This window comes from Biomphalaria glabrata, chromosome 2, assembly GCF_947242115.1.
Source record: "Biomphalaria glabrata chromosome 2, xgBioGlab47.1, whole genome shotgun sequence".
Lineage (NCBI taxonomy): Eukaryota > Metazoa > Mollusca > Gastropoda > Planorbidae > Biomphalaria > Biomphalaria glabrata.
In genome coordinates this window covers 62067949-62140037 of record NC_074712.1, presented here as the reverse complement: position 1 = coordinate 62140037, position 72089 = coordinate 62067949, and the positions used below count along the sequence as shown (strand labels likewise).

General features: G+C 37.0%; 4 protein-coding genes across 12 annotated transcripts in view; 1 reads left to right on the top strand and 3 right to left on the bottom strand.

Moving 5' to 3' along the window:
- Window positions 1-5970, bottom strand: part of LOC106061879 (putative sodium-coupled neutral amino acid transporter 10) — a 26664-nt gene extending 20694 nt beyond the window's left edge. For all 6 annotated transcript variants that reach the window (XM_056021817.1, XM_013220102.2, XM_056021818.1 and 3 more), the window contains exons 1-7: window positions 5884-5970; window positions 4616-4704; window positions 3409-3560; window positions 2289-2406; window positions 1759-1804; window positions 1350-1443; window positions 908-1048 (exon numbers count right to left, since the gene is read on the bottom strand). In XM_056021817.1, the coding sequence (XP_055877792.1) occupies window positions 908-1048; window positions 1350-1443; window positions 1759-1804; window positions 2289-2406; window positions 3409-3501 (492 nt within the window). In that variant the 5' untranslated portion in view covers window positions 3502-3560; window positions 4616-4704; window positions 5884-5970. The remainder of the gene's footprint in view (window positions 1-907; window positions 1049-1349; window positions 1444-1758; window positions 1805-2288; window positions 2407-3408; window positions 3561-4615; window positions 4705-5883) is intronic.
- Window positions 5971-9709: 3739 nt separating this feature from the next.
- LOC106061880 (uncharacterized) lies at window positions 9710-30209 on the bottom strand. Its single transcript, XM_056021814.1, has 4 exons — window positions 29963-30209; window positions 16116-18521; window positions 14369-14466; window positions 9710-12356 (listed from the first exon to the last, which is right to left on the bottom strand). The coding sequence occupies exons 2-4, from the start codon at window positions 18519-18521 to the stop codon at window positions 12020-12022; spliced, it is 2841 nt and encodes a 946-aa protein (XP_055877789.1). The 5' UTR covers window positions 29963-30209; the 3' UTR covers window positions 9710-12019.
- On the top strand, window positions 23955-26750 carry LOC129924745 (uncharacterized). Its single transcript, XM_056021257.1, has one exon. The coding sequence runs from the start codon at window positions 23955-23957 to the stop codon at window positions 26748-26750; it is 2796 nt and encodes a 931-aa protein (XP_055877232.1).
- A 7667-nt stretch (window positions 30210-37876) lies between the features above and the next one.
- Window positions 37877-70561, bottom strand: LOC106061895 (NXPE family member 3-like). Of its 4 annotated transcripts, none has more exons than XM_056021811.1 (14): window positions 70375-70561; window positions 68144-68212; window positions 62395-62516; window positions 57837-57927; window positions 57302-57436; window positions 55528-55766; window positions 51612-51796; window positions 49823-50005; window positions 46193-46284; window positions 45605-45654; window positions 44950-45134; window positions 41097-41186; window positions 40322-40414; window positions 37877-38957 (listed from the first exon to the last, which is right to left on the bottom strand). In XM_056021811.1, the coding sequence occupies exons 1-14, from the start codon at window positions 70386-70388 to the stop codon at window positions 38523-38525; spliced, it is 1983 nt and encodes a 660-aa protein (XP_055877786.1). In that variant the 5' UTR covers window positions 70389-70561; the 3' UTR covers window positions 37877-38522. The 4 variants fall into 4 exon arrangements, 3 of the variants coding, with proteins under 3 accessions (XP_055877786.1, XP_055877788.1, XP_055877787.1); XR_008776716.1 differs by having other exon boundaries at window positions 38911-38957; window positions 41097-41173; XM_056021813.1 differs by lacking the exons at window positions 68144-68212; window positions 70375-70561 and adding an exon at window positions 68273-68405.
- Window positions 70562-72089: the final 1528 nt, after the last annotated feature.

Below are 72089 nucleotides of genomic sequence, written 5' to 3'. Positions count from 1 at the left end.
ACTATTTGCCATTATAAAATCTCAGGTAAATTGACTTAGCAATCCTTGCTAGATGCCAATGTAGGAATATATTATGAAAAAAATCACCCCTTGCCAGTGTTAAAGTGCCAGCTAATTCCTTCAATAAACATGACCTGACATGTAATAATAGCAGCACTAATCATTATTTTGATATATACATACCCTGTTTACTTACAATCTGTTTCAACACTGAAAACTTTATTTAAAATTCATTTGTTTAATTACTACCACTGTCAAGGCTATCTATACATATTTATTAATGTCATCTTGTTGCATTGTTAGAAAGAGACAAGATAGATGTAATTTAAATCAGGGTCTTTGTCTTTGGAAGAAGCCTCTGGCCCTAAATATAAAATGGCTCTTGAGGGCGATTATTAAGTGGGAATTATGGGGGTGGGGACTCTGGCAGGGGAGTGCATTCATATAATTCTGGATAGCGATGTGGAGGTCAGATAACTCTACCAACTTGAAAGCTCTTATTTTTTAGAGCTGGAGAGTCAAAGTAATCGTTACATTGGTAACTGGTTGCTGCACGGTGATGGCATTGCGTCAAGGTCTATGGTTCAAGTCCTCCTTCGGGCTTTTTTCTATGTTTCGCTACATTTTCTTCACGTTCTACTCTTAATAAGCCTGGTACTTTAGTGCAATTGTTATCATAAGTTAGTTACAAGTCTTGTTTATTCTTTGCTTCAGAACTAAAAGCTTCAAAATCCATTTATAATTCCTTTACTACAGTTAAGTGATCTACTTGACCAAGTTGTGAAGATTAGTAAACCTTTTTTTTGTTTTATTCCCACATTAATTTCCTATTAGCTAACATTTAAATATCCATATCCCAATATGTAAAACAAGAAATATAAAAGTACTGTATTCAAAAACAACTTACATAGAATACATAAACAGAGTAGCAAATAATACAAACAGTGCTGGCTTTACTGATAGCTCTCAAGTCTTTCAACAAACCCATTGGTAGTCCTATACTAAGGCCAAGGGTTATAATTAAAATTGTGCGCATCCCAGAAAAATTCTGAAACAAGCAAAAAACAAAATTATTGTAATTATAGGTAATGTTATGCAATACAAGCAAATTAAAACAGACTCGATTTAAAAAAAAAAAATAATTTTTTTTTAGAATGGTCCCTTTCTTAAAAATGTTTGTTGACGTTTGTTGACTCAGACTTCTTAATCGTGTTTCAGTTGTTACCCAAAAATTGCTTACAGTGTTTTATAATCGTTTGACAACTTATTTTATTGGTGAACCATATAAGTGTGAAAAATACAAAACACCCTGACATGACAACATGGAAGAAGTAATGTGTACAACTTACAGCTAGACCAAACAGTTTGGTCACAATACTTGGGCCTAGGTCACCAATGATCACCATCTGGGCAATGAGAGTACCAAACTGCATACCAATCATCCTATAACAAGTCAGAAAAAAAAAAAAAGGTTTATCCAGCTGTTTTTTAAAAAACAGCGTAATAATAGTTAAACTACGGAATCTTAAGAGAACAAATAACGATTCAAATAAAGTATTTTTTTTAATAATAATAATAATAATAATAATAATAATAATCTTTATTATCCGTAAGGAAATTTGTCTTACAATTTGTGCATTACACAAAACAAAAACATTATAACTATAAGAAACCAAAGTGTACATTCACACCAGACTCACTCATAATTTACATGAGTATAAATAAGAAAAAAAGGATTATTCAAGTTGAGCTACTAACCCTATTTCTGTAATGAATTTCCCAGGGGCTCCATGAGTATGATATGCTGGAAATAAAACATAACTAGCATGTATACAACTTTTGTTTCTAGAATACACAGTTCTATGAATTTGTTATTGTTTTAACTTATTCAAGAAATAACAACATAATGTGGTTAAGTGAAACACAATTAACAGAAAAGTGAAAATATTAAATTTAGTAAATTTCTAATAGATTCTCTGATAGTTTTGTGATAAGGCTTGTCTTCAAGTCTAAAAATAATAAAAGAGGTGCAGTCTTAGCTGCTATCCATATATTTTGCCTCATCTAATGCAGACAATACCATAGTCCTATAGTGAAAATTTACAATAATTTCACAGCTATTAATTACCATCCTAAATAGAAGGCTAGTAAAACAATTTATATGATAAGAACAGTATTAAGTCATGTGATTCTTTCAAGTCTATACCTAAGTAGCTCAGTGAAATAAATTAATGAGAAAAAAAAATGGAAATGACAATTCTAAATATTTGTAAGATAAAATATCAAACCTAGAAATTCATAAGACCTCCGCCGAGCTGTAATACCAGCCTTCATTAATAATTTACACGAGAGCAGTGTCAGCCAGGTACAGAATAAAAGCAGCAACATGCCAAGTATAATTCCACACTGTAAATATTCAAACAAAATAGCTCTAAATTTTTAACTAATGATTTTAAATTGTGGAGTATTAGAAAATGTAAAAAAAAAATATTTTTTTTAAATTTGGGTTTATCATTAGCAGCAATCTCTGATTCTCTGTTTTGTACTCAGGTTTAGTCTTTGAACATAAATACTAATTAAAAATGATAGTGAATTTAGAGCTATCACTTTGTGGCAGGTGTGGACAATAGACTGGAATAATTGTCATTATAAATGAAATCTGTTAAGTATTCACTATAGGCTGAAAGTGAAATATAAATTAATATGTTAACCCTAATTGGCATTATTGACAAAATCATTTTCTAATGTAATTAATTAATTAATAATAGCTTTAATATAGCACTACTTTTATGCTTATAACATGCTTAGAGCGCTATAGTCCAATCTCATTTGTGGACCAGTGGGGGGAGGGGGTATCTGGGAGAAGGTTTTCAGTGCTGCCTTAAGGTGCCCACTAAACCCAATTCTTTCTGAGTCGGATGTCAAACCTCGAGCCCCCTTCATATTTTTATAACATACACAATTTGATTATGCTTGGTTGCCACAATTCATAAGTTAAAATATCCGTTAGCTATTAAATGTTTTAGTAATAGCCAGGGTGAAAAAAAAAAAATGGTTTTTAGTGAGCTAAATTTTGTTGACATTACCACCATTTTTATATTATTACTTAAGTCTACTACATTTATTTTCCTTTCAAATTTGTCTATAAAGTTTATATTAGTTTTATTCACAAAGAAGTGATTCAAGTTTTACAAGTTAAGATATAATGCGCCTACAGTGGTTTAGTTGACTACCAGCAATATGGTGCTACAAGTCAATGACCGGCATCAACAGTATATTTGCACTAGACTGTTGTCATGATGGGCCTGAATTAGCATCCAGCCCATTGCCTCCTGAAGGAATTCTGATCCCAGACAATAATCTGCGTCTGAAACTTATAAAACAAAGAAAATAAAAATGAAAACGTACTTGTTGAAAACAATATGGCATGGCAAGAACAGCAACCCCAATGATGCTGTTACCCATGTTGATGATGAGCGGGATATTATTGTGTAAGCCCATGCTTGTCCCGCTGAGCTCTGCAGCTGTTTCCGAGTCAATGGTAGAAGCAGGCTGAGACACTAAAAAGAAGAGAAAAAAAAATAAGATAATGAAAAATAAAATTTAAATAATACACGAGCAAATCCCAGTGTTCAATTTTATTCAGAAGCCAGTCAGGTTTTAACTGTAGATATTTTTTAGCCAATTACATGTAGAAATAAAATACTATATGTAAACACCCACATGTATGCATTTATTTGACGATGCATTATCAAACTTAAACAATTTTGAGAAGTAGCAATGTAGCAACCTTTTGAAATGAAAAATTTGCTTTTAAATAGTTGTTATATGACAACAGATAGGTTTAAGGACAAGGAACCTTGTTATTGAATTCAATTTAGAACACTGAGTTCTTCATAATTCCCATATTTCATGTTTAGGGTCAAGATCAGTGATCCTATATCTGAGATGAAATGTGCAATGGTTTCCAGGGTGACCGTTCATTTCACCCCCAATTAAATATTTATTTTTTTTATTGTTTAATTGTACTATTAAGGAAGTACGACCATGTTTCACTTTATTTTATTTTTCAAACACTCTTTCTTGAAATTGGGCGCGTCATTTTTAGCCTTGAAATAAGGTTTTATTTTTTTGTTCTAATAAAGGCTTACTTCAACCATATCAGGATAACACTTTCTTATATTACCTCTATAATTATACATGTTCAATTTTTATAGTTTTTAATGGCATTTTATTTTAATTTTATTCTTATCTAATGTGTTACACTTTTTGTTATTTAAATAAAAAAATGAATATATTAAATATTCCTCTTTTCACAAAATTACTATGAAATGACCGGGAACCGGTTTCCAGATCTCTGTATAGTTTTTCTATATATAGGAGGGTTTTGCTACACAAGCGGTTCTTAACCTTTTAGGCTCGGCGACCCCTTTTTACAACCCCCCACTCTGCCGCGACCCCCCTCCACATACACACACAGCAATAGAAGAATGGACAAAAACAATTCATTTTTTCAATAGTTTTAGGCGACCCCTGGCAAATCATCAATCGACCCCCATAGGGGTCGCGACCCACAGGTTGAGAACCCCTGTGCTACACTGACATTTACACTTACATTACAAAGTGAAAAATTGTTACACGATAAAGATGAAAGACTGATTCCATCAGGGAGTCACATGACTATCACATGATAGAAGTACTCTCCTGTAAAAAAAAAAAAAAAGCATTTTAAGTTCAAATATATATTATATTATATGTGATCTCTTTTAGAATCAACAAAGCAAGTCCTGTCCGAAAATGTAATCTCCATTTCCCAAGACACAGAAAAAAATATAAATCTTTATTAGAATCCATATGGATGGCCTCCCACTCTGGAACTGAAACCTTTATTACTATCAACATCACCTGGATATTTGATATTTTGAATTACTGACATCTGATAAATGACGTTCTACTGTATCATAAAAAAGTAAAGTTTCCCTTTTCACACCTTGCAATCTATGGGGCAGATAATATAAAGGTCATCTATTTCTATCGCCCACAGTTAACAAGGGTGTCATGTGTCCAGTACAACGCCCAACCACCTTTACTTTTCCCCAACTAATGTGCATACCCATAACAAAAAACTTAGGAGACATATAGTTTCATTTAGCCTACATCTGAAAGACTTAGTGACACAGATTTCCACCAAGGGTCAAAGTGCTCTGATGTGAAAATGTAAAAATGTCCTGCTGTCCTGGGTTTAAATCCTGGTGAAGACTTAATTTTTGGATCTTTAGTTTAGGGTGCCTCTGAGTCCACCCAGCTCTAATGCAATTTTAAGAAATAAATCATGCACAATAAGAATGGACTAGTTGAGCCATAAGCATCGAAATAAAGATCAGATGCATTTTATAAAAAATATGTGGTTGTAAATTGCAATAATAATCAGGGAAAATTATCTTAGGTCTTAGTAATAGTACAATATTATTGAATATAAATATAAAATAGATCTAGATCTAGAATCTAGATCATCTAGTCTAGTTCTAGTAATATCTAGAACTAGAATAAATTGAATTGGGTCGATTGGGATTTGGGTCACTCTAAATTAAATTAAGTAAATTTGGTTTAAAGTTCATAGTCTAAATACTTAAAATAGATAGAATCTACATGATCTGTGTGATCTAGATCTAGTCTAGCTAGTAAGTATAAGTAAGTAACTGTAAGAGTAAGAGAATGAGTAAGTAAGAGTAGTAAGTAAGACTAAGACTGTCACTAAAAACTTTCATTTTGAGTACGCACAGGTTTTATCTTCACAGATTGACAGACGTAGACACTAACGTGACTAACGCTTACAAAGTAGATATTTATCTAAGAAAAGAAAATTTGTTAAACTAAGCTTACACAGCAATGCAAAAAAAGTTGTTTGTTGGCATTTTATTGGTAGCGGAAAGAGAATTTGGCTGTTTATAAACTAATAAACAGACAAAGCTCTTTATTTTTCGATCAAAAAAGAGTGCTACGAATGCCACTTACATATATATCTAATCTAAGTCCTCCATTCGTTCTTCTTTTGTTAACCACATTATTTTATGAGCTGTTTCCAGACACGCGCTCTGTTGATGGCAGTGTTTTTTTTTTTACAAAGCTTATATCAACTCACTCTGTCTGTCTGTCTGTCTGTCTGTCTGGTAAAAGTTTGAAGGGCCTAAACGTTATTTCTCCGACACCCAATCTCGGATCAAGCTGAAATTTCGCACAATTATTTTTTTTCCTGAAAGCACAAGAATCAATTTAAAAAATCGAATTAATTTTTTAACCAATCAGTTAATTAACTATTGGTAATTAATTATTTATTTGGTGAATTGAACAAGAGGAAGATATTGTAACTGACTGAAGTGGTGGCATAAGCTGAATTAGTCCTCTTTATAGATTATAAATGATACATAAAACACTGAATCATAATCTTCAAATACAAAAACAAAATTTAATAAAATACTCTGAAAGACACAAAGATAAATGCCCATTCCTCGTCCCATATGCTAGGACAAATTTGTACAAATACTTCTTCTTCCCTAGTGCCATTAGTGCATGGAATGGGTTGCCTGAGCTAGCCAGGAAAACCAGTGACTTGGCAGAATTTAAGTCATTGGTTAATATTATATGCATGACTAAATGCATGACGCGTAGGACGTAATCATCTTCTTTTTTTAAGTAACGTCTGTATTATATAAGATAAGATAAGATAGATGGCCGCTTTAAACTAAGCTCGTTACAAACAATAGAAAACTATAAAATCTTCCATTTTCATAGTCACTTCACTAGCTGAGTGGTCTGTACCTCAGCTTGTGGAGGCTCGAGCCATGAGTTCGAATTCGCTCCCCCGCTTTTTTTCTTCAAATGTTTAAAAATGCTTTTAAAAAGCGAATAAATTAAAAATTTACCCAGATATCCCTTTCTTTCACCCTCCCCTTCCTTTTCCCAACTGGTCAAGACAAGGATAGGATCACAGTGCATTGAGAAATCTAAAAGCATGAAATGGAGCTAAACAAGAAGAAAATTGGTAAAAATATTTCTAATCGCACAGATTAATTGTTGCTGGTCTAGATCACTGATGCCTACCCTAATTAGACCGGTGGGCCATTTTAATTTCCAACACTTGTGTCGCGGGCCACATGAAAGAAAAGGTATAAAAAAACGAAATGAAATTAACCTGAAACTATTTGATTAGAAACTTAGCCTACGCATAAATTAATGAGATAATGGAAGTTTAATTATTTTTTTTTTACACGTCGGAAGTGGCTTCATTTCTTTACTTAAAATGTGAGCAACATTGTAGCTAGCTTCACCACGACTCATTTTTCTTGTCTCTGGTAAATAGGCCTATTCTCCTCATTCCTCCACTCTCTCTAAGCGAAGTTTAACAATCTTTTATTAGCGGCCCAAAAACCAAGCGAATGCGTTTCGTAATGCCGTTATTTATGGTTTGTTTTTTAAACAGCTACACTTTCTTTACAACTTATATAGCCTATGTTGGCTTATTCTCATGTTCCACAAAAAAGTAAAAATCCGTTCATTTTTCCAGGTATCGATTCGACATTCAGAGTCCCATTTCATAAACACACAAATGTTAAGGGTTAATAGTGAAGGACATAACGTAGGAAAAAATGCATTTATCAAACTTTTTTTTTATACAAAGGAAGGATTTTCTACACTTTCTGCTGACTTTAAGGCGAGCCGGATGTGGTTCGCGGGCCGTATATTGTGCATCACTGGTCTAGATCTACTACAAATTTTATTACATGACTGATCTAAACTAATTGATACAACTACACTTAAATATAGCTTTGTTTAAAACAATTTTTTTTTATTTTATTGTTTGGCTTGGATGGCTCCGTCTCTGTTGTAGTCTTTTTTGTTTGTTATTCTGGCGAACTTATAGACTTCGCTGACGATGTGTGGTCTGGATTGTCGGTTCAATGATGCCTAGTACAAACCCTGCCCAAAGCCCCCCCCCCCCCTCCCCCCGTTATCCTGAAGGAAGTTTGGTCTAGGGCAGCGGTTCTCAGCCTTTTAAGCTCGGCGACCCCTTTTTACAACCCCCAATTCTGTCGCGACCCCCCCCCCCCCTTACACAAATACAGAATTGAAAGGTAGACAATAACAACCCATATTTTCGATGGTCTTAGGCGACCCCCTGGCAAATGGTCAATCGACCCCCAAAGGGGTCGCGACCCACAGGTTGAGAACCCCTGGTCTAGGGTGTATAATTTTTGATTCGGAAGGAACATTCGAATCACGTAAAACATAACAAAAAAACGTGTAGACACACACACACAACTTTATTTCTTCTCTTCTTTCTCTTCCATTTCTGCTCTTCTTTTCTTTTCTCTGCATATCTCTCGTTTCTATCTCTGTCTCTTCCCTTATCTTTAAAAAAAATCTCTCTCCTTATTCTCATTCTTTCTCTTCTTTCTGTCTCTCTCTGTGTCTCTCTGTGTCTCTCTCTCAATGTCTCTCTCTCTGTCTCTCTCTCTGTCTGTCTCAATGTCTCTCTATCTCTGTCTCTCTGTCTCTCTCTCTGTCTCTCTCTCTGTGTCTCTCTCTGTCTCTCTCTCTCTCTCTCTGTGTCTCTCTCTCTGTCTCTCTCTTTGTCTATCTCTCTGTCTCTCTGTCTCTCTCTCTGTCTCTCTCTGTCTGTCTGTGTCTCTCTCTGTCTCTGTCTCTCTCTCTGTCTCTCTCTCTCTCTCTGACTCTCTCTCTCGCAGCAAAGACTATGAAACTTTTTTTTTTTTTTTTTGAAAGGTCCAATCCTGGCTGCCTTGTCTTATGTTTTGCATGCGCTGGGCTGTCGTCTGGTCGTCTCCATTGTGCCGGGTTCATGAACTCTGGGTGCTGCCGTCCCCGCTCATCCTTCAACATTATCTTATCTTCTTATCTTATATATTACAGACTTTACTTCAAAAAAGATAAGTAGGCCTATAATATGTCCTACGTATTTCGCGTGTCAATATATAGTCATGCATGTTAATCAATGACTTCAACTCTGCTAAGACGTTGATTTTCCTGGCTGATACAGGCAACCTATTCCATATTCTAATGGCACCAGGAAAGATTAAGGAGCACTTATACATTGAAGGAATATCCTAAAAATGTAAAACATTCTTATAATCTTGCTGTTTTAGTTTAATTATTTTCTGAGCTTTAGATTATCAAACTATTCTTCTTCTTAAACTGTCAGGTAGAGTTGAGCCTTCGGCTCTTGGAACTCTAGGCCAGCAAAAGTGAACAAGAGCTCCCTCTTACCGGCCTGAATGAAAACAGTGTACACTGTTTTGTCTGGCGGGTAGGTCCGGCGCCTTCGACATACGGAGGTCACGGTATGTCAGACTCGCGGCAAGAGGCCGCGTATAGATCTACTAAGACCCCCGTCATTTTTCTTTTCTATACCAGGCTAACCGTGCGGAACACGCCATTTATTATGTAACGGCCCCTTGAGGAACAGCGCCTGGATTTTGACAAGGTTGTGGGAGCTTTTTTACAACTCCGCACAGTGCAATGAGGATGCTCTCGCACCCCCTTAGGCACCCCCCCCCCCTCACGGGAGTCTTGTTTTGCTACCCTTTAGTTTAATCGTGTCCTCTTACGATCGTTTCCACCCGGGCGCCACTATGAGGCAGGGTAGCATGCCCGGTATTATCAAACTATAAATAAACAAAACCAAACAATATTTCTGTTCTAGAAAGGTTTATTGAAATTTTTTTTAGAAAAGATTGTGCGTCGATGTTATGGAGTGTGTGTGTTTTAATATGACGGTGGGAGGAGTTTAGAGATTGGTTAAGAGTTGGGAATGATACAAGATAAGTGTCAAAGTCGTCAGCGGTCTTTGTTAAACAGACGACTCCAGATTACCAGAGTATTTTTTTTTTGTTAAGAGCTAGATTTTGTTCAGAATATCATTGTAGGGCTATATCATTGTAGGCCTATAGGCCTATTATTGATAAAATATACTACATTTATTTGATTTATCACAAGTTGAATTTGTTTATAGGCCTATTGTAATAAAAGTTATATTAAGTTTTCTTCACAAGAGAAGCTATTCAGGTTATTTCAAGTTTCACAAGTTGAGATAAGAGATATAATACACCTACAGCGGTTAAGTTGTCTACCAGCAGTTTGGTGCTACAAGTCAACGACCGTCTACAACAGTGGATGATGGGTTTAAATCTTGAGTAGCCAACAAGGGTAGCCTACTACTGTCACGTCTCCGCTTCTGTACAATCCTCGTCTGTTCTCAGTAACCATCACTCTAATTCCCCCACGTTACCGCGCCTACTGGAACTAGATCTAGAAACTTGATAACTTAAAAGCACAGTATCACGCGCAATTTTCAATACATCTTTACCATAATAAAAATCAAGTGAATGCATACTAGAGTACAATGTATGAGGTAAAGTTAACTGTAAAATATAAAAAATCAATAATATCACAATATCAGTCATAGCGACTTTTACAAATGTAAATAAATTGCAATAAAAATTAGAAGAAATCTTTCAGGCCATAATTAATATAGTACAGTATGACCTTAATTAGATAAAATTAACAAAAGTTTAAAATATGTGACATCAATAAACTATAACACAAACATAGTTACTCTAATATAGGCCTACTGAAACTTAAAAATTACATACACTGAGACTTACTGATTGGAAATAACAAAAAATATATAAATACATTTTAAAATCCATTCCAGTAAAAGAGGAAAGCTGTGGCAGTCTTAAAACATCAGTCTAGTGTGATTTACAACAAATATGGAAATAGCATTACAATTCAAAACAATTAAAATATTACTAATATCACATTTAAAAAAAAAATACGATTTCTGAGATTTAGAAGCAATTTCATCATCAAACAAGGCCCACACAGGGACGTTGTTTTTTTTTATGGGAGTAGTGGCTGAACTAATGATCTCGGGTCAAATCTCATTGACGACTAGGGTTTTGAATTTCGACAGGGCCGGCCTTGGATAATTGGAGGCCCTAGTCGAAGTGAATTTGGTGTCGCCAAAAGAAACAGATAGGCCTAAATAAAAGACAGACAGCGAAAAAAAAATTACGCAATTTATTTAAAACATAGGCAGTGTAATCCAAAAATAACATTGGGCACAAGTTAAGCTCTTTCTTCTCTAAGAAAACAAATTGTTTTGAGTCATGTGCGAGGCCACCACCAATCAGAGACCCTAGGCGGCTGGCTGGTTTATCTAAGTCTAAGGCCGGCCCTGATTTTTTAGGACGCCTCTGAGTTCTACGAACGGTTCCTTTACATTAATTGGGGAAAGTAAAAGAAGTTCGAGATTGTGCTGGCCACATGACACCCTCGTGGGCCACATGACACCCTCGTGGGCCACATGACACCCTCGTGGGCCACATGACACCCTCGTGGGCCACATGACACCCTCATTGGCCACAGAAACAAATGCCCTATAGATCGCAAGGTCTGAAAGAGGTACGTCTGAAAAGTAACGTTTTTTGATTACAAACAAAAATGTGATTGAAGTTTAATCATAACAAGGTCGAATGTACAAATGTGAAAAATGAACAATTCTGACAGAACGTGGAAAATAATTACGGAGATAAAGGGTTAAGGGTCATTTCATTCAGTTCCGGGTTATAAGCCTGTCTGTCTGAACAGAATGTCAACCTTTTAAATGCCCATGTTCTTATCTTATCAATTAAAAAAAAATGATTACGTCCTACGCATCAGGCATCTAGTCATGCATGTTAATCAATGATTTAAATTCTGCCAAGTCACTGATTTTCCTGTCTGACTCAGGCAACCCATTTCATGCTCTAATAGCACTAGGGAAGAAGTAGCATTTGTACAAATTTGTTCACAGCCATTATAATGTTCTGTAACCAAAATAAAGTTAGAACTTTAACTATTATAATAGATAAACATAATTATGACAATGAAAAAAAAAATTGAATTAAAAGAATGCCACCATCCTCCCCCCCCCCTTTTTCCAAAAGAAAAAGTTAGGCTAAAATTTTGATGAAGTTTTAAAAAAGTTGGAATGGTTCTCAAACCCTTCCTGTACAAGAAAACAAAACAATCTCATTATGAGCTCAACGTTTCCACCAAATACATTCTTAATTATCCAGTCTCTCGACTTTCTATCCACCTCGGCCTCTAGGCTTTTTCTTTGTTCCTCGACTGAAGAGGTTAAAAGTGTCGTCTGCTGCCAAGGAGCGTCTGAGTAATTGATGCTTTTGTACTTTCGGATTAAGTCTGGGCACTTTCTACTCTGCCTGGTGTTTACGACCAAAAAGGTGGTGCATGAGGTTACGTGTACAGTCTCTAGCATTCTGTCGTAAATACTGTGGAAGTAAATTCTGCATACATTGATAAATAGATAACAACTTTAACGACAACAAAAAAAAGTTATCTCCATTAAATAACGTGTTTACGTGTTATTCCAAGAGATAATCTTTGAGTGTAAACGCGAGGGGTCTGTGTACGACCTCTTATGCGTTGGGCGCCCTTGCATTGCGGCGCGAGGTGAGGGGGGGGGATGACGCTGCTGATACTGTAGCTCGCGAAGGAGCGCTGGCCTAGCGCACTTTCGAGGCCTCAAGTACTTTTTTTAAAACTCTTTCTCTCCGTAATTATTTTCCACGTTCCAATGGAATTATTTATTTCGCTTATTTGTGATTAAACTTTAATACTTTTTAAATATTTTTTTTTATGTAATCAGGAAATGTCATATCGTCAGTTAGGAGAGAAAGAGTTAACAGGCTACGACTGCCAAACGAGAGTGGGTACATGCGAAGCGGTTTAATTCCTGGGACGAATCCAATAAAGCCATGGGAGTCTGGCAGCACATACGCCGCCCCAACCGAGATGACCCGTGGCGGACACTAAAAAGGTCGGATTAACCGATAATAACGCAGACGCCTACGGGACACTGCTCCATAGGTGCTTATTTTACCCGGTTACTGCCGAAGTTTGATGCCCGTTGCCGACACTTTCAGAGGTAAAACGGCGGTGCACGTCTTTGCGAGAGTGTCCGCAGCTTCAAAAGCTGCCTGGAGACGTATCTGAAGGGTCACTTCGACTGCATGGGACTGCAGTACCAACCAGGGCATGACGGGAGACCTAGGTCACCAATCGGAGTTCATCTCAGGCATGTGATCTCATGACAGTGGCTTCCTTTTAAACAAAGGTATACGTAAATTACTGCCTGTTGTGGAGGGAGAGGGATGGAGAGAGAGAGAGAGGAAGAGAGAGAGAGTGAGAGTGAGAGAGGGAGGGAGAGAGTGTTTGTATTGATCGAGGAATTCTGATGTAACCTTTGAATAGAATCAATGCAGACTATGAGATAAAATAGGACGAACGGCTTATGAACATCAGACGAATAAAAGTTTTTTAAGCTTTATGTAAGGTTTGTCGGAAAGTTCTGCGTCTAAAAGGGTTACTTGGGCAGTCTGAACCTACGCCCCAACGAGTACTTATAAAAAAGCGTGGTCGAGAGGCCAAGTGCACTTGACCTTGGCTTGGCTTGGCTACCTAGAAGGGGGCTCGAGGTTCGACACCCGACTCGAGCAGAGTTGTGTTTACTGAGCGCCTAAAGGCAGCACGGAAAACCAACTCCTAGATACCCCCTCCCCCCCACTGGTCCACAAATGAGATTGGACCAAAAGCGCTCTGAGCATGCTATAAGCATGAAAGTTGCGCTATATAAAAGCTATAATAATATAATAATAATAATAATAGTTCGTAAGGCTCCCTATTATGTTATGTGTCTGCAAAGCGCAAAGGGTTCAAAAGCTTAGGCTCTAGCCTAGCAGGGCCGGCCTTAGGCGAAGTAAATATGGTGGCCCCCAAGTGAAACAGAATAACAAAACATTAAGACCGAAAAAATAGGCAATGAATTAAAAACAGTCCTGTATCTACATCTAAATCAACAAATAAGTAAAATTCATATAACACCTAAAGCAGGAATGTGCTTCATGGACGAGTCATATTCACCAGACTAACAATGAGGTTTAGACATTTCACCAAAAGAAGTATGCTCGCTCATGTAGTTACTTGGAGGGATGGGGGACGAGGTGACCGAGCGCTTGGCTTCCGAACCTGTGGTTCTGAGTTCGAATCTTAGTGAAGTCTGATTTTGAATTTCGGGATTTTTAGGGCGCCCCTGAGTCCACCCAACTCTAACGGGTACCTGACTTTTAGTTGGGAAAGGTAAACGCGGTTGGTCGTTGTGCTGGCCACATGTCACCCTGCTCGTTAACCGTTAGCCAAAGAAACAGATGACATTAACATCGTCTGCCCCATAGATCGCGAGGTCACAATGGGGAACTTCACATTTCTCTATGTAGTTACTTACTCTGAATCATTGTCCCCAAGAAGTAGTAGTACTAATCTGTAGCGGCTCATTTCTTGAAGTTGTACTTCTTCTCTCATATGGCAATAGTCATCGTTTCTCTATAAGGAACAAAAAAAAGGAGGATGGTTATAGCAAGTCTTGGTATTTTCTGTCACTATAATATGTAAGTAAAATAAAGGAATAATAGAGAAGGAAAATGTTAAAAAAAAAAAAAAAAAAAAAAGCGTATGAAAGAGAAAGAACCGCATAATTACTGCCATATATATTAATACTGCAAGAATAATCTCTGAATTTCTATACAAAACACGACTAATCAATAACCACTAATTATCTTCTTATATGCTACAGACCTTACTTAAAAAAAAAAAAAGAAAAATTATTACGTATTGTCTTCGACAAATGCAAAGTTTCAACTTGATCCGAAAATAAATTGGAACAGGGAGAAATAACGTGTCCAAGAATTGTACCGGACTGACGGAGTGAGCTGATGGAAGCTGTAGCGGCCACTATCGGATATAAACATTTCACTTGTAAATTTTAAATGAGTCATGTGTGAATGTATATTTTGTTTTTCTAGATTTATAATGTTTTGTTTGGTGTGATGCACAAACCTTAAGGCAAATTTCCTTATGGGTAATAAATATTATTATTATTACAATTATTTTTAAAGTGGAAAGTTTTAGAGCTATCTATTGTTAGCTTCAAACATTAAAGCGTCGACCTATATAGGGGAATAATTCAGCTTATAACATCACATCGGTCTAGTACTATTTCTTTTCTTTGTTCGAGATACCTAACAAAATAATTAATTACTTATTGTTAACTAGACCTTACAGGGACACACGCACAAGGCAGTGCGGCTATTGACCTATAGCCTGAGGCTTCGCAGCCTCAGTTTCAATCTGCCACCACGAGGAGTTACTGCATAGGACTTGCTGTGGAGAGGCTATGTACTGGCAAGAGAGACTTACACAATTGCTACCCTTTCACAGATGCTAGCCAGTGGTGGCAACAAGTTAAGCTACCACACTAGACGCTTCACACAGCCATTGGACAGACAAGTGATCTCTCTATTGCTGGGGGAAAACCTGGGCGGTAAATTTGCGAATGCTGGGCTGCCCACACGTCAGCACACGCCTCTCTTCCATACTGACCGGGTCCAAAGGGATGGAAAGCCATCACAATTTGTGGACAGGTCTCTGCAGGAGTTTGCCAGAGAGCAGTAGTCTTACTACTGTCCCCCCGCCTACGGGGATCCAGGACCGGTTTTCTGTTAGGGTTTACTCCCTTAGCCATAGTCTTTTTACCAGACAGAGTGAGTTGATACAAGCCTTGTGATAAAGTAGAATAGAAATAACTTTTTATAGCAGTTAAGAGATGGATTTTAATGACTATAATTTTTTTTTCGTGCGTTGATATTCAAATAAAAAAAGAAATCTAGTATATTCGAGAAAGAGTGTGCTATTATAAACGTTTTTATAAGTACTCCTATCGGATTGCATAATCTCGTTAAGAAAGACTTGTTTGTAAAATGTTTTACATATTTCGGATGTTCCTTCAGAGTTGAAGATAGTTTACTTCCTAGTCCAAACCTTCCGCAGGACGACGGGGGATGGGAGCGGGCAGGGTTTGAACCCTCGACCGTCGATAAATCCGAACGACAGTCCAGCGCGCAAACCGCACGACCAGGCAGCCAGACTTTACCAGAAAGGCTGGTCCGAATGATAGGGTAGACATGTAAACTAACCTCGAGATTGTTGGATGAATCAAGGCCAAACAAAATATTTAGAGCCTGTAAAAGGTTCTGTGCCAGTTCGCTTGTCTCGCCTGGTCCTTCTTCAGTATCATCGGATTCATCGTTGACAATAAGCACATCGAATTGTTCAGACATCGTCTGGCTCTCTTCTTCTTCGCCGTCAATCATCCCAGAGCATTGGCCATACTTCATTTGAAACATTTGTTGAAACGCACGCCTGCTATCCGTACTGCCCTTAAGCGAACGTGTCCACGACGCTGAGATGTAAGTGAGCGCTCGATTGGCGTAAACCTCCTCACTAGACCAGGTCTCATCCGAAGTCAAGCTAGCTTTTGTGCCGGCCATGTTTAGAAAAGCAAGGGCGCTTTCGAAATCTCCGATGTTCAAATAGCTTTTTAACCCTGATAGAAACATGTCGACGTCGTCTAAATCTAAGCCCCTGTCTAACATTTCTTTAATAACACTTGCTGTATCTTTTTTCTTTGCCAATTCCAGTAGTTTTATTTTTTCTTTGTATCTCTGTTTTTCTTGGGGCATTCGCTCTACTTCTTCAGATAGTAGCCTGAAGGCATCCCAAACTTCGGACTCACAATTTTCTAGTTCGGGATTCCTAGAAGCCAAATCTGCTGCTAGACTTAGGGCCTTTACAAATTGTTCTCTGGATTCTTTTTTTAACATTTCTGCATCTGATTCATCTGGTAACTCGCTTAATTTTTGCAGACAATTCCCAGCGCTTTCATGAGCAGAAATTAAACTTATAAGATAAGAATTTGTATTTTTATCAAAGGCCTTCATGTACTGAGCAAGTGCGTTTTGGTATTGCTCTAGCCTCATGTAAAGATCACCAAGGCATAGTGTTGCAGTTATATTTTCTTCTTCAGAAACCTCAATAGCCTTTTCATAAGCTTGTATTGCCTCTTTGACTAAATCATTATTTTCATCAAGTTTCTTTGTTGGGCTTATAGCAAAATGTTTTAATGATTTACAAGAGAAATCAGCAGACTTAGACTGGCGCAATGAAGGTTTCTGAAAGTTCTCACGGAAATTTTGGTTTTGGGGACGCCAATTATTTGTCTGTTTAGTAAAGGGCGTTTGTTTTCGAGCTTGGAATCTCTGTGGTTTAGCTGTGTGGTAATTTCTTTGGCCTCTATTGTATGGTCTTCTATGAGATTGATATTGTGAAGTGCTATGGTAATCAGCCTTCCCGTGGCTTGCTATGTTTATGTTCTGTATGCCTGAACATAGACTTTGTTCAGATTCCTCCGAATTCACATCTTTATTCATCATTGGCATGCTATCAAACCCAGAATCTAGGTTTTCATTTTTCCCTGGTAAATTTCCAAAGGAAAGTGACGAACATGCGCCACCTTCTGCTTGTAAGCCTGTTGATTGTAAAGCATTAGAAACGGTCAATGAATCATAAGTAAGCTGCCGAACATAAGAAGGCTTGCGTCCGTATCTGTTTCTAGCTTCTCGATCTACTTTCTTTATAAGACTTAAGCCCAAATGGTGGTACGCTATACCATTTTCTCGGAGTTTTACGGAATCTCTCAACAAAGAAATTGCCTTATCGATATCTGTTCCTTTCATACTTTTACCGCACGCTGTAAGAACCGTGGGATTGTTACTGCCATACTTCAACGCTTTCCCCAGTAGCTGTCTTATATCCAGTCCCTTGAAAACAGCATCCCATTCTCGTCTGAAGTTGTTCTGCCTGAGATTAACTAGTTGGGCATATGCCATTCCCCTTAATCTTCCATCCCCATTTTCCGCAATTTCAAACATTAACTTGGCACATTCTGTGGTCATTTCACTCATGTTCATTTTTTCTGGACTAGAGCAATTAAGATTGTAATTTGTAAGTCTTCTGTTCACTAGCCCAAGCCCGTATTTCCACAGGTAATTAGTTGGGCATTTCTCGATGCATTGCTTAAATAATTTTATGCTGAGTTCATAGTTGGCAATGCCTCCCAGTCTGCTGTACGTATAAGCTTGCTCCGATATGGCTTCTGATTTCAAATCATCAAATGTATTTTCTTGTGCCAAGTCCTGCAACTCTTTAAATATTTTTTTCCCATTGATTTTGTCCCCTTGGAGGCAAGACAGGAAAACCTGATTTCCAAGAGCGGTTAGATTTTTCCTTTGTGTCATTTCTAAAACTTCTTTGTTCAGTCGCAACGATTCTTTCTTACTTTCTCGGTCATTCAAATTGTAAAATACCCAAGTGAGGAGATTCAAATTTCTAACTTTCTCGGATACGGCACCATCGTTAAGGTCTAAATCTTGCTGGACGTTGGTTCGGACATGTAGAAAACGTTGGTGTGAGATCTTTGTTCCGGTCTTTAGGTTGAAAGTACACGGGAAGTTCTTTAACTCTTGAGTTGGGTCAAAGGCCATCTGTAAATAGAAAAAATCAATTAAACAAATGAAAACATTATGTCGTAGGAGCAATCGGGATATATTTCAAAGTTCATTTTAATTTAAAGGAAAGATTGTTTGTAACATGTTTCGGATGTTTCTTCAGGATTGAAGGTAATCTACTTCCTAGTCCAGGCCTCCCGCAGAACGACGGGAGATGGCAGCGGGCAGGGTATGAACTCGGGACCATCCCAAACACATAGCGCACGACTAGGCAGCCATCAAGTTTGGATCAATGGCATGTTAAAAGGGAGATCAGAGGGCTATTTGATATGGGAGAGTATGCCACATTTCGTTCATTAAAGGCTAGCTAACAAACATAAGTCAATCGTTATTTATTTGGTCTTTTCGTTCATGAATATTCTCTGAATTTTTAAATACTTTTGATTTCTAGACCTACTCAATGGTTCGCGCGAAATCTTTGTACATTTCTTCTCAATAAAAAATTAAATTATCTTCAATTCTTATCTTAAAAAACGATAGTTTTTCTTTAAGATAATCACTGGGAAAGAATAAGCACTTGTACGGGTTTGTCCCAGCAAATGGACTAAGAAATATTTGTGTGTTTTTCTGAGTACCTGTCACCACCTCAAAGTTGGTGCCATAGAGTAGAAACCCTAATTCTGTATTGTGTATGTTAATTCCATATTGTGAATCTTATTCACAACCCATGTGACACTAAGGTGAACACTTTTGACCTTAGGTGAACCAGAGAGTTAAAGGCAGTCAGTCCACATAGAGATCTTGTAGCAAGCACTTGTATTGAGTCACTTAAGATATAAGCAGTAGAGTTAGATGTTTAAAGTAGTTTGTTATAGAATAAGTACTAAGTTGTGATATTCGTATATTACTGTTGGATTAATACTGACCACTCCTGGGTCGAATTGTATGGTGTATTCACTATGTGGTGTTATATTAAACTTATTGTGTCTGCTACACCCAGCGTCATTTTATTATTCTGTGATTTGTAACAAGAACCCAATGTCACCACCACGCCTACATTGATAACCACAGCCACATTCATAACATATAAAATAACTAGGTGACATTTATGGTGTCAGAAGTGGTGTCAGAAAACGACATTTATGGTGTCAGAAGTCCAAAGTGCAAGCCATCCAGTGACATTCATAGTGTCAGAAGTGTCAGAAAATGACATCTTTGGTGTCAGAATAGTGTCAGAAGTGTCAGCAAACGATATTTTATGATATCAGAAGTGTCAGATCTACTAACTTAAAGGATTTATGAGCACCAGAGGAACAAGTCAAGAATTTTTTTTTCTATTGCTGTCAGAAGTATTTTAATACTACAGTTACTTACAGTAACATTTATACGGATATTTTTGAAGTTGGCAAGGGAACTATTTAGTTAACACATGAAAAAGTAACTCTAAAAAAAATATTTGTTTACACATGACGCCACTCAACGAGCAAGAAAGCTAAAACCTGATTATTACAGACTCTACTATTTTTCTCATTTGGTCGTTCAGCGACACATTCAACATTATAGAGATGACCTAGATCTACATTTATTGAGACCAGCACACAATTTTTCAAGTGAGATTCACGTGATCCAAGAGTGACATTATTATTATCTTCAGCTAGTCCAACACTACTAACAAAAAACAGAGCTGAAATTGAAAGTTAACTGTGCCTACTATTTTAACTTATACTTCAAGATTGAACTCTACATGAATTACAACGAATCCAGAATTTATTAAATTTTTTTGACTACACACTTGGTATCTAGAGCTACTACTACATGTCACATTGACCTGCCATGACACAGTTACCGTTAGCGAGCTATTTTTTTCATCTGTGATGAACTGAACAATTTGAACTGTTCCTGTGTGAGCTGTATTTTCAACTTTTCCAGTTGACTACTGTCCTAAGTGTCATTTATCTGGAAGCCTGATTTATGTGGTTGTACTTTTTTTTACACCAGTTGAGATAGCTTTAGGAGCACAGCATTGTTCAAAGTTACTTTAACATCCTAAGCAAAAGAGATCAAACATGATATGCTGAGACATACTGGATACTACAGCCTGTGTGGGTGAAACTAGACAACCGTGATACTACAACCGGTGTGGGTGAAAATCTAGTACTACAAGTCATTCAAGTCATCGCTTGAAGACAGCTGATATGGTCAGTCGAAGTAGCTGACATATTCAAGAATCATCTACATCGAGTGCTCGTCATAATTCTAATGACACACTCATATTGTCGCTGTCTAACAACACATTTAATAAGAGAGCGCTCTCACTCTTAGACCTCTCTTGTCGTCACTACTTATGGTCATTTTTAGTTATTTATATTTGTTTCAGCAACTGTACGAAACAGTGGATTACCTATCAAGCACATGAATTATTTATTGGATTACTTGTCAACTATATGAATTGTTTAATGGATTATCTGTCAAACATATGAAGTATTTATTGGATTACTTTTGTTCAAGAACTTGAGTACCGTATCATGTAACATTGTGCTGTGGATTTAACAAGTGGATTACTTATGAACTGTACCGTTGTGCTGCGGATTTAGCAAGTGGATTACTTATGAACTGTACTGTGGACATATTTTATGTGGAGCATCACCGGAACTTTATGTACAAGTCAAGCATCAAGTGAATATTTAAGGGAAGTAACTTTAATTACCCTTAGTATTATCAGTATTGATTAGTTCTCTTGAACTACACCACAATTTTTTTTTCATTGTTTACATTTGTATTTATATATACATTTGACTTTAGGGACTAAATTTAATTATCTATTGAGTCTGAGCATTTATAGTTTTTTTCAAGTAAGCATCCAGGTATTGGTAGGGACTCTTTAGATAAAGTAAATACTTGATCGTATAGCTGTATTAGTTAAGTTTGTATTTCGTCAAGTATCTATCATATTGTTAAAACTCTTGTATTGATATTGTCTTGTTTACATTTGTTGAATTTTCTTTTGCGTCATTGTTATTTCTCATTGTAATTCTTTTGTCTACTATTTCTACTATCTTGTAATGTCTCTTTAAAGCAGACTGTTTAGTATCTATAGTGTATTTATGTTTGTCTAATTACTTATTAATATATATATTTATTTTACTTCTTATTTCAACCTATTTTTTATTATTATCAACACTACACTACACACTTGATACACTATGGGATATATTTTGATTTGAGATTGTGACAAGATTGATTGTATATAATATATACTTTGAGCACATTGAACTATTTTGATACTATTTGTATGGACACTGATTAATGAAAAAGCAGAAACTTAACATATTACATTGATCACTATTTATCAGACCAATAAGGCTCACATAATTGTGAATTACTTGTTGCAATAAACTTTTACATTGCAAGTGGAGATACTAGAAATACATAATCATATAATTGATCAGTAAAGTATTACATTATGAACTAGACAAAGTACCAAGAATAACTTAAGATACCTCATAACCTCAATTGTTTCGCACAAAATATATATCTACTATTACCTGCAATTACTATTTGAGCTATAATAATTATTTATCGTACAATATTCATTTACAACTACCTAGTGTACACATATCTATTAATTAACTATATTACTAATTTGAATCCTTGAAAATGGCTGAGTATGAAAAACTAATAGAGATAGTGGATAAACTAAAGTTAAAAGAAGATGATAGAGCTGCATTCATTAAAATTGAAATAGATAGAATTAGAGTAGAAAAAGACAAGCAACGGGAAGAAAGGCTACATGAAAGAAGACTGAGAGAGAAAGAACAAGAAAACTTAGAGAAAGAAAAAGAACGCCAGCATGAAATAAAATTAAAAGAACATGAAGAAAAAATGGCCAAGCTAGCAAAAGAAAATAAAGACAATTCAGCAAGTCAAACTTCATCTCATCATCAGTATCATAGCAAATTTAGGAACTTTGACCCAAAAGAAGACACATTAGAGAATTTCATTATTCAATTTGAATACATCTGTCAAACAGCAAATATGAATAGTGCACAAATGGCTCAACAACTTCTAGCTAACCTAAGAGGTGAACCACTAAACATCATCGACACACTAACTATGGAGCAAAGAAAAGACTACAACACAGTAAAACAAAGACTAATTGAACATTTTGGCAAAACGGAGGAACACTATCGAAAACTTTTTAGGGAAATAAAACTAGCCAAGAATGCAGATTTAAAAAGAACAATACATGACATGCGCCAGAACATGACAAAGTGGCTACAACTCGCAAACTGCAACTTAGATGACCCCAAACAGATATTAGATTTCTTTCTCATTGAGAATGTGCTAATTAATGTTACAGATGCAGCATTCTCATTCCTGAAGGAGAGAAAAATAAAAAATGAAGCTGAATTGATATCAAACTTAACAACATACAAGGACTCCCACCCAAACATCACCATTGACAAAAGGGAATTGTACAATGTAGCTGCAACAGTGACAGAAAACCATCCAAGATCTACAAATAAATTTAAATATGCCAAGAGCATACAATGTTTTTTCTGTGGCATATTGGGTCACACCAAAGCAGAGTGCAGAAAGAGAATGGCATCAGAAAAACAGCAATATGTAAATAGAAACCATAAATATGGAAGAGATAACAGAACTTTCCAGAGCTTCAGTCCTAACTATAATAGATCCTATCAACAACAATATAACAGAAGAACATGGCAAAGCTACAGTCCAACTAACAGTAGATCACATCAAACAAACAGAAGATGGCAAAACAACAGAATGTCTAGAAGAGACCAATTTCAAGATAGACAACATACTTACCACAATAACAATCATACTAGACAAAATATAGCAGCTGTAGCAACTGAAAGACCAATAGAATATGAAACAGCAGCATATATACAGACAAAGGTAGCCAAATTAAAAGTGTATCCTGCCTATGTGGATGGCATTAAGGTATATGCATTACGTGACAGCGGCTGCACCTCAATCATTGTGAAGAAATCACTAGTAAAACCTGAACAGATCCTAAAAGACAAGGTCACACTGACTTATGCAAATAAAGACTTATGGGAAGTATGTGAAACAGCATTAGTTTTCATTGAATCACCATGGTTCACTGGTCAATACAAAGCCATAGTAATGAACAACCCAGCTGAAGAACTAATTATAGGGAACATAGAGAATATAGTTGAACTGTCAGAAGAAGCCTTAGTAAAATGGGCTAATAGTGTAAATCAAGAAAATATAGAAGTAGCTGCAGTAACAACAAGAGCTCAAGCTAAATTAGATAAGGAAAGCAGAAACACTGACACAAGTGAAGTGACCAGTGAAAGAAATAAAGGCAAACAGTATATTTCAAACAAAGATACTGTACATATAGAGTGTCAAACGGAGAACACATCAAAAATAAAAAATGACAAGAAAGACAAATCTTTTATGGCCATAATTCCAAACATGAATGTCAACAAAGATGAATTAATTGAGATGCAGCAAAATGATCCAACAATTTCGAACATATGCAAGAATTTATGCAACAGAACTGAAGGACCATACAGCAAAATAAATGGAGTAGCTATAAAGCATAAGAAAATAAGAAATGGAAATGAAGTGCTACAAATAGTAATACCTCAGCAATTGAGAAAAAGCATCATTGAAACATGTCATGACAGTCCCTTGGCTGGACATATGGCTTACACAAGAACACTAGAAAAAATAAGACACAACTGTTTCTGGCCTAAGATGGAGCAAGAAGTGAAGGCATATACTAAGAGTTGTGTACAGTGCATAAGAAGAAATCCAATCACAGGGAAACACAAAGCACCTCTACAAGAAACAGATACAGTAGAGACACCATTCGAAAAACTAGCCATGGATATAGCTGAACTTCCAACTGTAACAGCTAAAGGAAATAGATACATATTATCATTCATGGATTTTGCCACACGCTGGCCTGAAGCTTTCCCATTAAAACACATTGATGCAAGTACGATATGTCAGACGTTATTACTATTATTTACCATGATAGGCTTTCCTAGAACCATTGTCAGTGATAACGGAACTCAGTTTAAAGCGGCCCTAACAGCCGCATTCGCAAAGTTAACAGAAGTCAATCAAGTCTTTAGTACAGTTTACCATGCACAAGCGAACAGTATTGTAGAACGTTGGAATAAATCTATGAAGATTATGTTGGACAAAGTATGTATGGAAAACCCAAACAACTGGGATGAGATGCTACCATATATATTGTTTGCGTACCGTGAAGCCAAGAACGAATCAACAGGTTTCTCTCCATATGAATTAGTACATAACAGAAAAATGAGAGGACCATTACATTTATGGAAGCAAAACATGCTTGAGATTAAAGAAGAAGATTTCCCACTTATAGTGAAGAACAAAAATCAGTTAACATATGCGGTCAAAACGGCACAAGAGAATATTAAAAGAAGCACAAAGAAACACAGAGACATTAAAAACAAAAATAGAGTGTTAAGAGAATTTGAAGAAGGAGATACAGTTTACGTAAAAATGCGAGATGAGGAAGAATTTTATGATGGTCCATATACTATTGAAAAGAAAGTAGGAAACGTAACATATGAAGTTGAGATGAATGGAATAGTGAGGAAATTACATGTCAACAAACTGAAAGGTAGCCCCAGAAGAGAACATGCTATGGTAGTACAAAGCAATGATGCGGAAGAATGTGAGATATTTGAAGATGAGACAGATAGCGAACTAAATTTTTTTCTTCATGCCTGTGCTGTATCACAACATATTGAAACACCAGCAGCAAATGAAGAGCAAGTAGAAAATGTATTGAGAGAGTACAAGGATGTGATTGCAAATCAACTAGGGAGGACAAGCATAATTCAGCATAAAATCAGATTGAAAGACTATTCTGCAATAAAGAAAAAAAACTATACAATACCAACAGCATACTGTGACAAAGTTAAAGAAGAATTAAATAAGTTACTGAAGGATGGAACAATCAGAAGGGTAGATGAACAAAGTGAATATGTGTCCCCAATAGTAATAGTCAAAAAGAAAGATAACACTCTACGTGTGTGCTGTGATTTTAGAGAATTGAATAGCAAAACAGTGATTGATGCAGAACCACTACCTCTACCAGAACAGTTGATAGAAAAAAAAGGAAGCTCAGAAATATTTACCACTTGTGATTTGAACCGTGGGTTCTGGCAAATAGAGATGGAGGAGAGATCCAAAAAGTTTGCCGCGTTCAGCTGCAATTTGCCAGGTCTAGTAGGAGTGTACCAATGGAATGTGATGCCATTTGGCTTAGTGAACAGTACGGCAACATTCCAAAAATGTATGGCCAAGTTGCTGGAGGGAATAGAAGATGTAGTTTTCTACGTGGATGATATCTGCATATTTTCAAAAACTTGGGAAAATCACATTAAAACTCTCAAACAAGTATTAAATAGGCTGAGGGAGAACAAGTTGACTATAGCCCCTGATAAACTACATATAGGGAAAACTAAAATAGAATTTTTAGGCTATGAAATAGGAAACAAACAAATAAGGCCTACTAGAAGCAACCTAAATAAAATAATGCAAGTTAAACCACCAGAAACTAAAAAAGACATTCAAGCCATTATAGGATTATTTAATTTTTACAAGAAATTTATTAGTAACTATACACAATTAATATCTCCTCTTTATGACTTATTAAAAGTAAAGAACAGCAACAAGGACACATATAAGAAAATAATTGCAGCTTCTAAAGAATGTAGAGAAGCAGTAGATAAACTCAAAGAAATATTTAATGATGATAAGAGATTACATATACCCAGTAAAGATAAAGTATTTGAATTATACACAGACGCATCTGACACTGCCATAGGAGCATGTCTTATGCAGAGAGATGATAAGAATAATCTGGTCCCCATAGAATATCTTAGCAGAAGATTATCCAGGGCAGAAACAAGATACAGCACCATAGAAAAAGAATGTTTAGCCACAGTGTGGTGTACACTGCGACTAAAAAGACATCTGTTAGGCAGATTTTTCCTAATATTTACAGATCATAAACCATTAACCACTCTAAATGTTAAAGCAAATACTAATAGTAGAATTACAAGATGGACCATGATCCTAGCTGATTTCCATTTTGAAATAAAACAAATAAAAGGGAAAGATAATGTTATTGCTGATTTTATGTCCAGATATATTCAAGATAATCAGAATGACTTAGATAATGATCTATGTCATGTTAGTCAAAACTTGTATTGCTAAATGTCAAAGATTTAAGATTCACAAGTAAAAAAGTTATTTTTACAACCAGCTATGATGTCATTTTGTGAACATTGAGCATTATTTTGTAAACAATGAGTACTATTTGTAAACATTGAACTAGAAACCATTTTTTTTTAAAAACTCTATTTGTAAACAAACTTTGGAATTTGATTACTACATTGTAACCAACAATTTTTTTTTTCACATTCTTTTGTCAACAAGAATAACATTTTTGTACTCAACAATGTAAACAAACATTGAATTTTTTCCCAACTTATTCAGTACCTAGCTTAATTTTTTCCATACAATGTAAACATTATTTTTTCTCATTGTATTGAGAACAACTTTGAATTTTTTTCTACAGCTATTGTAAACAAGATTGGAATTTTTTACTATGTCATTTATCACAATTATATAACTTAGTCACATTTTTCAATACTATTGAAAAAGGAGATTGATTCATAATGTAACTTATTTATTCAATGTCAATTAGTGTAATGAAATATTGACATACACTTGTATTTTTTGAAAACATTTTTGTCAAACTATTCTTATGGACTATATTTTTTGTAACAATCATTGATGTAAACAAGAAGATTGTTGTACAAACTTTTTGATATTTCAAGTGCTGAAAGAGACACTTGATATTATTCTTTTAAATTGGACTTACACATTTTTTCACAACAGATTAAAATGAATACAACTAAACTAGTAGGAAGTTATGCTTGTATATATATGCTTGAACAAATTAATGTAAACTCAAAGATTGTATCACAACTGACACATTTTCTCAGTTGAATCTTTTTTGACAAAAGAGTTTTTTGAACTTTGTACACAATAATTATTTGATAAACAATGTAACATTAAACTTTTGCCATTACTAGCTACAAATTATTTGAACTGTCATATGGAGAAATACTTAATTGAAACATAAGGTGCATGCAACAAGCACTATGAAAGATATTTATTTTGATTTGATGTTCATACTTTTGATCCAATATTTTGATACTTGAATTATACATATTTACTTGTGTAATATTAATGCACAAAAATTTTTTATGGAGATGTCAAACCTCATATTGAAGTAAACAGATACATTGAATTTGTAACAATGATCATTAATCAATTTTATCTTGAATTTTGACATATATTTTGAATTTTTCTATACTTATCACTTACATATTGAGACTTACTTGTAACATTTTCTACATGATTTGTACATATTGTACTATTGGTGTTAAAAAACCAGACTTCTAACATTTCTATAGTGTCAAAGATTTTTTTTTATAAATAGATATTGTGAATTAAAACTTGTATTAATTTTTCACATTGTGACATAGGAGATTGTCATTGAAATTTTTGTCACACTTTGCACATATTATTATGAAAAAGACTTGTAAATATTGAACACATTTGAACATTGATGTATATATTAGAACTACATGTAAAGAATTATTTGAGATGTAAAGTATTTGACTCAGAGAATTATTTGAATTGCCTTACAAGAATATGATGGATTAGAGAATTTTGCCCTTGTATGAATTTTTTGATTCAGCAAATATTTTGTGTAACACCGTCATATTATATATTTTATTGCAAGTTTGTAGTTCTATTTGAACTCTGCAATTGTACATTTCATAGACCCCAAGAATTCCAATTGATCCTACTTATGATAATTATGTCGTCAAGCTGAAAAAAATTTCTTCAAAATTTTTTTCAAAAGGGGGGTGATAGGTAATGTCACCACCTCAAAGTTGGTGCCATAGAGTAGAAACCCTAATTCTGTATTGTGTATGTTAATTCCATATTGTGAATCTTATTCACAACCCATGTGACACTAAGGTGAACACTTTTGACCTTAGGTGAACCAGAGAGTTAAAGGCAGTCAGTCCACATAGAGATCTTGTAGCAAGCACTTGTATTGAGTCACTTAAGATATAAGCAGTAGAGTTAGATGTTTAAAGTAGTTTGTTATAGAATAAGTACTAAGTTGTGATATTCGTATATTACTGTTGGATTAATACTGACCACTCCTGGGTCGAATTGTATGGTGTATTCACTATGTGGTGTTATATTAAACTTATTGTGTCTGCTACACCCAGCGTCATTTTATTATTCTGTGATTTGTAACAAGAACCCAATGTCACCACCACGCCTACATTGATAACCACAGCCACATTCATAACATATAAAATAACTCGGTGACAGTACCTTATTAGGTTGTGTTGTTGTAATTGTAAGTTGCTGGACAAGAATGATAAGTACTATATTAAGTCCATCATTTTATAGGAGCCCTAGGCAAGATGGAGCACTCGTATGAATTAGTCCTTGCAAATGGAATAAGAAATGTCTTTGTGCTTTTGCGAGCATTTGATTAGGTTATGTTTTTGTATTTATAGTTAACAGGCCGTGTCATTAAAGACTCAGAAAGACTCAAGAGCTCTCTATCCCATTAAATAGTAAATCATTTATATAAAAATACAACTTTGTAATGTATACCTCACCCAATACTGCCCCTGATCAACGCAAAGCGGATATTTATTAATAGTCATATTAAAGTATCGATACAACCACTAAGATTGATTAAATTTTGAGATCATTTATATAACTCCTCTTCAGAGTTATCCACTCTTGAATATGTGAACCCAACCATGAGAAACTTTTTCTAGGCTATTTATAGTGAGTGTTATTAAATATTAAGGTTAAAAATATAGTAAGTAGCCAAGTCGTGTAAGTATTTGTGGTATATAATATTGTGACGTTTTCCACTATCCAGGCTCTGTGCAAACTGCACCACATGACACAACGAACTTAAAGACCCTCACAACGCAGGACTGCTAAGTATAAGTAACAGTTTAATTACATCACAATTAACGCTGACTTTACAAAAAAATCGTAAGTCTGTCCCAGACCCTCTACACACACCGTGCTGCTCTGACTTCGCTTCGTACTGATCACATTGCGAGGTTACGTGAAGTGTCTTGACTGTAACACACTCACCCTGGCCTGGGGCGGTTTGCATAGTCTAAAAATACACACATCACTACCCGGTTTATAACAATATATGTTTAAACAATAAAAATATTGGACTAACAGATCTAGACTTCTTATTTATCGCGAAGATCATTATAAATTTCAGTATAAAGAATAACCTATGAATTTCCTTACTATGAGAGAAACAATATTATCTATTTTTTTTTTTAAATTAACACCTTCGACTTGTGAAGTCAGTCCAGTCCGTACGGGAATTCCCAAAGTGATGCATTTGAAACTGAAATACAAAACGAATGTAATCACAAGATGTCAACAAACAAGTTCTTCCTATGCACAATCTCTGTTATTTATCTACATGTACTGTACATATTTGCCACTTTCAGAAATTCATTGTATGATATTAGGTCTCTTATGGGAAAAGACTTTTATGATACTATAATAGACATTGTAACAGAGTGAAAGTAATTTATTCGTATTATAATACGCTTAAAAACCCCTTTTTCGAAGAACTACCTTAATATAATAGGGTTACAAATGAACAGTGATAGGTAGAGGTCAACGTATGACCCCGGCGAGATGACACAGCAGCGAGTGTTCTCTGGAATCTACGCGTATAAACAAAGGCAGGATGTGACGTGTCCTCAGGTGTTGTTCCAGGGGACAAACAGATCTAAGAAGGGGGGCAGTTACTAATGAACAGTGACAGATAGATGTCAGTACGTGTGACCCCGGCTTGATGACACTGCAGCAGGTGTTCTCTGGAATCTACATGTAAAAACAAAGACAGGATGTGACGTTTCCTCACATGTTGTTCCAGAAGATGCTAGCAGTGTTTGTGCAACTTTGGAGGAGTGATTAGGGACTCTATATAAGCTAGAGAGTTAATGTGAAAGTCAGTCGTGAGTGAGCCGTTACAGTCGATACAGACGATGTAAGACGTGTGCGACTCTAGTGGAAGAGAAATGTGTACGGCTCGATGCAAGTTAACTAGGGTAGAGTTAACTGGAGTGAACTACTGTCGTTTAAGTCTATACAGCGAACTACAGTGGACTTGAGCCGTTACACTCGATACAGTCGATGTAAGAGGTGTGCGGCTCTGATTCGGTAGTCTTGAGTACGACTTGGTTCAGCTTTGGGAGACCTGGAGCGACACTGGGAAGTGTGTCGTTGGTCTGTTCTTTGGAATACGGCTCGATGCAAGTTGAGAAGAGATGAATTGCAACGAAGTGAAGAAATGAATTGCAACGAAGTATAGCTAACTGTAAACTGACAGATATTGTACATTCTTCTACGCTACATGTTACAGTAACAAATTGTTAGAGTTAATAGTCAATAAAGTTATATGAAACTGAAAGTTTAGTCGTCAAGTTCTTTACAGTGTTTTTATTTGTGTGCCTACTAATACATTTAGCCAGAAGATTCAGAAATACGTAACAATATGAATATTTTAAACTAAGGATATTCATTCTATAAGATTAAACTGCAAAGTGAGAATGGGCTGACAAAAATGATGATTATTGACAATTAGTAATAATGAACACTTTTGAGAAGGGAGATTATTACACAAAATCTCGGAATATCTAAGAATATTATTGCTATTCATTTGTGCTTCTCGGTATTGCTTCCCTTAGAAGTTTCTTTTTCTTTTATCCTATATTTGAATTTGTAAACCTAAGTGAAATCTGTCTGAGTCCGATGCAGCTATTTTTCTATTTCAGTGCATTACATAGGCCCTACAAGAATTATTGACATTAATAAAACTATAGCAGCCTTCCCTTTGAATAGACAACAAAAAGAACAAACAATGTATATTCTAGTCAAATTCGTTTAATTACACAATGCTTACAGGAACTTCATGCGAAGATCAACATAATACCCGATTCAAGAGCTTAAGCGAAGTTATCTTTAGTTTGGGGGATAGACATGAGCCATGGGTCATTATAAGATGTCCTCATCTCTTCCACGTATCTGTGGTGCTAAAACATGAACAAATTCTTCTTGTGTAATACATTAGGTTTCATGAAAATACAAAATAGAAATTATCAATTATAAAGTGAGTTGTGTGATCGATTTGGAAATTCCGCTTACTTTGAATCACGATCGAAATTTTTTTTTTAAAATCCATCTGTTTAGCGCAACTTTCATTCTTATGCATGCTCAGAGCATGGAACTTTTCTTTTCAAATGAATGTGTGTAGCACCAAGAGAAGATAACTTCAATGTTCATAGAAAATAAAGCTTTACATGTATTACCTTTCTTTGGTTCATAGCATTAACTCTTTCTCTCCTAACTGACGATACCAGCGTTGATTCCACCAGAATGTGGTAAATAATTACGGAGAGAGAGTTAATTTGCAGGGGATCAAATCATAACTTTCCAGTCTTCCCCCACCCCTCCAAAAAAAAACAACCCAATAACAATTGATTGTAATTTCCCAATGTACACTGATTTTAACGCATTTTCTGTTTACTTTTCTACTGAAATTTGGGTTACAGATATCCTTAGTTTTTTAAAATAAATATACAAACTCACTGAATAAAGAATGTCTAGAGAACAGTTCCTAAAGAAATGGGCATTGGTGCTATTAATGTTCTTTTAGCAGTGCTCTAACTTAAGAGCTGTAAAGGGTTGGACATCATTGGGTTGGGCATAACTGGGTTGGGCATCATTAAACTGGACCTGACTGGATTGTATCGTACTGGTTTGAACATCATTGGGTTGAACCTTACAGGGTTGGACCTCACTCGGGGGAACATCATTGAGTTGAGCCGGTAGGACCACTGTAATCATCTTCTTTTTTGAAGTCACGTCTGTATTTTATAAGATAAGGGCGGCACGGGTTAAATTATTAAAGGTTTTATTGCAACCCCTTATAAAAGAGGCCTTCTGAGCGACGTATTTTAAACAAATATTATACAGACTCTACTAGCGCCTACTAGATCTAGTAGGCTTATCCTTTTAGGACCTACACACTTAGAGATTAAAAGGCAACATAAGGTCTACCGGTATATTCCTTATAAGGATTTAGTGTTCACTGTAGGCATGTGTACAGCTATCGATAAATTATCAAACTTAACATAATGATTTCGAGGACAGGTAGACCTAGAATTGGATGTCCAATATATAATATACAATTTATGGGCCGATTGGGCCGGATGGTACAGAAATGCCCGGGCCGATGATGACACCCAGTCCGACCCTGGGTTGGACATCATTAGGTTGGACACACACTAACAGGCTATTAAGTAGGACAAGAGCAAACTACTGCGCATGACAGGTCACAGTCCATTGCACTTCATTACGAATTCTCTGTTCTTCCAGGAAACAAATTCAATCTTAATGTATTGGAGATCTACGTCGTTGACTATCAATCATTTTTATCAATCCCTCAATCGATTGTGTCTGTTCTCTTAACCTTTTCAAAGAAATCAATATGTACCATTGATCTATATTCCAGTTAGCAAGGTCACGTGCTAAATGGGCCATGTCCATTTAGCTGGTCAAAGTCAAAGTTGTGGGAAGAGTGAGGTCTTGGTGTAAGTCTTTATTTGAATAAGTGCTTCTTGTATTATTTCAATACCTCTTCTGGTATTACTATATATGCCTGCATTATTAATTAAATGCTCTACTTGACGCCCATTGGACCTCATTCACCAATCGTAAACAAAGAACATTTAGTCACGTGATCTTATTGATAAAACAACGGGAAAAAAAACTGTCAAGTGACAACCATCATGAATTAAACATGAGATCGTAAATTATATAGAAGAGATAGAGCGACACGTGGCTAAATGCTGTTTGTTTACGATTGGTGAATGAGGTCCATTTGTTGTTGCGTATGTCTACTAGATCTGCTGAGTAATACGGCCACAACACATGTATATTTAGAAACAAACTCTGTCGTAGCAGACGAAATGTTTAATCATCACAATAAGATTGTTCACAATATATTGGCAACTTCAGCGTGGTTGAGAGGCCAAGTAGCTTGGCTACCTAGAAGGGGGCTCGAGGTTCGACACCCGACTCGGGCAGAGTTGTGTTTACTGAGCGCCTAAAGGCAGCACGGAAAACCAACTCCTAGATACCCCCTCCCCCCCACAGGTCCACAAATGAGATTGGACCAAAAGCGCTCTGAGCATGAAAGTAGCGCTATATAAAAGCTATAATAATAATCAATGAGAATACTTGAAATAATTCACATAATTGTATATCATAATCCCAATAGAAATTCATTAAACACACAGCTAGACATGTCTGTCGGTCTTCAATTACATGGTGTCGACTGCCCCTTGACCACGTGGTCTGCTATCAAACGAGATTTCCTTTTTCCCACAATGCAACTATGGCCCCTTGATTTTCCCCGTGCAACATCATAGTCTCCATAAACACGTGTTTCTCGTGCTCCGCAACCAATAAATGTCACTAACTATCAAACAATGATGTGACTCTTGGTGAGGTCTTAGCGAAGACTAGATGAACATCACTTGTTCTACGTGAATCATTTCTTTCAAGTCTTTGCATTCTTTGTTTTGTAAAAATCACTTTCACCTTCTCTTCTATCCAGATCCATGTTTTTAGAAAACCTACGTTGCTAATGTAAACTCCACAAGTTGTGTACCCTGAATGTAGGCTACATTTTGTTTATCTTATCTTATTCACTGCAGACATTTCTACACAAGAGAATAAAATTACGGCATACGCTTTCCTATGCTAATCTAGCAATGCATTTTAATGACAACATCGGTTTTCTAAGCTCATTCAGGCAGCTCGTTCCATAAGTTTCCCCTTATAGAGCTTGTGGTCTATGGGGCAGATGATGTAAAGGCCATCTGTTTCTGTGGCCTACGGTTAACGAGGGTGTTATGTGGCCAGCACAACGACCAACCGCCTTTACTTTTCCCTAACTAATGTCAGGTACCCATTAGAGCTGGGTGGACTCAGAGGCGCCCGAGGATCCCGAAATAAAAAATCCCAGTCTTCACCAGGATTCGAACCCCGGACCCCGGTTCGGAAGCCAAGCGCTTAACCGCTCAGCCACTGCGCCACCAGCTCGTTCCATGCTGTAATAGAACTAATGAAGATCGAGCACTTGTACGAATTCGTCCTAGCATGCGAAATAAGAAATGAGTCATTATCTTTGTGTTTTTCTGAGTATTTAATTATGATGTATTTTTGTATTTCTAAGCTATGGTTCAATGCTTTTCGCTACTTTGCTTTATAGTCTTCGGCTCTGAAGTGTTTTTTTTAAATTTCGTGTTTGAATTGTTGTAATTTTTGTTATGCATAAATATACTAGAGTAAAGCTAATTTCCACCAAGAATACAAGGATATTATAATTATTTATTTGTTAAGGCATGAATTGGTTGCCATAGTTTGGTACATTTATTCATGCTTACAGCATGCTCAGTGCGCTATGGTCCGATTTCTATTGCGGAATAGTGGTGGGGGAGGGAACTACTGGGAGAGGGTTCTGCGTGCTGCCTTTAGGCGCTCAGCAAGCACAACTCTGCTCGAGTCGGGTGTCGAACGTCGATCTCCCTTCTAGGTAGCCAAGCCAAGTTCAAGGGTACTTAACCTCTCGACCACGCTTATTCACGAATGTTTAGATCTGCTTGTTAGACTACGTATGTTAGAAGACCTTTGTTTCTTGCTTTTGGTGAAATGTGGAAACGTTATTTCTAGTCTACTGATCATGATTCGTCTCTCAAACTTAATAACTCTATCGACGCTAAAGTGATTTTACTTATTTGTTGATTAAGATATAGATACAGGGAGGCTTTTAATTGATTGCATATTTTTTTTTGGTCTTAATTTTTGTTTCTTTTCATTTGGGGGTCTCCCTATTCACTTCGACTAGTTACTTCCAGCTACCTAAGACCTACCCGGGTTGGGATTCGAGCTCCAGCAGTTTTGTCTCTACACCCACACATCTCACAGAAATTTAAAAAAAAAGTCCCTTTTCAGACCTATCTATAGGACAGATGATGTATAGGTCATCTGTTTCTGTGGCCTACGGTTAACGAAGGTGTTATGTGGCCAGCACAATGACCAACCGCCTTTACTTTTCCCCAACTAATGTCAGGTACCCAGTAGAACTGGATGGACTCATAGGCGCCAAAAGATCCCGAAATTACAAATCCCAGTCTTCACCAGGATTTGAACACGGGACCCCGGTTCGGAAGCAAAGCGAATCACAGCACAGCCAACACGTGAGAGGCTAATGATTAAATCTAATGAACGACAGCTGTCAAGAAACATACATACAAATAAATTAAGATCCTAAGATATACATGCCAAAAACAATGTACCCTCAGACACCCTCGGAATTCTGGGACTAGTTTTGCTTTCATTTTTTCTCAGGCTATTGATTAAATTATTTATAGATTTATATTTATACATGTATAGATCTACTTTACTATAAGAATCCAGCGACAAGCCTATGTCAATGTGTATTTATTTTGGAGGAGCGGGCGAGGTTGGAACACACAACCCTTCCTCTGGTTCCACCTTTGGGCTAAACATAACATTATCTAAACAGCTTTAGAATTATAAAGAAGTCAAATATTACGCAATGTAAACAATGTATGGATTCTAACTGGGATAAATATTGCATCATGTAAATAGTACACCGGAAAAGGATTAAACCATTTATTGTGTCAATACATACATATTATCAAATGTCACCATTATAGAGAAGACACATGTACAATTTAATGATTAATATATAGATCTAGATAGGATCTTTGTACCAGTAATGAATAAAAACAATTAAGAAGCGTTATTTCAGTTTATTTGCTATGTAATGAGCTATAACACCAGCGTCAAACAAGCAATAAACAATCTCATCTTGGGTTTAAAAATATAAATTATAATAATATAAAACGCATTTAAAATATCATATCGCTTTGTGTATACAATATATACTAATGTCATAATTGTGTACCCTGTTTTTGGCTTTCTTTGTAAACTCACACAACAGGTAAAGATGTTTCTCCATTATTTAAATACTTCGAATGTTTTTAATGTACACATGCCATTACTTGCACATATATTTCACAGCAAGTTTCTGTCTATCTCGATAAGTTACAATGAAAACACTGTCATGACAAGATGTTCACCGGATGTCATACTTTCTCTCGTCTTTTGAAAAAGAGTGAATGACTGAGGTTACGATTTGCACTCATGATTTCAGACTTGATAGTTTGAGCTACTCTGGAGTTAATTCGCCACGACCTCTGACATTAAGATGATGCCATTTGTTGACCAGCAGAAATATATCTTGAAGATATATGCACTAAGCACTTTTATTGAGCTGACATTGTCAACACATGCAAGCAATAAAAATGTAGTGTCACACTAGATGACAGTAGACACTGACTAAAACATTTATAAAATGTCATTAGCCAAGTTAAACATTAGCCAAGTTAAACATTAGCCAAGTTAAACATTAGCCAGGTTAAACATTAGCCAAGTTAAACATTAGCCAAGTTAAACATTAGCCAGGTTAAACATTAGCCAAGTTAAACATTAGCCAAGTTAAGCATTAGCCAGGTTAAACATTAGCCAGGTTAAACATTAGCCAGGTTAAACATTAGCCAACTTAAACATTAGCCAAGTTAAACATTAGCCAAGTTAAACATTAGCCAGGTTAAACATTAGCCAAGTTAAACATTAGCCAACTTAAACATTAGCCAGATTAAACATTAGTTTAGTTAAACATAAGCCAGGTTAAACATTAGCCAGGTTAAACATTAGCCAAGTTAAACATTAGCCAAGTTAAACATTAGCCAAGTTAAACATTAGCCAGGTTAAACATTAGTTTAGTTAAACATTAGCCAGGTTAAACATTAGCCAAGTTAAACATTAGCCAAGTTAAACATTAGCCAAGTTAAACATTAGCCAGGTTAAACATTAGCCAAGTTAAACATTAGCCAGGTTAAACATTAGCCAGGTTAAACTGCCTCCTACTGCCAGAAACCAGACCTATCGTCACAGAAGGCCTCAACACTGTCCTGTGAGGTCACAACCTGTGGGCTGTTTAAACCAATAGCTCGTTGCTATATCATAGGTCGAGATGCCAGTTGTGACGTGGCAACAAACTATTGGTCTAAAATGCCCTTAACGTTGCGACATTGAGGGTTAGTGTTGAGACCTACTATGATGACTGGCCTCACTTACATTCACCATAAGTGCCTGGTCTTGTGGTATGCGCTTCGAGATGCTAGTCCTGTGACGTGGCAACGAGCTACTGGTCTGAAATTCCCTTAAGTTGCGAAGTTGAGGGTTAGTTCTGAGGCCTACTATGATGACTGGCCTCACTCATATTCACCATAAGTGCCTGGTCTTGTGGTATGCGCTTCGAGATGCTAGTCCTGTGACGTGGCAACGAGCTGCTGGTCTGAAATTCCCTTAAGTTGCGACGTTGAGGGTTAGTTCTGAGGCCTACTATGATGACTGGTCTCACTCACATTCACCATAAGTGCCTGGTCTTGTGGTATACGCTTCGAGATACTAGTCCTGTGACCTGGCAACGAGCTACTGGTCTGAAATTCCCTTAAGTTGCGAAGTTGAGGGTTAGTTCTGAGGCCTACTATGATGACTGGCCTCACTCATATTCACCATAAGTGCCTGGTGGTGTGGTAAGCGCTTCGAACTGTCATAGTGATAGTCCGATTTCGAACCCGCCTACTGCCCTCTCCTGACGTCAGGACTATGACGTTATAATCTTCCTTTCTGAAGAGATCGTCCGAAATATTCTAAAACAAGCTGGACACTAGACTAGGGTGTGCTCTTAAGGAGTCGTCCACATATATGTCCGGTAAATAAGTGCGTAAAACTTTTGGCGATGTGTGGATGGAAGTCATCATTGTCCGCTGCTATGGTCATGGGCCAGGTGAACACAAACATCACCCTATCTCCGAGCCCCCTCAGGATTCGCTTCTGCAGCTCCACGTAAAATATGCCACCCCTCGTCCAGAAATTCAATCCGGAGACGTAGTGCGCTGATTGGTAAAGAATGATCACGTGAGGGTTTCTGTCTAACAGGCGCTTCACGGCATCTCGGATTAGATTCAGGCGGGTCTCTGCCACCGACAGATGATACGGGGCGAGGTGAAGGAAATGGTGAAAGTGAAGGATGTACTTCCCGTTCGAAGGAATAGAATCAAGCAATCTTGTGTCTGAGACAGTTCTTCCAATAGGCAGCTCCTCGCCCTAGAGTAACAGCAAAGAATAATAAGGATTAGTGTTTATTACAGGGTGGAATGAAGGAAGGAAGGAAGAAAAAATGCGCAAAACTTTTCTATCTAAAACTAAAGTAACATTAGGAAATTTGCACACATTAGGATATTTACAGTAATCGTATCTTATCTTAAAGGCGCAGTGGCTGAGCGGTAAAGTGCTTGGCTTCCAACCCGGGGGTCAAGGGTTCGAATACTGGTGAACAATTTAATTTTTTTTTCGGGATCTCTGAGTCCACCCAGCTCTAATGGGTACCTGACATTAGTTGGGCAAAAGTAAAGGCAGTACGTGGGTACGTCTTTGTGCTGGCCACATAACATCCTCGTTAACCGTAGGCCACAGAAACGGATGATCTTTATATCATCTGCCCTTATCTTATAGATTACAGACGTTACTTGAAAAAAAGAAGATAATTACGTCCTACGCAATTCATGTGTCAATCTAGTCATACATGTTGTTATGAAGTGTGTGTGTGTATTTGTCTGTTTCAATGATGACAGTGCTAAAAGGTTAGCGATTGGTTGTGAATGATGCAAGTAGGTGGTATTGTCGTCACTTAGTCTTAGTTAGGGGAGACGACTCCAGACAGTGAGACTGAAAGGTTGTGCTATTGTGGTGAGTAAGATTTTGATTAAAATATCACTTTATATTATTACTAAAGTCTACTATATTTATTACATGTCATCACAAGTTTATTTTGCCTATATTATAATAAAAGTAATATTTAATATTGTTCACAAAAGATGTTATTTACGTTATTTGACGTTTTTAGTTAAGATATAATAATGATTCAGGCAACGCACTCCATTACTTAAATTCTACTGCATTAGAAGTTTCCCTGGCTGATTCAGGCAACCCATACCATTCTCTGTCCTTAAAACTATATCTACCAATAATGTACAAGTTATTTCCCTTATTAGATATCAAGCAAAATAATTAATTATCAATAATTAATATTTTTGTTTACTGATTCATGTTTTCTTAGGGACAATAAATAATTTTTTTTAAAGTATTAGCTTGATCGGAGAATGCGTGAGGGAGAAATAGGGTTAACAATTATTTAAAGAGACCAAACCCAACAAATTTAGCCGTATCTGTCAATACTGAAGTATTAACTTGCCTTGTTGCTATTAAACAAAATAAATTACTAGCATTTTTTTCCTTTTATTATATTAGATTCATGTCTTGTCTATGTCAATGAATAATTGGTCAAAGTTTCAACTTGATCCGAGAATGGGTGTGGGAGAAATAACGTGTAAACACTTTTAACCAGACAGACGGACAGACGGACAGAGTGAGTGGATATAAACTTTGTAAAACGTCAATGTACTACTTACATGGGAGGCTAGAAATGGATAACTGTGCACAAGATATGAAATGGAAATGTTGTTCGTTTCGTCCTCACACAGCAATGTGGCGTGCCACGCTGTCTGTAAAATATAATAACACACTTGATATTTATAAACACAATACACAGTGTGCTTATTCAATGCTGCTAAACACACAGACGTCCAGCCATTGTTAGGAACAGAACGGTAAGTAAGTTATAGGCTTGAGGTCACATGTACAAGGGGAGTTAATTAGCTCTAGAGTACTCTAGAGAGACAAAGGGAGGTAACGTGTAGAAATGATATCAGGTATAATATAAATAAAGGTAGATAAATGGTGTAGAAATGACAAAGGTAGAGATAAGGTTTAACAAATATGAAGGTAGATAAATGGTGTAGAAATGACAAAGGTAGATATAAGGTGTAACAAATATATAGGTAGATAAATGGTGTAGAAATGACAAAGGTAGATATAAGTTTTAACAAATATAAAGGTAGATAAATGGTGTAGAAATGACAAAGGTAGATATATGTTTTAACAAATATAAAGGTAGATAAATGGTGTAGAAATCACAAATCTAGATATCGGGCATAACAAAGACAAGGAAAGATAATTGGTGTAACAAAGACATCTAAAAATGACTGAAAACTGGTTTGACAGAGGTAGATAACTTGTTTTGTTTTGATATTTTGAAAAAAACAACAACAACAAACAAACAAACAACCAACAAACAACAAACCCAACAAACAACAAAACCAACACTGAACTCTAAATTCGACTTACTTTTGTTCTTTCCACTTTCTGTATACATTTCACTAGATCCGTGAGGCTCTCATACTGAGCCCTGGAGTTCGAATCACCTACAAAAATAACCTGTTCAATTACACAAATGTAAATATATTTGTTACAATACACACCAGTATACGAGGGCACTGCCACTTCACCTACCAATATGCCAATGTCCCAATGTTAGATGTTTAAATTTGTACATATGAAGGTACAGTAGCGAGTGTGGAAGAGGTCAGGATTTGAGCTGGTGGATTTGGTCATGTGACATTATGTTGAATGCAGGACCAGCATACTTTACTGATTAAAAAAAAAAAAAAAAACAAGCAAAATATTTTTAAAATACTAATAAACATTTTCCTACTAAGAACAGCTGCTGACCAGGAAAAATATACGGATTTGGTTTCGCGATTTGTCATAGCACCCCTACGGCAAAAGTCAAAGGGACAGATGATCGATGAGATTAGAGAATTAATTAATTTCGAATCCCGGTGAAGACTGGGATTTTAAATTTCTGGATTTTTAGGGCGCCCCTGAGTCAACCCAACTCTAGTGGGTACCAGTCTTTAGTTGGGGAAAGTAAAGGCGGTTGGTCGTTGTGCTGGCCACATAACTCCCTGCTCGTTAACCGTTGGCCAAAGAAACAGATGACCTTAACATCATCTGCCCCATAGATCGCAAGGTCTGAAAAAGGAAACTTTACTTTTTTTTTTTTTTACTATATTGTCTAGACTCACGTTTTATTAAGGTCAATGGATAATTGTGCAAAGTTTCAACTTAATCCTAGAATGAGAGGTAGGAGAAATAACGCGTACAAAATGTGTGCCAGACAGAGTGAGTAGATATAAGCCCTGTAGAATGAAGGGAACCACTTTAGGAGGGGGATGTCCGGTGATATTCCAGTCATGTCAGATGCCTGTTTGGTTGATGTGTCGCTGAATGTGTCGCCAATGACAAGTCCAAGGATAGAGACGTCTTTCGTGGTTGTTGACTTTGTTTTGCTGTATTTTCTTTACCGTACTTTCTCGATAATATTTGCATCCTAGCACTATTATAGGAGCAGCTCATTTTATCCATTGCTCCTGCCATAAGCATGAAACTTTATTCTAGGTGTTCTAAATTGTTGACATCAATTCAAATGTCACAGCTAACGAACAGAGAAAAAAAATCGTATTTGATTTTCAATTCTCAATAGGAGTTTCATCAAAAGAATTGTTTCGTGACGTTCTAAAAAAATCGTCCATGTTTTCACCCTCTCTATGAATAAGCCCAAAGAATTGTTTCGTGACTTGTTCTAAAAAAAGCGTCCATGTTTTCACCCTCTCTATGAATACGCCCAAAGAATTGTTTCGTGACTTGTTCTAAAAAAAGCGTCCATGTTTTCACCCTCTCTATGAATAAGCCCAAAGAATTGTTTCGTGACTTGTTCTAAAAAAAGCGTCCATGTTTTCACCCTCTCTATGAATAAGCCCAAAGAATTGTTTCGTGACTTTTTCTAAAAAAGCATCCATGTTTTCACCCTCTCTATGAATAAGCCCAAAGAATTGTTTCGTGACTTGTTCTAAAAAAAAGCGTCCATGTTTTCACCCTCTCTATGAATACGCCCAAAGAATTGTTTCGTGACTTGTTCTAAAAAAGCGTCCATGTTTTCACCCTCTCTATGAATAAGCCCAAAGAATTGTTTCGTGACTTGTTCTAAAAAAAGCGTCCATGTTTTCACCCTCTCTATGAATACGCCCAAAGAATTGTTTCGTGACTTGTTCTAAAAAAAGCGTCCATGTTTTCACCCTCTCTATGAATAAGCCCAAAGAATTGTTTCGTGACTTGTTCTAAAAAAAGCGTCCATGTTTTCACCCTCTCTATGAATAAGCCCAAAGAATTGTTTCGTGACTTGTTCTAAAAAAAGCGTCCATGTTTTCACCCTCTCTATGAATACGCCCAAAGAATTGTTTCGTGACTTGTTCTAAAAAAGCGTCCATGTTTTCACCCTCTCTATGAATAAGCCCAAAGAATTGTTTCGTGACTTTTTCTAAAAAAGCATCCATGTTTTCACCCTCTCTATGAATAAGCCCAAAGAATTGTTTCGTGACTTGTTCTAAAAAAAAGCGTCCATGTTTTCACCCTCTCTATGAATACGCCCAAAGAATTGTTTCGTGACTTGTTCTAAAAAAGCGTCCATGTTTTCAGTCTCTCTATGAATAAGCCCAAAGAATTGTTTCGTGACTTGTTCTAAAAAAAAGCGTCCATGTTTTCACCCTCTCTATGAATACGCCCAAAGAATTGTTTCGTGACTTTTTCTAAAAAAGCATCCATGTTTTCACCCTCTCTATGAATAAGCCCAAAGAATTGTTTCGTGACTTGTTCTAAAAAAAAGCGTCCATGTTTTCACCCTCTCTATGAATACGCCCAAAGAATTGTTTCGTGACTTGTTCTAAAAAAGCGTCCATGTTTTCACCCTCTCTATGTATAAGCCCAAAGAATTGTTTCGTGACTTGTTCTAAAAAAAGCGTCCATGTTTTCACCCTCTCTATGAATACGCCCAAAGAATTGTTTCGTGACTTGTTCTAAAAAAAGCGTCCATGTTTTCACCCTCTCTATGAATAAGCCCAAAGAATTGTTTCGTGACTTGTTCTAAAAAAAAGCGTCCATGTTTTCACCCTCTCTATGAATAAGCCCAAAGAATTGTTTCGTGACTTTTTCTAAAAAAGCGTCCATGTTTTCACCCTCTCTATGAATAAGCCCAAAGAATTGTTTCGTGACTTGTTCTAAAAAAAGCGTCCATGTTTTCACCCTCGCTATGAATAAGCCCAAAGAATTGTTTCGTGACTTGTTCTAAAAAAAGCGTCCATGTTTTCACCCTCTCTATGAATAAGCCCAAAGAATTGTTTCGTGACTTGTTCTAAAAAAAGCGTCCATGTTTTCACCCTCTCTATGAATAAGCCCAAAGAATTGTTTCGTGACTTGTTCTAAAAAAAGCGTCCATGTTTTCACCCTCTCTATGAATAAGCCCAAAGAATTGTTTCGTGACTTGTTCTAAAAAAAGCGTCCATGTTTTCACCCTCTCTATGAATAAGCCCAAAGAAGACTAAGATCCATGGTTCGCTTAGCGAACACTATTGTAGGGAACAACAAATCAATCAAATCAATCAATCGATTTTGTTCTATTTGCTGTTTCTCATGTATGACTATTCGGTTGAAAACCAACAAAGGCCTAAAAAAAAAAAAAACCAACTAGATTTGATTTTAGTGAATTTTTTTTTTTACAATGGCGTTGTGTGCGTGTGTGTATTTATTATTAATAATAATAATTTTATTTATAAAGCGCTGTTAACAAACCAAATGTAGGCTCAAGGCGCTGTGATAACATTACAAACACAAACACGACAGCTAAAATGACAAACTATTCTAAAAAAGTTTTAAATGCATTTCCATGACAACCAATTCTTTGTATAGATAATTTATATTTGGTCGTTTGGTATGCTCTTTCATTTTCTGCATCAGTGGCGTAGCTAGGGTGAGGGAGAAGGGGTCCAAATTTGAAAATTTCGCTTGGGCACTTGAGGGGGGGGGCACTAATGAGTGTCTGAAATTTGTTTTTACATTAAATATTACGCCGTTATCTCATGTCATGATATCGAATGTCGAAATGCACGGGCACTTAAAGAGATCAAGTCCCCCGGGTCCCCAAATCCCTAGCCGACAAGTTGCCGTTCTGTAATAGTTCTGAGCCAGGTCTAAATACAATGACTTCGACTGATTTACTGATCCTTATAGATAATTGGTCATGACTACAATGACTTAAACTTATTTATCTCAGAAATATTTACTACAAACAAACAAACAAACAAACCTTTCGTTTTGACAAACACTGAACGATGGATGAAGAGTTTAATGGCGGCAGCTGGCAGGTGAAAGGTCTCCATTCGTCTTTATAGAAATATCCACAAGAATTGGTGTCGTCAAATGTTGAGGACAAATCTCTTTCGTCGCATCTCAGTTTTGGTAGAGGCAAAGTTGTTTCTTTCGATGTCACATCTGTTTGGTTAGATCAGTTGTGTTTCAGAAACATGGACATACCAAGGCTTTATACAAAAAATAAAATGGCGTATAGGATGAGGGAGAAGGGGTCTAAATTTGAAAATCCCCCAGGGCTTACACTTGAGGGCAGCCCCTAATGAGTGTCCGAAATTTGTTTTTACATTAAATATTAAATATTTTTAAAGTGATCAGCGATAGTCAAAGAGATTACACGTATTCTTAAATTAGAAATCCTTTTCTTCCTTGTAAAATTAGCGAGAACTATACAAGGCACTTAGTGTATGGAACGGGACAGAGACTCAAACAAGGTTTGGGGTTCCGCCTCTGGTTGTTAGATTTAGGGTTAATAGCTTTCCATGGTAATATATTAAAGTTCACTGCAGGAGATAAATGTTCACATAATGCTTTAAAGAAAGCGATAAGTTATTATATGTTTCTTATTTTAACTATATATAGAGGCTGCTTACCAGGGATCACATTGAGAGATATATTGTTGGCGATGTGCAGAGGTGTGTTACTGAAACAATGTTCAAAACCTTCAGGTAACACAACATAACAAGATATGGTTTACTTTAATTTATCATTCCTAAAAGCACAAATTATAGTAGACCCTATAGTAACATTAGGAATAGTAAAAACAAAGAACAAACTATTCAACGCAGTGATTTTCACTAACAATTTCAGCGTGAGCATTTTAATTTGCTATAGTAACAATATTGCGCGTCTATCTAGACCAGTTATCATACAACATATAACATAAGATCCAAGTGAAGTTATTGTGGTGGTAATGTATAGGAATATTGTGATTTTACTAGTAACATAATTGACATTGTATACTCTGGAAATCTAAATCTTTGGAATAGAAATATCAATGGGTATGATGTGACCTTTTTGAAGGGTACATTTATTCAATTATTATTTTAAATATGTGCTGTGTTCAATTTTTTTAAAACTAAAAAGTATATTTAAATTAATATTCTTAACCAAAATTGAAAGATAAAAAAAAAATAACTTAAGAATATGTTCTTAATTAGTAAGAAATGATTGCGACTCACGTTCTATTAATAGCCCTCAACCAGGTCTCAGTTTCAGACAGGGGCAGATTATCGAAGTTATTAAATCTTCTGGTCCCCGAAAAATGTGAACACTAAAGAAAAACAAACAAAACAAAGCAGGAAATATGATACCATATTTTAAGATTTTTACAGTAACAGATAACTATTTAAGACAGATAATAAACAAAATAATAGATTGTCAAGACATACTACAACAAGAATAGTTTTTTCTTGACTTAATCGTCGATTTGCTAAAATTATTACTAAAAGACCGATAATGAAAATGAAGCCTGGTAAAAACTAAGGTTTACAGCTTTTCAATCCTTGGACGCCTCTGAGTCCACCCAGATCCTCTGGGTACCTGACAGTTGCCTGACACTAGTGTTGGGGAAAAGTAAAGGCGGTTGGTCATTGTGCTAGCCTACTTGACATCCTCGTTAACCGTGGGCCACAGAAACAGACGACCTTTATTTCATCTGCCCTATATATCGCAAGGTCTGAAAGGGGAACTTTGTAATTGTTAGTCTACATATATATATATATATACATATATATAGATATAGATATATATATATAGACTAACAATTACAAAGTTCCCCGTCGATAAATCCGAACCACAGTCCAGCGCGCAAACCGCACGACTAGGCAGCCAATATGTGTGTGTGGACGGTCGAGGGTTCAAACCCTGCCCGCTCCCATTCCCCGTCGTCCTGCGGGAGGTTTGGACTAGGAAGTAAACTATCTTCAACTCTGAAGGAACATCCGAAACATGTAAAACATTTTACAAACACACACACATATATATATATATATATATATATATATATATATATCCTTATTTAAATGACACCCAATCATAGTATTCTAAAGTACCAAACAATCTTATGTGCTTAAATAACAAACAAAAAGACATGCTTCTAGTTTAACAGCAAAATACATTACACTTTTTCTATTATTCTGAAACTACACATTATTTTTATTAGTTCACCTTCACCTTTCCCTTAGTCTGTTGGACCGTTGGGGCACAACACAAGATTAGTCGACCGTCTTTCTCCATTTCTCAATGTCTTTGTAGGAAGATTTAGCAATCTATTACCAGGAATTGTAAAATTAATAGCTAAGCACATCTTGCAATGGATGCTCGCTCTCCATGTGGATCTATCAAGTGTCTCTCTTTCCAAACAGTTAGTGTCAATTTTTGAAGAACTTCATGTCCTGATTGCGTACATCAGTATAGTTTTAAAAGTTGACGACCAGAGGCTCTTCTGCCTCCATAATATCACTATACAGAATGTCTAGTGGGAGTCAACCTTGTGGCATTCTGTGAACTAAGACTAAGACTGCTTTATTGATCCTTATGAAAATTTGTTGTGATTACAAGGACTCTTTTCTCATATAAAGACAAAAAATATAAAGACATATAAAGCCAGCCAAGGCGGATATCCTTATGGAAATTTGTTGTGATTACAAGGACTCTTTTCTCATATAAAGACAATAAATATAAAGACATATAAAGCCAGCCAAGGCGGATATCCTGGCACCCTGCTCTTTGCAGCATTTCCTCATTGCTTACTTCTATCTTGCCCACTTATTTAAAAATCCACCGTAACTCTTTCTCTCCTAATCGACGATACCATCGTTGATTTTTACCTCATTAAATTAATGTTTAATTTTTTAAACTTGACTTTGAAATATAAAATGAGCATGCATTTCCCTTTAATTTTATACCAAATACAAAATTTTCTGATAATAAACAACAAAGCTATTGACGCCCAATCATAACAGGGGTAGTGAAATAGTAATGAGCAAAACGAAGAATTCCTTCAAAAACGTGCAAAAATAATTACGGAGAGAAAGAGTTAAGCATCTTTGGTGGAAGATATTCATATTTTTTTTCCTACCAAGAGTAGGTTGACCCTGTTTCACTACCGTATAGCAGAGTGCTCATCACACAGGTTCGGACGGACATACACACCCGCGAATAGTCATATGATCTCAGACAGACAACATGCTACAAGACATTCAAAAAGTACATTATGACCTGTTCAAAACTGTTTTTTAGATTAGTTTGTGTCATTTTAGCTCTTTTATGTTTGTAATGTTATCACAGCACCTTGAGCCTACATTATATTTGTTAACAGCGCTGTATAAATTAAATTATTATTGTTATTTTGAAACCTGAAATTAATAATAATAATAATAATAATAATCTTTATTATCCGTAAGGAAATTTGTCTTACAATTTGTGCATTACACCAAACAAAAAACATTATAACTATAAGAAACCAAAATGTACATTCACACCAGACACTCACTCATAATTTACATGTGACAAAGTTTATACCAGATTGTTCTTATTTAATGATTTGATTGCCAGGGGAACAAAAGAGTGTTTGTGTCTGTATGTCTTTGCTATCGGTGTCTTGTATCTCTTTTGTGATGGTAAAATCACAAAATCCTGACACAAAGGGTGATTCTTTATTTCGAGGATCTTGTTAGCTTTTTTATAGATGTTTGTCTCAAACAACTGCCCAAATGGGGTTTGTTTTTTGCCAATGGTTTTGCCAGCAGCATTTAGGATTCTATTAAGTTTATTTTTATTTTTAATGCTCAGATTGCCATACCAGGCAGTGATATTGAAACTTAAAATATTGCAGATGTGAGCGTGATAAAACATAGCCAAGGCCTTTTCGCTAAACTTTTCATTAAACGAGGACAGTTTTCTTAGTAATCGTAATCTTTGCTGCCCTTTTTTGCTGATATAATCAGTATTTGCAGTAAAATTTAGTTTATTGTCTATTGTCTAGTTTATTGTATGCTATTACGGTCATTACGTTAAAATGAAGTGTTAAAGAAAAAATATATGTTTGTAAAATGGTTTACATGTTTCGGGTGTTCCTTCAGAGTTGAAGATAATCTACTTCCTAGTCCAAACCTCCCGCATGACGACAAGGGACGGCAGAGGGCAGGGTACGAACCCTGGACCATCAAGATGACCAAACGACAGTCCAGCACGATGTGGCATGAGCATGCTTGAAGCACGATGGTCAATTCTTTTTGTGAGCACGAAGGGAAGATGGTATCTGTTTTGTGAACGGTGGTTGACTTGTAGCACCAAACTGCTGGTAGACAACTAAACCTATTTAGGCTCATTACATTTTAACTTGAATAACTTCTTTGTGAGAAATACTAAATAGAACCTTTATTATAATATAGATCAAAATCAACTTAAGATGACATGAAATAAATGTAGCATACTTTAGTAATAATATAAAATGGTATTTTGAACAAAATCTAACTCAGTGTAATACACACGTCTTTTCACTATGGCGTTCTGGAGTCGACTCTCCAGCTAACGACAATGCCACTTATCTTGATTCATTCACACTGCATAGCTAACCTCTTCACACCGTTACCACAGAAACACACGCACACACGCACGCACATCACTGGGAGAAGGTTATCGTTCTGTCTTTGGAAACTAAACTCGAGTCAAATCGCAATTAAAAACCCATAGGGTACATCTAGATTTGAGCTCCAGCTCTTTAGGTAACCATGTCGGTTTTACTCTCATCCACACATCCCACTATCGAGCCACGCCTCTACTTGAGACCGTTGTATAAAACTCACATTGAGAAACTTTACTTTGACTGGCCTAGCACAGTACCATGGCTCTCCGTTGAGTTCGGTTAGATTGCACAGTTCCTCGCTGGCGTGTCCGGGGATGTAAGGAAGGGGAGAACAAGGCGTGAACTCGGCCACTTTGTCATTGATAAAACTCCCAGCGAACAAATAAGAAGCTTTGAAGATTCTCTGAAACAAACAAATTAAGAAGAACCAAATGCTAAATAGTCACACTGGTCTATATTATTAGTATTAACAAACCATAAATGACCTTCGAAAAAAAAACACCAGGGAATCGCAGCGCAACGCGTTCACATGTCCCATGTTTACAGGACAAGTTGTATTGATTTAAAGGATTATTTTGAGGAAGTTTCTGGACAGTTTTGTCTCGGCGTTCCAGTACCACTTCATCGTGGTCGCCGAGTGAACACCCTGCTCTCACAGAGGGGTGGCCAAGGGTACTGGTTGCTTGCCGCTGATGAATGAGCAGCCGGCAAGTGTAAAAGGCAATCAAAGGGGTTATGTCAAGCCCCCCTCTCCCGTGGGGCCCCGGGGCAACGGTTAGAGACCCAACGGGATCTCCGAAAAGCGGATAGCGCTGGACACCAACTCGAGGGCTGATTCGCGGGTCTCTCTTTGGACAAAGACTAGACTGACTGGTGCGGCCTTAGCGGGCTGTGTCGGGCGGACTGGTTGGCGTCCTCGAGTTAGGCTCTAACTAGCCCGTTCCCTGCTGCGCAAACGGAGGAATTCGCCGCGATAAATGATAGTTCCAATACTGGGAATGTCAAAAAAACGTGCGCCACCCCACTCCTGCCCTGCAGGAAACTTATATCTCAGAATAGTTTTGTCTGAAATTAGATTGGCATATGTGCCTCAGATAATCGCTACTTGCCAAGTGAGAGGTCCGTGTTTCGAGTCTAGATCAAAACTCTCCTTTATTTCAGCATATTGTCTTTACCTTTTGTCTCTCGTTTAACTCTTTCTCTCCGTAATTATATACCACATTCTGGTGGAATCATCGCTGGTATCGTCAGTTAGGAGAGAAAGAGTTAACATTGTATTCCACTTCTGTTATTATACGTCGCGTGTTTTCTGTTAATGCCATTTGTTTTATATGTCAATCAATAAGTTCACTGTGTTTGTATATAAAGTTAATAGTTTTAGGATCAATATATTAATAAGTTGGCAGCTTATGTAGAGCATTGATAGTTTTAGGATCAATCAATTAATACTCTGCGCAGGCTGGAGGCAATGCAGTAATTAACCCACAAATGACTAGTCCCAAGCGAGTCGATAAAAGGATACCTCTCAAAGTCGCCTGCTGGAATGTCCGCACAGTGCAGGACAGATCTGCTGCCGAGGACAAGCGCAGGCGACGAAAAGAAAATCTCAATCGATCACCTGCGGACAATGGTTATGCTTGCCCTATGTGTGGCAAAATATGTAGGTCACAGCCGGGGCTGCGCATCCACGGGAAATACTGCATTCTTCACTAATCTTCGGACTCTAAGACAAGCCTTGTATATATATATATATATATATATATATATATATATATATATATAGATAGATAGATAGATAGATAGATATAAATATAGATATAGATATAGATATACATATAGATAGATATAGATATAGATACATATAAATATAGATATAGATAAAGGTATATATATATATTAATAAGTTGTCAGCTTATGTATATAGTTAATGGTTTTAGGATCAATGTCTTGATAAAGTTTATAAAATCCACGCACAGACTCAAAGATACTTAGTTTAGCTACTTTCTCACCTGCGTGTAGAAGTCCATTCGAAACATTTCTCTGTGATGAGCGATCACGGCCATTACCTTAACCTTGCCACACCATGGAAGACGGGTCAAGGCCGTGTAGGTGCCATTTCTGTTGTCGACGACGTCAGCCGCTACAGAAGCCTTGGGGTCATCGCTGGTTACCCAAACGTTGATTTGATCTCCTCCTGATCGAGAGAAACATATAACAGGCATTTCAGAATAAGAGTAGCATTAGATGGTTCCCGGTCATTTCATCCCCGGTCACTTCATCCCCGGTCACTTCATCCCCGGTCACTTCATCCCCGGTCATTTCATCCTCGGTCACTTCATCCCCGGTCACTTCATCCCCGGTCATTTCATCCCCCGGTCACTTCATCCCCGGTCATTTCATCTCCTGTCATTTCATCCCCTGATATTTTCATTATCTGATCATTTTTATCTAACAAATTGTAATTTTAAAAATCATGAAATGAGCAATATTTAATGTATTCATTTTTTATTTAAATGACAAAATTGTAACACGTTAATGTTTAAAAGGAATTATACAGGCGACATGATATCACGAGGATGGGTGAACTCCGCCTTTATTAGAAAAAAATAAAACCTTATTTCAAGGCTAAAAATGACGCGCCCATTTTCAAGAAAGAGCGATTGAAAAATAAAATAAAGTGAAACATGGTCGTACTTTCACCACACCTTGGCCTTTGATGATAAGTTATCAGCGGCATAATCATAATTATTGTAACCGCACTTCTATTTCTCAAAAGATTTCCTCTACTTGCACCACACCTTGGTCTTTGATGATACGTTATCAGCGGCATGATCATAATTATTCTAATCGCACTTCTATCTCTCAAATGATTTTTACTACTTCCACCAAACCTTGGCCTTCGATCCGGATAAAATTATGATATTACATCCCCCCACATCCAATTGAAGCGCTATAGCTAAGTACACTCCCAGATTTACAATATAATATAAGATTTCTCATTAAGAAAACAAAGTGGAAGAGGAAACACTGTAAACGCATTAGTAACAAGTCATAAAATGTCAAAAAGCATTCTGCATAATCTTATTTATATATAAAATATTTAATTGGGGATGAAGTGACCGGGGGATGAAGTGACCAGGGGATGAAGTCACCAGGGGATGAAGTCACCAGGGGATGAAGTCACCAGGGGATGAAATGACCGGGGATGAAGTGACCGGGGATGAAGTGACCAGGGATGAAATGACCGGTCACCCATTAGATATATGTATAAAGTAAAGAAAAGTTCCAGTTTTAAGAACTTGTGATCTATATGGCAGATGATGTAAAGGCCTACAGTAAACGAGGGTGTCATGTGGCCAGCACAACGACCAACTACATTTGGTTTTCTCTAACTAATGTCGCTTTGGGAATCACTGTGGGATCAGTAGCATCGAAGGGTCTGCCAGATTGTAGCACTGTCAGGTACATGCACGAGGCTCCCCACGAGTCTTCGGCAGACTCCGGCTCCTGTTTTTTCCCATAGTGTTGTCTCCATTAGCCGCAAGGCAGTGAATGGTATGATTCAGAGTTTCTCTTCCTCTTGAATGATGTAATATAGTATAGTAATATAGTACCCAAATGTATATTAACAAAAGTAATTCTATAATAAGATAAAAACTATTTTAATTTTGTGAACAAGATGCGGAGTAGACAGAGGTTGTAGCTTACGCTCTTACCAGAGCACCAACATTTTTCTATCTCTATGATGGACATTAAAGCGTTTTCTGAACGAAACCTGAACATTCCAGGCCTGAGTAAACTAATGTATCTTAGTTACACTGTAATCATGCTGTTCGAAATTTAGGCTGATACCCTTTGCATTGATACAATTTTACACTGATACACTGTGTACTGACATAACTTTACACCGTTACAACTTCATATTGATACAACTTTGTACTGATACAACTTAATACTGATACAACTTTATACTGATACAACTCATACTGACATAACTTTACACCGATACAACTTTATAATGATACAAGTTTGTACTGATACAACTTTATACTGATACAACTTTGTACTAATACAACTTTATACTGATACAACTTTATACTGATACAACGTTGTACTGATACATCTTTATACTGATAGAACTTTGTACTGATACAACTTTATACCGATACAACTTTTTGTATTGATACATCTTTATACGGATTCAACTTTATACTGGTACAACTTTATACTGGTACAACTTTATACTGATATAACTTTATACTGATATAACTTTATACTGAAACAACTTTATACTGATACAACTTTATACTGATACAGCTTTGTACTGATACAACTTTATACTGATACATTTTTATACTGATACAACTTTATACTGATACAACTTTATACTCATACAACTTTGTACTGATACAACTTTATACTGATACAACTTTGTACTGATTCATCTTTATACTGATAGAACTTTATACTGATACAACTTTATACTGATAAATTTTGTACTGATACAACTTTATACCGAAACAACTTTGTAATGATACATCTTTATACTGATTCAATTTTATACTGATACAATATTATACTGGTACAACTTTATACTGATACAACTTTATACTGATAGAACTTTGTACTGATACAAATTTATACTGATACAACTTTATACTGATACAACTTTGTGCTGATAAAACTTTATATTGATACAACATTTTACTGGTACATTTCTATACTGATACAATTTTATACTGATAGAACTTTGTACTGATACAAATTTATACTGATACAACTTTATACTGATAGAACTTTATACTGATACAACTTTATACTGATACAACTTTATACTGATACAACTTTATACTGAAACATTTTTGTTCTGATACAACTTTATACTGATACATTTTTGTACTGATACAACTTTGTACTGATACAATTTTATACTGATACAAATTTGTACTGATACAACTTTATACTAATACAGCTTTATACTAATACAACTTTGTACTGATACAACTTTATACTGATACAACTTTGTACTAATATAACTTTATACTAATACAACTTTGTACTGATACAACTTTGTACTGATACAACTTTGTACTGATACAACTTTATACTGATACAACTTTATACTGATACAACTTTATACTGAAATATTTTTGTTCTGATACAACTTTATACTGATACATTTTTGTACTGATACAACTTTGTACTGATACAATCTTATACTGATACAAATTTGTACTGATACAACTTTATACTAATACAACTTTATACTAATACAACTTTGTACTGATACAATTTTATACTGATACAAATTTGTACTGATACAACTTTATACTAATACAACTTTATACTAATACAACTTTGTACTGATACAACTTTATACTGATACAACTTCGTACTAATATAACTTTATACTAATACAACTTTATACTGATACAACTTTGTACTGATACAACTTTGTACTGATACATCTTTATACTGATACAACTTTGTACTGATACATCTTTATACTGATAGAACTTTGTAATGATACAACTTTATACTAATACAACTTTATACTAATACAACTTTGTACTGATACAACTTTATACTGATAGAACTTTGTACTGATACAACTTTATACTGATACAACTTTATACTGATACATTTTTGTACTGATACATCTTTATACTGATTTAACTTTATACTGGTACAACTTTATACTGGTACAACTTTATACTGATAGAACTTTATACTGATACAACTTTATACTGATACAACTTTGTACTGATACAACTTTGTACTGATACAACGTTATATTGATACAACATTATACTGGTACATTTTTATACTGATAGAACTTTATACTGATACAACTTTATACTCGTACAACTTTGTACTGATACATGTTTATACTGATACAACTTTGTATGTCTATGTATTACTTACCTTCAGTTCTGAGCTCTTTTTTATAGTTGAACAGAGTTACTTTAAATTTGACCTCTGACCCCATGACCAGGGAGTTGTTTATTCCTAAAGGGGTTATAAGTTCTATGGTGGAATGAATGGGCGACGCGATGTCCCGTGGGCTGCTAACGTGCGGAGACGAAAGATAGTCTTTTTCCCAAGCTGAGAGATGTATTGATGGTGGTGGTTTCATCAGTTCTTCAAAATCAAATACACCACATCTGCAACACAGAGAAAGAGATAACAGTAATATAATAAAGTAATCAACATAAATTGACCTTTTTTTTGCAAAGCTTATAACCCACCCCCCGTCTGTCCGTCTGTCTGTCTGTCTGATGCAAATGTTGTGCACGTTATTTCTCCCACTTCTCGGGTCAAGTTGAAACTTTGCGCGATTGCTCATTGCTCCGTGGAAGGGCTTACTTAGTTGTGGCGTAACATCTGTGCTGCTTGGGAGTGCTCAAAGAATGATGACGCAACAGACGTGCTGCTTGGGAGTGCTCAAAGAATGATGACGCAACAGACGTGCTGCGTGGAAGTGCTCAAAGAATGATGACGCAACAGACGTGCTGCGTGGAAGTGCTCAAAGAATGATGACGCAACAGACGTGCTGCGTGGAAGTGCTCAAAGAATGATGACGCAATAGACGTGCTGCTTGGGAGTGCTCAAAGAATGATGACGCAACAGACGTGCTGCTTGGGAGTGCTCAAAGAATGATGACGCAACAGACGTGCTGCGTGGAAGTGCTCAAAGAATGATGACGCAACAGACGTGCTGCGTGGAAGTGCTCAAAGAATGATGACGCAACAGACGTGCTGCGTGGAAGTGCTCAAAGAATGATGACGCAACAGACGTGCTGCGTGGAAGTGCTCAAAGAATGTTGTAAAAAAAATGTTTTACATGTTTCGGATTTTCCTTCAGAGTTGAAGATAGTTTACTTCCTAGTCCAAACCTCCCGCAGGACGACGGGGGATGGGAGCGGGCAGTGTTTGAACCCTCGACCGTCGATAAATCCGAACGACAGTCCAGCGCGCAAACCGCACGACCAGGCAGCCATATATTATTTAGTTGTATTTACCTGGAGGCGGAGTCAATGATGACGCAATAGACGTGCTGCGTGGAAGTGCTCAAAGAATGATGACGCAATAGACGTGCTTCGTGGAAGTGCTCAAAGAATGATCACGCAATAGACGTGCTGCGTGGAAGTGCTTAAAATGATGACGTAACACATTTGAGACCATAATGACAAAAAGTTAGGCACAGTTATAATTTTAATTGTTTTAATGACAAAAGTGAAATAAATTTGTTGAATTGATATAAGTATATAGTATATATAATAATTAAAAGTTTACATACATATATATACACACAGGGCTTTTTTGTGAGGGTACGCACCGGTACGGCGTAACGGCACCTCTTTTTAATGTGGGGAAAAATTATTACTTTTCTTGTATTTTAACGTTTATTATTATTAATATACTAGTAGTTAAAAGTTAAAAGATATGCAATTCATCACTGAGTACCGGCACCTAATCTCTGAGTACCGACACCTAATCTCTGAGTACCGACACCTAATCTCTGAGTACCGGCACTAATCTCTGAGTACCGACACCTAATCTCTGAGTACCGGCACCTAATCTCTGAGCACCGGCACCTAATCTCTGAGTACCGGCACCTAATCTCTGAGTACCGGCACCTATTTGTTTTTTTACACCAAAAAGCAATGTATACACATATATTATTTAGTTGTATTTACCTGGAGGCGGAGTCTATCCTATAAAAATCTTCCGCTCGTGTGTCTTTTGGTGCGTCGGACGAAGATCTCCACGCCTGGCGGGAACTGTTATAAACCAAGGCGCAGTGATTATCTCGCATCGCAGCCTCTCGACTTCTGTGAGAAACACAAAGGATGAACATAGACACAAGAAACATATTAAAAAAAAGAACTTAAAATTAAATCCAATTACATTTTTTTTTTCTAATGCTTTATATATCTCCTCCTTCGTGGTTGAAGTTGAGCACATTTCCCATTTTCTATGAACTCGAAGACTCTGTAAAGTCCTATTCTCGCTTTTAAAAAGTCGGCCGCATACTTATAATTGTAAGGAGTCTGTCCAGTCCAGCTAATAGTTTCTACTTACGACGATACGAAAAATGTTCATTCCATAGACTTACATATACTGTATCTAGATTGAACATGGAGATCTTTTAAAACTACAAAAAATGTCGTGAAAATTTTTTAAAAAGTTGAAACAATATGTAACTAAGCGTAAAAAGAGAACAATATTAACCTATTTATTTTAGATTTTATTTCTTCCATTGTTATGTTTGTATGTCTAAGCGATGGCCAGAGCACTGTGTTTTCCTCTTGTGTGGTTTCATCTGGAAATAAAATTATGAATTTAATGGGAGTTTTTATATTGGTGAACTAAATCAGCATAATTCATGTCAATACGAAACAAATAAATAGATTTAAATCACAAGAATGCGAACTAATTAAAGAGAATAAATAATGATTGGCACTCTAACATAGCTGCATTGTCGTGCGGATTGCGCGCTCGACTGTCGTTCGATAATGTCGGGTTCATACCTTGCCGCTTCATTCCCGGCGTCCTGCGGGAGGTTTAGACCAGGAAGTATATTATCTTCAACTCTGAAGAAACATCCGAACAATGTAAAACATTTTATAGACAGATTTCCATTTTACAGTTGTTTTTTTTTAATTCTAGTTTTCTGTGATAATGGTTCAAACCTGTTTCCCAAACATTTTCCTATACGGAACACTTCGCACACTCTGTGTAGGCGTTTTCTTTAGAGGGATTAATTTACATGGTAGCCTACTCGTAAGTTATTCCAGTACGCCGTGGAAACACCTATTTTAGGCCTCGAGTGACACAGATTGAGAAACACTGGCTTAGACTATACCCAACAATAGTGCTTCCCGTGAGCCTCTGTTCCTTATACACACTACGCGATTATAAAAACAAGATAAGACCTATATATATTTTATGGTCCTGCACATTTCGCGCCAGAGTAAACAAGCCAGGAGTTATTTATTGTTCCACTGCAAGCCACTATTACAATCTCATTCAGGCCTGCCAGCCTATTAACATTGTACAAATACAAAGGGCAATGTCTTCGATTTCGAAGATTAAGAATGAGTGAAGTGTTTCACTTGACTACGCAGACCCATTTTCGACCTGCATATTTTTCCACATCTAATGCAGACAACCAACTCCTAGATACCCCCTTCCCCCTCCTCCCCCCCCCCCCCACTGGTCCACAAATGAGATTGGACCAAAGCGCTCTGAGCATGCTATAAGCATGAAAGTAGCGCTATTTAAAAGCTATAAAAACAAAACAACACATGAATGTGATCAGTTTTCAAGCCATCATCGTACTTTGTATGTAAGGATAATCGATACGCTGGGCGCGTTGGCTGAGTGGTTAGGCGCTTGGCTTCCGAACCTGGGGTCCAGAGTACACATCTCGGTGAAGACTGAGATCTTGAATTTTGTGATTTTTAGGGCGCCCCTAAATCCACCCAATTCTAATGGTTGCCACATGACACCATGTTCGTTAACCGTTGGCCAAAGATTATCTCAACATTATCTGCTTTATAGATCGGAAGGTCTGAAAGGGGAACTTTACTTATAAACGATACGCAATATGTAGAAAGCGTGGTCGAGAGGCTAAGTGCGCTTGAACTTGGCTTGTCTTGGCTACCTAGAAGGGGGCTCGAGGTTCGACACCCGACTCGGGCAGAGTTGCGTTTACTGAGCGCCTAAACACGGAAAACCAACTTCTAGTTACCCTCTCCTCCCACTGGTCCACAAATGAGATTGGACCAAAGCGCTCTGAGCTTGCATGAAAGTAGCGCTATATAAAAGCTATAATAATAATATGTAGGGCGCGTCCAGTCATTCATTGTGACTACTGTCACAAGACGCGAGCAGTGTGCTGGCGCCTGCTTCAACTGGTCGTTGTCTATGGCGATTCTGGAGGCCCGACTGTTGACGCTGGAACTTTGCATTGATCTCCCGTGGCTTTAGCCCTGTCGAGATATAACTCTACTTGGTGGTATTGGTGTTTGTGTTTATACCCCACGTACACATAGAACACAGAACACCAGAATGATAATTAAAACAGCGTAGAACTTTATTATTACTATAGAATCATCCACAACGTTGTATATAGAGATACATCGATGAAACTGACAACAAAACTAAGATATCTATATGACTTTAAACTTTAGATTTAAATAGAGTATTCTTAAATGTAGAAGTTTAGTAGGACATGTTAGAACAACAAGAGGGTAATGTGACACTCCGCTCTAAAAAATACCCACGCTGACTGCCGCTTTGTCCCCCAAGTACCCTGGTCATCCTGCCTCGTTCAAAACCAGGTGACCTTGTCACGTGGCAGTAAAATAAAAGGGAAAAAATAAACAGGTACCTTTTTCCCTTCCCGGTAATAAACTAAGTCTAATTTAATTAAATAAAATAGATTAGAAACACACATAATTAAATTAGATTAGAAATAGAAATAACAATTTAAAAAAATAAAACATTCTAAAGTAACTAAAGCCATGATGGCGGGTAAGTGGTCAGTTAGGTCAACATTCCATAGCCAGGCCCGTAGTGGACTGTTGTTGTTCTGCTACACACACAGACACGGGCGTGGGCTCACAGCGGTTTGGGACACCTACCATTAAATTATGATGGCATAGAAATTAACAGAGACGTCGTCACCAGTTAGAGGGGTGTAGCCAGCTCAGCGTCCCATCACCTTACGAAAAGGCAGGTAGACCAAGCGGAGTACTGATAATCCTGTATCTTATACTCTAAGAATTTGGTGACCGGTCACTTCATCCCCGGTCACTTCATCCCCGGTCACTTCATCCCCGGTCATTTCATCACCTGGTCACTTCATCCCCTGGTCACTTCATCCCCCGGTCACTTCATCCCTGGTCATTTCATCCCCAATTAAATATTTTATATATAAATATGATAATGTAAAATGCTTTTTGACATTTTATGACTTGTTACTAATGCGTTTATAGTGTTTCCTGTTCCACTTTGTTTTCTTAATGAGAAATCTTATATTATATTGTAAATCTGGGTGTGTACTTAGCTATAGCGCTTCTATTGGATGTGGGGGTTGTAATATCATAATATTTTCCGGATCGAAGGCCAAGGTTTGGTGGAAGTAGTAAAAAATCTTTTGAGAGATAGAAGTGCGATAACAATAATTATGATCATGCCGCTGATAACGTATCATCAGAGGCCAAGGTGTGGGGGAAGTACGACCATGTTTCACTTTATTTTATTTTTCAATCGCTCTTTCTTGAAAATGGGCACGTCATTTTTAGCCTTGAAATAAGGTTTTATTTTTTTCTAATAAAGGCTGAGTTCACCCATCCTCGTGATATCATGTCGCCTGTATAAGTTTTGCTTTAATTCCTTTTAAACATTAACGTGTTACAATTTTGTCATTTAAATAAAAATGAATACATTAAATATTGCTCATTTCATAATTTTTAAAATTACAATTTTTTAGATAAAAATGATCAGATGATGAAAATATCAGGGGATGAAATGACCGGGGATGAAGTGACCAGGGGATGAAATGACCGGGGATGAAGTGACCGGGGGATGAAGTGACCAGGGGATGAAGTGACCGGGGATGAAGTGACCGGGGATGAAATGACCGGGGATGAAGTGACCGGGGATGAAGTGACCGGGAACCTAAGAATTTACTAGCTAGAAATCATTTATATAGCAGAGATTTCTGTTATCTATTGTTATGGTACGATTAGGAATTAATTATTTGTTTCGGAAACAGAGAGGGGGAAGTTTCGACTTATAGACAATGACGTGACTAGTAAAAACAAGGAAAGGTTTAAGATGGAAAGAAATATCCGCCAACGTAACTCGTGTCGAGTTTTTGATCTCCCATCGAGTGCCTCCCCAGCTGGCGGATAGGGGAATGCCCTCCAGATATGGTGGGTACCGGGGAAATAAAATACCCTGGGGTGGACCAAAATCAAACCTGCTGCCTTGCAGGAAGTGGAGGGATCCACAAAGGCTAGGGCACCTTACCCGAAAATAAAGGCAGCTATCCAGAGAGCTTAAAGGGGCAGCCCCCCCAGATGGTTATGCACAGGGCTAACAACTCTGTCATATAAAAAAAAATACGGTTACGAAAGCTTCTACACATAAAGCAGGCCAGAGCCCTCCTTTGGCTGTAGCGCCGCTTGGATTGATGGATGGATCAGCCAACGTAAACAGACTACTTCCAGGGCGCCTTAGAGATAGGAAGCTTTCATGAACGTCTAAAGTCAGCTGACATTCGATGGTGCCCTTCCTTGCCGTTAAACTTCGTGTTCAGTATCAGCATTCAGACCTTTATATTGATGGTTCGGCCTTTCGCCGGCGTTAGTGGATAACATAGAGCTGGGGTTCTCAACCTGTGGGTCGCGACCCCCTTGGGGTTGATTGACGATTTGCCAGGGGTCGCCAAAGGCCATCAAAAAATGGATTGTTTTTGTCTATTCTTCTATAGGTGTGTGTGTGTGCGTGGGGGGGGGGGTCGCGGCAGAGTGGGAGATTGTAAAAGTGGTCGCCGAGCATAAAAAGTTGAGAACCGCTGACATAGAGGGTTACCTCCGTTTGTTTTTATCTGCATTAGACACTGCGGAAGCGCCTAACACTATAAATTAATGTTAGTATTATACAATTTTAATCACACAAATAAAAAAAAATCTAACAACAAATCGATGACAAGTACTGTTTTTAAATAAAATCAATGAACTTTATGAATAACAAATAATGTTGGACCACATCGAACCTGTAACTGATTCAGTTTTAATCTTGATCTCATGTCGTCTGATAATTGTGTCTCCTCTTGTTTCGTTGCCTTGTAGTGTACTCATTAAATGTGTCGGTAGAATTTCAAAATTTGTCACATACCTAAATATACAATATTGAGAAGATGAATATTTTAAATAGAATGCATGTAATCTGTAAATATAACAACATTATATATTAATAATAATATTAATCATAGGGTCTACTATAAAACAACATAATGATAGTATTGTATTCAGTTTCGTATAGACAGAATCATAGGATTGAATACATTATATTCTCATATTGCGATTAGATTGAATGGTTTTTGTTTCATTTTTGATAGTGAGGGGAGTTACTGATCTTACAATCTATTGTGGTTATAGGGTCTTGGACCTAAGGACGGATGAAAAATGGATTTATAGGAAAAAATAATTAAAAAAAATAGATTTTACTCTAGTTATGTTTCTTTTCAGTGATAATTGTTGTTACCGGTCGTTGATTGATCACAGCTAATACTAAGGCATTCATCTCATTTCCATGAGATGATCCATAGAAGTTTCGCGACTGAGGGAGGCCATAAAATACTTTTTAACTTCCTCATTTTGGTATTATCTTAAACCTTAAGCATGGCCGGCCTTAGGTAACTGGAAGTCAGGGCCGGTCTTAGGCCACTGCAACCTATGCGGCCGCAGTGGGCCCCGCACTTTCATAGGCCCCACGCGAATTCTAGGTGTGAATTATTAAATTAAACCATTTTAACGTATTAGAGGGTTCCTGGAATTCTCCAGAAATTCTAAAATATGCGAAAAAGTCATGAAAATCTCCGGAATTATTAAAATCTTCTGAAAACTGATGCAAATCTCCTTGAGAACAGACAAAATTGGCTTTTCGGGGTATTATTCAATATGGAAAACGCCAATCCTACGTGCGATAAAAAAAAACCCTACATTGTCAGCTTTCATTTAATAAAAATGGAACAATAAGGCGAATTTTAACCAAAACGAGAAGTTCAAATACTTAATTTACTTTTATAGTCCCTGGCATACAAATATTGATCTAAATCTATCTTGACCTCTTTAAAAAAAAAGACAAAAGCGATATTTTGCTAGTCGATAGTAAATCTAAAAAGGCAGATCTGAATGTTTATCGGCTTTTTGTTGGAAAACTACTATCTACTGTAGACGGCTCGTAAAGTTAATTTGACAGTGATTTTGTACTTAGTAAAGTACAATCCAAAGTCGAATTCAAAATTTTAATTTTCACCTATTATCCTTATCACAACCCAGAATGGGCCCCGCGCAATCCGTTTCGCATTGGGCCCCGAAAACTGTATGACCGGCCCTGCTGGAAGTCCTAGGCGATGTGAATAGGGTGGCCCCCAAATGAAAAGAAACAAAAAAATTAGACCAAATAATACGCAATGAATTAAAAACAGTCCTGTATCTACAACTAAATCAACAAATAAGTTAAAATCACATAGCGTCGATAGCAGGAATGTGCTTCATAGACGATCCATGATCCCCAGACTAGAAATAACGTTTCGACAATTCACCAAAAGAAGGAAACAATGGTCTTCTAACATCTGGGGTCTGACAAGTAGATCTATACATTCGTGAATAAGCGTGGTCGTGAGGTTAAGTACGCTTGAACTTGGCTTGGCTTGGCTACCTATGAAGGGGGCTCGAGGTTCTATACCCGACTCGAGCAGAGTTGTTTTAACTGAGCGCCTAAAAGCAGCACGGCCAACCTTCTCCCAGATACACCCCCCCCCCCACCCTGAACTGGTCCACAAATGGGATTAGACCATAGCGCTCTGAGCATGCTGTAAGCATGAAAGAAGCGCTATATAAAAGATATAATAATTATTATTATTATTATAAGTCTTGAATCATAGTAGAGATTTAGAGCTTGGCTAGTAGACATTGAGTCATGGGCGTAGTCGGGGGGGGGGGTGTTTTGGGGTTCAATCCCCCCCCCCCGAAATGAAATCCCCACCCCGCAGGGGGGGGGGGGGCTCGGAATTTAGTGACATATTTATTGCTTTGATTTTGTTTATTTTAGGTGAGATTTTAATACTAAACCATCACAACCAAGGGGGTTTTGAGTTTAAAACTCAAAGTCTTTTCTAAGTCCTGTGCTAGGCCTCCCACAAATCGGCCGTGCCTTAAGCCTTAAGCATAAGAAGACTCCACCATAAAAATATAAAGTATGATAGTATAAAGATATAGGTTAGTGACTCAAAAAAAACAACAACAAAAAAAAACAAAAAAACATGCAGGATAAAATACTGTCTCGTTTTTAAGAGAACAAAGCATATTTAAAACTATTATACTTTGCAATATATTTGGTTTTAATGTAACCTCAGAGGATTTCCAGACGGTAAATAAGTAAGACATATTATGTATGCCTTAAGTATGCAAACGTGTGAACAGGTTAGGCTTGATTCGTTCTGCTGTTTGTAACACTATTGTATAAATAACATTTTATTGTTTTTGTTTGACAATAAAATTAGAAGACTTTCCTTAACATTTATAACTTTAAAAAAAATTTATATTAATTATTTCGATTATTAAAAAGAAGCACTAAAAAGGACAAAAAAAAAACAACTTTATAATCGTGTGTTTTCTGTCTATCCGTCAGTCCGTCCGTCTGTCACGTTTAGATCTAAAAAAAACAAACTAGAAAAGGTTGAAAATCCTATGTCATGTTTTGCAGCTTGTAGAGTTCTGGAGCAGCTGCTACTTTTTTTTTTGTGGAAAATTACTGGAAAAAAACACATTTTTTTTTTACTATTTAATATAAATAGTTAAAAACAACAAAGGCGTTTATATTAAGTATAAGGGGTGATTTCTTTTTTACAATTTTTATAATCACAATTATTTATTTATTGCTATTTTCCGAAAAAAAAAAAAGAATAACCCAATTATTATTGAATATTGTGCTTTCTTTTGGACGAGCTAAAAATAACTGCATTTTTTAAATTGAGGGCTTTTTTTTGTGACAGTACGTACGCACCGGTACGGCGTACCGGCACCTTTTTGAATGTTGGGAATTTTTTTTATACTTTTCTTGTATTTTAAAGTATATTATTAATTAATTTATTAGTAGTTAAAAGCTAGTTATTCAATCACTGAGTACCGACACCTATTTTATTACAACAAAAGCACTGTTTAAATTAATATGTGGTGTCAACGTGTCTGTGCCAGAGTTTGGGAACTTCTCTTTCCGGATATGACCATGATTATGTATAGTTCTTTATAGTGAGATAACTGTTTCACATTTATGAACCTAATATTTTATATCGCATAAATTTGTAACTATATTGGAGGGTTCATTTATTGTGACGTTGTTGATAATGCTGTCTTATTGGTTTATATACGTTGTCGATGCTCCTTTTTTTAGATTCATAACAAAAAGAAACACCTGTTGGATTTTAACCAACGAAATTAATTTAAACCTACAGAGGTCATAAAAACAGTCTACTTCTTCCACAATTCCTCTTGTCAAGGTCAGTTCTGCTTCACTTCGTTTCTGTGTCAATAGGTTTTAAGTGTAATTTTTTTTTTTTGGTCTGTTTTCAGGTTAGCTTTAGTTTCACAAAGTCATTAGAGCATGAATTTTTAATTCCTATGTCATTGGCTCTAAACACAAAAGTGAATTCGAGTCAGAGGCTAACCACCAGAGCGGGTTGTACTTTGGAACCTGGTGAGTCTTTAACAACGTGAGATGTGTAGTATTAAAAGAAATAAGAGCGAAAAAAGGGGGTGTGGTGGGGGGGATATATTAAAAAGTAATATCGATGTCGTCGTCGATGTAAAAGAATAAACTTCATGATGAAAATCTCTGTTGAACTTTAGAGAATACAAATGGTGGTGACATAGTGACGGAGATATGTTTGTTTGTTTGTAAAGTGTTTAACATGTTTCGGATGTCCCTACAGACTTGAAAATAATTACTTCCTAGTCCAAACCTCCCGCAGGACGATGGGGGATGGGAGCTGGCAGGGTTTGAACCCTCGACCATCGATAAATCTGAACGACAGTCCAGCGCGCAAACCGCACGACCAGGCAGCCATCCAACCATATGGCTGTAGTTGTTGATAGTTTGGTAGTTCATAGTTTATGACATTCTTAATGAAAATATTGAAACCTGCCTTTTTTTTACCTGCTTGATCAGGGGCCTATTTTGAGTCTGTGTTTCCACACCAATTATCTTTGTAACCCTTTTTTTGTGTGTCGAAACTTCTTTATTTTATTTTAACTTCTTAAAATATAAGGACAGTCGACGTTTATAACGATATTTGGATGCAGCCAATCTTCCCCAGTACACAATTTCAATTTCGAGTTTTAGTCTCTTACTGTCGCTCTATATCAGGGATTCTCAACCTGTGGATCGCGACCCCCTTGGGGGGTCGATTTACCATTTGCAAGGGGTCGCCTAGGACCATCGAAAATATGGATTAGTATTGTCTACTCTTCTATTGCTGTATGTGTGTGTGAGTGTGTGGAGGGGTCTCGGCAGAGTGGGGGATTATAAAAAGGGTTCACCGAATTTAAAAGGTTGAGAACCGCTGCTGTCTATGCTATGTTGGCCTCCTTCAATCAAAGCGACTATGGTTCATGTCGTAGAACATATTCTCAGGTGACTATGGAGCCCTATTTTCGAGAGACATTCCAGTCCACATATATCAACGGGTTAAGGAGTCACTCCTTTTTGGTGATAGAGGAGTCAGACCTTTTTTCGTTTGTATAATAATAAAAATAACAATAATAACAATAATAACAACAACAATAATAACAACAAAAAAAAAAGAGTCTATGGAAATGGTCCAAAATAACAATATACCCCATTGTTATATCAACCGAGGGAATAATAACAACTGACCTCACAGATACAGTCAAGGCCCTTAACATTCCTAGGAACATCCTCGTTGCCTGCCAGAGGGCGGTACTGCTGCAGACCTGCCACATCACCAGAAAATTCCTCATTGGAAACTGTTTAAGGGATTATGATGAATTTTGTTTCTCTTTAGCGAAACTCGACCCTGGCAGCGCCAGAGAATGACTACTCGTTCATTTCTAACATAATAATAATAATAAGGCTTGTCTTCGAGTCCAACGATTAATGAGGAATGCAGTAATTCCCGTGGCTACGCAGCCTCAGCTGTGACCTACATATTTTGCCACACCCAGGGCGAGCATACCCGTTGTCCGCCGGTGGACGACTAAGATTTTCTTTTCGCCGTCTGCGTCTGTCCTCGGCAACAGATTTTCTTTTTGTTTCAAATGTGTATCCGAAATTTTATCTTGCAATTTGTGCATTACACCAAACAAAACATTATAACTGTAGAAAACCAAATTATACATTCACACCACACTCACTCATAATTTACATGTGAAATGTTCATACCAGTTAGCTGAATTGTATTTAATGATCGAATTGCCAGGGGAACAAAATAGCTTTTGTGTCTTTGCTATCGGTGTCTTGTATCTCTTTAGTGATGGTAAAAATCACAAAATCCTGACACAAACGGTGATTTCACATTTCTAAAATCTTTGTAGCTTTTTTTAAGGAATTTTTGTCTCAAACAGCTGCCCCAATGAGTTTTTTTTTTTTTTGCAAATGACCTTACCAGCAGCATTTAGGATTTTTAAAAGTTTATTTTTATTTCTAATATACAGATTGTCAAATAGTCTTTTATTATAATATATAAAATGTATGTTCTACAAATTTCTTTTGGACGTTACCTGAGTATAGCGAATGTCACTAAACACAGCAAACACAGAGTGCCAAACCACTTTCTCTGGCGTCTTATGCTGAAAGCAATAATAATCATTGTTTTGTACATTTTTTAAAACTTTAGAAAAACTTCTTACTGTAACGACTGCTAGGCTGTTCTGGGAAGGAGAGAGGGTGGTGAATACCTTGAACAGTTCCAGGGTAGAATATGCTTAAGAATTCGTTTAGCAGTGCTCTGGGTAGACTGTCTTATTCTCTAACATGCTAGGCCCTACCACTGTTCGAGCCTTACAGTTAAACAATAAATAAGTGACTTACTATTTACATAGTGAAATAGGACGTGACTATAAGTACTTTGACCTTTTATACACGATAGTATTCGACCCTACAGCGCTCAAAAAGTTTGTTGTAATTTGAGCTGGTTCCGGTTCAGTAGTTACAGTGACTTTAAAAAAAATGTGACTATGCGGCTAAGCTATATGACTGTTCGCATACTAAAAGTTATTTGTTAAAAAAAAAATACTTTAAAAAAAATCCTATTGCTTATATCCAATGTGGTTGCATTAAATTTTATCGAATCAATCATGTAATAGATTTTTAATGGCTCAAAGTGTAACCATTTCTTGCAATACCATTTATTTTGGTTGTCCGAAAAGCATAGCTCGTTCGTTTCTTAATGGACCTTACCTTCATCATTGTAATCTAAGACCACTATTAGAGCGTGTCAAGTCAGTGTATGTATTTTGTATTGGCTTCGGAACCTGAGGTCCTGGGTTCGAATCTCGGGGAAGACTGGGATTCGGGATTTCATGATTTCTAATGCACCGCTGAATTCACCCAACTCTAATGGGCACATGACTTAAGTGGGGGAAAGTAAAGGCGGCTGGTCGTTGTACTGGCCACATGACACCCTGCTCGTTAACCATTGGCCAAAGAAACACATGACCTTAACATGATCTGCCCTATAGACTGCATGGTACAAATAGGGAACTTCACTTAGATACGTACTGCTAAAAAAAAATCCAGATATTTGACGTCACAGATAAACGACATTCTACTGTAGTTTTTAACCAGCGGGGTTAACATGTTTTATTAACATAGCTAATAATTTTCTTTTATCTACTTCCATCTTTTTTTTTCCAACACAATTCCAAGCGCGTATTGCAAGATAGATGTTTGATATGTGATATGTTTGATTTGTGGGAAGCGTGGTCGAGAGGCTAAGTGTGCTTGAACTTGGCTTGTCTTGGCTACCTAGAAGGGGGCTCGAGGTTCGACACCCGACTCGGGCAGAGTTGTGTTTACTTAGCACCTAAAGGCAGCACGAAAAACCATCTCCTAGATACCCCCTCCCCCCCACTGGTCCACATATGAGATTGGACCAAAGCGCTCTGAGCATGCTATAAGCATGAAAGTAGCGCTATATAAAAGCTATAATAATTATAATATTAATAATATGAATAGTATAAGTTACGTTGTAGAATTGTTACAAACCAATTTTGTTTATTGCTAAAGGAAGGTTCAATGTATAATTGTAACTCTAATATGGTTTGCACGAGATGTTGAGATTCTGGTCAACGAGTCCATTTGAATGTGTGTAGTTGATCAGATGTGTGACTTTTAAAGGAGTCGGAGGCTTCAGTCAGAGTTAGTCGAGAGCTGTGAGTGTAGGAAAGTTTTTTCCTAGCCTCGATAGTGCATGGTGGATGATGCGTTTGTGTTGAAGTAATCAGATGACACGACATCTATCGCCATTTTGTTATGTTGTCTATTTATTTACTTTACTTCAGAGTAGCGCCTCTTTCAGGAGGATGTTAATGCGCCACTTTTGATGTGGGAAGCCTGGTCGAGAGGTTGAGAACGCTTGAACTTGGCTTGTCTTGAAAGTAGCGCTATATAGAGGTAATCGCTCTTGACAAGATGGCGGCTTTGTGTTTACAAATGCGCCTTCTTCCCTAGTGCTATTAGAGCATGGAATGGGTTGCCTGAGCTAGTCAGGAAAACCAGTGACTTGGCAGAATTTAAGTCATTGGTTAATATGCATGACTAAATGCATGACGCGTAGGACGTAATCATCTTCTTTTTTTAAAGGAGTATGTGAACATTTCTTCTGATTGCATATTTTATAACGTACCAAAATGATGACACACTGTAAAGAGTTGCTTGTTATGACCAGTTTGTTTAAAGAAGTAACACTTCTGTAAAAAAAAATAATTCTTCACTTTGATAAGTTACTTACTTGAGATGAGCCATTCTTATTTAGTATAAATAATCCTTTGTTCTTATCTAGAATTACTATATTCAAACAAAGAGTAGGGAACAGATAATTTACAATTTTGAAAAGAAGGAACTCGCTCTCGCCATGTTCCGATATCGCTTGGATGGTGAACTTGACAATCCGACAAGTCAAACGTGGACTAACTGGTTGGTTAGAGTTACAGTGCTAGACTCTCTCTCTCTCTCTCGCACTCTTTCTCTCTCGCTCTCTCTCTCTCTATCCCGAGGTTGAACGAGGTAGCTATCGATTTTTTCTAAAAATCTAGTTTGAATAAACTAAAAGAATATTTAACCTCTGTTGTTTTGTTTTTTTTTATCTCTGCGTATATAGACAGACCTGTGTGTTCTGAGACGTACACGTGTCTATTAGCTCCTCTTTCAGACCTTTTGACCTATAGGGCAGATGATGTAAAGGTCATCAGTTTCTGTCGCCCGGGGTTAACGAAGGTGTCATGTGACCAGCACAACGACCAACCACCTGTACTTTTCCCCAACTAATGTCAGGTACCCATTAGAGCTGGGTGGACTCAGAGACGCCAAAGGATCCCAAAAATTAAAAATCCCAGTCTTCACCAGGATTCGAGCCATGGACCCATGCTAGCCACATGACATCCTGCTTGTTAACCGTTGTTCAAAAACACAGATGACCTTAACAGCACCTTATAGACCACTAGCGGAACCAGAACTTTGGAGTGGGGGGGGGGCGATTTTTTTCCAAACCCTAACCCTAACGCCCAGTAAACCCTAAACCCCTAGTGGGGTTTGGGGCAAAGCCCCGACGACAAAAGCATATTCTTGTATGGTACGACATAATATACAAATGAGTTCACATATCAATACGTAGTTTATATTATATAGATATTCAACTAATTTTGTTCACAAACTATGATTCTCCATACAAATAGGACCGCCCCCCCCCACTCAGAGGGCTAGAGTGGGAAGGGCAGTACTTGCAATCGCCCTCCCCCCAACCCCACCGAATCGACCAAGATACCAGAAAGGGAGCGACATAATATAAAATTTATAGATTAATTCAACTAATTTTGTTCACAAACTATGATTTCTCCATAAAAGTAGGACCGCCCCCCCACTCAAATGGTTTAGGTGGGAAGGGCAGTAGAGGTATTCGCCCCCCCCCCCCCCCAAACGGTTAACAGGGAACGACATAATATAAAGATCGGTTAAAATATCAATAACAAGTTTTAATCATATAGATATTTAATTGATTCTGTTAGCAAGATGTGATTTCTACAAATAAATTGGACCGCCCCCCCCACTCGAAAGTGTATGGGGGGGCGGGATTGATACCATTGCCCCCTCCCGACCCCACCAAATCGGTCAACATACTAGAGGAGGGGGCGAAATAATAAAAAAATAGGTTGAAATATAAATAATTAGTATATATTATTAACATAAGTAATAAATTTGTATACAAATTGTGTGAATTCTATACTAAAATTCGGGGGGGGGGGGGGTCGGCCGAGTGGGGGGGGGGGGGGCAATCGCCCCTACCGCCCCCCCCCTGGATCCGCCAGTGTTTTAGACCAAAGGGTCTGAAAAGGTAAATTTTCTTTTACTTTTAGTAGACTTATACATTCTGTTAACCATGATTAATTTCTTGGGGGGAGGGGGATAGTATGGAATGGGGTAAATAGCTCAATTCTATATTCTACGCCT

Bases quoted from the DNA above. Each gene is read 5' to 3' on its own strand.
- LOC106061880 (XM_056021814.1), bottom strand. From the start codon at position 18,521: ATGGCCTTTGACCCAACTCAAGAGTTAAAGAACTTCCCGTGTACTTTC. The intron at 14,467-16,115 runs GTTAGTTTACAT...TGTTCCTTATAG, and splicing joins ATTCATCCAACAATCTCGAG to AGAAACGATGACTATTGCCA. The intron at 12,357-14,368 runs GTAAGTAACTAC...TTACTTCCACAG, and splicing joins CTTGGGGACAATGATTCAGA to TATTTACGACAGAATGCTAG.
- LOC129924745 (XM_056021257.1), top strand. From the start codon at position 23,955: ATGAATGTCAACAAAGATGAATTAATTGAGATGCAGCAAAATGATCCA.
- LOC106061895 (XM_056021811.1), bottom strand. The intron at 57,928-62,394 runs GTTCGATGTGGT...TTTTATTTCCAG, and splicing joins TAAAACTGAATCAGTTACAG to ATGAAACCACACAAGAGGAA. The intron at 46,285-49,822 runs GTGAGTTTTATA...GTTTTTCTTTAG, and splicing joins TCAAAGTAAAGTTTCTCAAT to TGTTCACATTTTTCGGGGAC.